The sequence below is a fragment of the Lichenostomus cassidix genome, chromosome 11 (assembly GCF_008360975.1).
Source record: "Lichenostomus cassidix isolate B80296 chromosome 11, HeHo_3.0, whole genome shotgun sequence".
Classification (NCBI taxonomy): Eukaryota; Metazoa; Chordata; class Aves; order Passeriformes; family Meliphagidae; genus Lichenostomus; species Lichenostomus cassidix.
The window spans coordinates 18,608,287-18,675,294 of record NC_139492.1 but is presented as its reverse complement, the minus strand read 5'-3'; the positions used below and the strand labels follow the sequence as shown (position 1 = coordinate 18,675,294).

General features: G+C 43.7%; 1 protein-coding gene and 1 long non-coding RNA gene across 3 annotated transcripts; one reads left to right on the top strand and one right to left on the bottom strand.

Moving 5' to 3' along the window:
• The first annotated feature begins 10,531 nt into the window (after window positions 1-10,531).
• On the top strand, window positions 10,532-14,226 carry LOC146432397 (uncharacterized). The gene is made up of 3 exons (XR_014854582.1): window positions 10,532-10,655; window positions 13,368-13,454; window positions 13,542-14,226. It is a non-coding gene; the product is annotated as an uncharacterized LOC146432397 (long non-coding RNA).
• A 1,278-nt stretch (window positions 14,227-15,504) lies between these two features.
• CDH5 (cadherin 5) lies at window positions 15,505-43,780 on the bottom strand. 2 transcript variants are annotated; one of them, XM_085072006.1, is made up of 12 exons: window positions 43,563-43,780; window positions 28,179-28,380; window positions 25,618-25,906; window positions 25,413-25,529; window positions 24,568-24,732; window positions 23,982-24,169; window positions 22,009-22,262; window positions 21,310-21,452; window positions 20,616-20,740; window positions 19,462-19,570; window positions 18,936-19,181; window positions 15,505-18,139 (listed from the first exon to the last, which is right to left on the bottom strand). In XM_085072006.1, exons 2-12 carry the CDS (start codon window positions 28,365-28,367, stop codon window positions 17,646-17,648), a joined length of 2,319 nt encoding a protein of 772 aa, XP_084928132.1. In that variant the 5' UTR covers window positions 28,368-28,380; window positions 43,563-43,780; the 3' UTR covers window positions 15,505-17,645. The 2 variants fall into 2 exon arrangements, with proteins under 2 accessions (XP_084928132.1, XP_084928131.1); XM_085072005.1 differs by lacking the exon at window positions 43,563-43,780 and adding an exon at window positions 32,530-32,659.
• Between the last annotated feature and the right edge of the window lie 23,228 nt (window positions 43,781-67,008).

Genomic DNA, 67,008 nt, shown 5'->3' with positions numbered 1-67,008 from the left:
TCACATCCATACGGAGATGGGGTAGTTTTTTACCCTTTCCCCCATGTGTTTTTCAGCTTTTAGCCATTCCTGTTTTTCTCCTCCAGCTGTGCACCTGAGTCACACCTGGTTGTGGAGTGGGATTCAGGCCAGACTTGTGTTTGCACACTCAGTGCAGCACTGCTGTGTTGTGTCATGGTGATATTATGGGTAATTTACATCCTTATTTGTTTCTTATTGTGGCATCTGTTTTCCTCTTTCAATAAAAGACATTTGTAGTAAAGTAAATTTGCAAAAAATAAATTATTTAACACGTAAGAGTTTCCAAATGGATGGTATTTGGGAGAGCTGGAACAAAATAAATCTATTCAGGATTCCTGCTGCTCCTATCTCTTGACTTTGGGTTAGTTTGTGTTTCTCAGGACATCACAGAGCAAAGGAGACCAAGGCAGTGCCTGTGTGAACCTGAATGGTTCCAGTCTGAGCTCTGCCACCTTCTCATTTTTTCCCAGTCTATAGAATTGGGGAGTGTGACTGACTGGGAGCCCAAGCACATTTAGGTAAGGTTTGAATGGTATTGCTTATGGATGGAACTGCACAGAGTTGCTGTCCACAGTGGGTGTTTCCCAATTTACTGATAAAGAAAAAAACCAGTGAGGAACTCTCGCTGAGGACAGATAATTCTATTCTTGAATAATTTTACATTTTCTCCAGTTGAGGGACTTCATTATAAAGCTGCCATCAGCACTGTGACAGACCTCAGCTCAGTTTCCCATCTCCTGGGGTTTGCTTTGGGATTCTTGGAGCTGAGTGGAAGCTGCAGTGTGGTAGCCAACTTTTGTAAGGCAAAATAAATTTTCTTGCTCTAATGAGATCACTTTTTGACGGAGAATTTTTATGTATTCATAGTGAGATGTTTGGGGGATACTGTTCACCACATCTTTCTTTTGCTCTGTGGAAAAGGTGGTAATGAAATAATTGTCAGTTGGTTTATACAATTAGTTGTAGATAAAATGCCTCAGGATGAGCAAAATCGATTATGGGAACAGGAAAGTCTTTTCTGTAAGGAAAGTTTTCTAGCAGTGAGATTTTATCAGTGCTGGCTGCTGTAGAGTCTGCAGAGCTTTGTGCCTTCGTGTCACCTTGGGCCAGCTCATCCTGCCCTGTGCTGGGCATTCCTCTGCTCTGCCACTGCTGGAAAAGCTGATCTCACCAGGCCCTGGGCTCAGGGAATTCCTTGCTGGGAGTCTCCAGGCTGAATAAAACTGTGCCTGCTGCTGAGAGCAAAAGAGGTCAGGAAAAGAGGGTCTGGAGTTTATCAGGAAGCATATTTGCTTTCATAGCTCCCTGGGTTCTGAAATGTGCTAAAAAGAATTCTTTGAAAGAAAAGTTTTCAAAATTTATGAAAAAAAAAACCCAAACAAAGAGATGTTTGCCAGGTTTTAAATATTTTCTGAGGTTGGACTTATTGTAGAATTACTAACAAAGGAAATTCCTCCATGCTGAAATCTATTTTAATGAAAAGGGTGGAATTTTACATTATAAAGTTACTGTATAACATTTTTCAGCTGGCATTTATAGGACAGGTAAATTTATTTTGAATAATATTTTCTAGAGGTTTAAATCAAGTGTTTTATTTCTTTAGGCATAAAATCTGTCAAGAGGAAAAATAATGTTAAATTATTAATACAGATGAAGCATATCAGTAACAAATCTTTTACAGCAGCCTGAAGACCCAAAGGCAGAAGTCCTGTTGTTTTACCTGCCATGTAAAGAAATGAGACCTGGAATGAAGAGGCTCTGTTTCTATAACTGCTGTGTCAGGTATGGATTCTCTAGGAATTTCATGTCATGCCCAAATTCTCAGAGGCTATTTTTCTGATTTTTAGAGTTGCCAGGTGTCTTATTCTGTGGAACAAGAGGTGCTCTTGGCTCTGGAGCCAGATTAATTTCTTATTTATTCATCTGCTTGCAGATGTTTGAGGAAGATGGTGAGTTATTCTGTCAGTGCCTGCTGAACATTTAAAAAAAATATCGGTATATATGCTAAGAAATAATTTGGTCCAAGATTGTTATTGAAAATCTAATATTTCCCTTAACTGGTTTCAATCATCCTGCTGCCAATTTTTAAGGATGTAAAATGGAAAATTTCATCTCAGTGCTCTTCTGCCTCTCATTCTCTGACTCCTTAATTAAATTTATGGCTAATTATGCAATTTATTTTGTGTTGACCTTTCAAGGACCTTAGAGCATCTGACAGTGAATGTAGAGTCTCAGTGTTTATTTCCATGGGTTCTTGTATGAACTTGTTACAAAATCTAATGGCACTTTGGAATTGAGGATGGCCAATAGATTACAAACAAATAATAACATAAGCCCTTGGAGATACATCACTATAAATATACTGAAGTATATAGAAAGAAATACTGAATTATGTCATACACAGCATTTAAAATTAGGTAACACCACTACCACTAGCAATAACAGTAAATCTGCATGTCAGAATAGTTAAAAATATTTCATATGTTATAGGTTCCCTCTTTGACATGGATGTTGCACTTGGTTCTAAAAATCCTGTGTTTGGGTGGTCAAATCCACTTGTGTCCATGAAATACAGATGTATCTATTCCTGAGGCCAGGGGTATCCATGGCCTTGTGGGGGACCAGGCTTAAAATCTGTTTATTGATGTAGAGACCATGTTCTTATTGGCAGAGCTTGGTGTGTGCATCAGATGTCACAGGGAAGGAGCAAAGAAAAGGGAAAAGAATGGAAGCTTCACACTGCAGTGGAGTTTATTGACTATTTAGAAGACTGCTGGTCAGTTTAACCCTTGTAGAGGTTACAAGTTTTATGATTTAGTTTTTATTTTTTTACACTGAAGTAAAGTATTTGTCATTTACTCTCAGTAAGGTTTTTAAAAGAGGCCTTTGGCAGTGGGGAGAGAAGGCAGCTGTGCAGTGCTGTTAGTGCAGGCAAGGAGAATCCAGCCATGCCTTTGTTCACCTAAACCAGAAACATAAATGAGGAAAAACCAACATGGCAGCAACCCAAAATATAATTGTGACCCCACATTGATTTTATCTTTTAGTACACTGTTGTGTACTAAAAGGAAATACTTGGATCACCTTGAAGTACAAACTCTGTAATTCATTGCTGTTTGTGTTTTACCAAAGAATGCACAAGTCAGTATCTCTCCATTTTATTGCTATTTTATTTATGAAGTATTTGTGAGTCTGCAGAGCCTCTGAAGATGGTGAAAAATTTATAAATATGCAGAGATGCAAAGTTCCTCACTGGAACTGTGAACTTTTTCATGGTAGTAAGGAAGAGATGCAGACTGGAGATCAAAATGCTTGGGGAGGAACCTTAGGGCTCTTGAAACCCTTGTGCAAACCCAACTTGGTTTAAATGGCATTGGGCTGGCAAAAGGGAGGGTAAAACATGACCCTGGGAAAACTCCTGCCAGAGAGAAATTGCCATTAGGTGCAGAAACCAGTGACAGAAAAGAACTTGCACAGGGGATGATTCAAATGCAGCCAGATTTTATATGAAACTGATGAAGAAAAAATACCAGCAGCCTCCAGGTTTCCTGACGGACTGGCACCACTTCTGAAGCGAAACATGTATTTTTATAAACTATTAACGCTTAAAGTAAGGGTGTAACCTATTCTCTTGATTGATAGTTTTGCCCTGTGGGAATAAATGTGCAGTAGGATAAGCAATCTGGCAATTCATTTAAAACCTGAAGAGCAGAAGAGTTCATGTGCCAGGAGAGAGGAGCACTGTGATAAATGATGTGGAGAGGTGGGAAACCAGGGCAGGCAGGTGCCTTGTGCAATTCATTTGCAGAGAAGTGTAAGGCAGGCTTGGGGACAAAAGGAGCAGAGCAAAGCAAAGAAAAAGGAGCAGATCCTGAGGGTTTGCAACACCAAAAGGTTGCACTGGGGTTTGGGGTAAAACTTTGACAGCCTGGACAGGTGTTTAAAAAGGAGAGAAGAGCAAACAGTGTGACACAAACTAATAAACAGATACCAAAAAGAGCTCAGATGAACTGGGGTGCTGCAGCCCTCGGACTGCAATGATTTCTGGTCAGCTTTTGTGTATCCTTGGGACAGAACAAGATGTTCCCAAAATTGTTGGTAAATTACAAAGGAGCAGTTGGAAATTGAGCACTCTGAGGTGTAAGTGAGCCAAAGCCAGTACAAGTGGCTGCTGTCTGCAGAGGGCAATGATGATGGAGTAGCTGGGAAAACAGAAAGGAATTGAAGGGGAAGGAAGTCACAGGCTGAGTTAGCAATTTGTAGTTAGATCAGCCACTTTTTTGTTCCTTAGTACTTGAAAGGACAATTGACTTCTACCAAAAGCCCAATAGAAACAATTGAATGGTACAAACACAGGCACCTGAGCTGTGTCTGTGCCACTCTTCCTTTCATTACTTTACAGCCCAAGCTGAACAGGGGAGCATGGCCCTCTTACTAACCCAAATTTGGTCCCAGCATAACTGAAAATGTACTGTGTCAAACAGAGGATGGGGAAAGTAAAGGACAACTAGATTTTTATTTTTTCATTTTAATTCCAGTGTATGCTTTGTACTTTATTATTTGGAATAGGTTAGTGTTTTAGAGGTTCCTTTATTGTGCTTGTTAAAAGCTCTTATCAGTAACTAGCTGTCATTAAAGATTTCGTGTTCTGGCAGCATGAAAGCCAATGCCAGCTGTCACACACATGCACCTGGCTTGGAAAACAGTGATACAAAATTCAGTGTTGGGGCTTGATGAATGAAATCAAAATGAAAAAAAAAAGCTCTGTGAATATGTAGAGAGGCTGTCCCTGCGGAAGAAGAAAGGTATGAGGAGAGTTGGCACATGCTTTAAAAAGGTCAGAAGGCCTTGTTTATGTTGAACATGTTGAGCTAACGTTGCTTGCAGTGCCACAGCAGAGTGACTGTGGATGCTGCTCGTGGATCTCCTGGAAAATAAACACAAGGACTGCAAGCCAGCACTGCTCAGAGTCCAGCAGGGAAAGCTCCAACTGTGCTGCTGCTGAAGCACCAAGGCCTCATTTCCCTGACTGTGATCATTCTTGGGGGTGTGGCAGGGAGAGGTGAGGCAGGGAGAGTGCAGCTGACACTTTTCTGTGTGGGTGGCTGTTTCTCAGGGTATGAAATTTATGAAATGATCACATACTCAGTCCAAAGCCCCGGGGAAATGCATTATTTACCACACTGCCTCCTGATGGTGTTTAGTCTGGAGCTAAGTGCAGCTTTGGCTGTAAAGATCGATGTGCAGCACCCGTGGGGCTGCCAGGAATGGATTTGGGAGCTGTGCTGAGGACAGTTATTACACTGCTTTTCTAGCGCTTTCAAAATCATTTTCTGTCTGACAATGTGAACCGACAGCAAAATGAAAACGTGTCCCACCCACTTAGGGCTTAGTGTTCCACATGCTGCTCCTTCCCTTTCCCTATAGCTGCCCCACATGAGGAGCTGGATGTAGATCTTACCTCGCTGGAGACCAAAATCCAGCTGTAGACAAAAACCTGTGGGGCAGCAGCCGAGATGGGAGTAAAGAAGGTGAATTTATTGCTGGAAAGGATTAGTGTTGCTGTAAAGAGATCTATTTACAGAGTCCACCCACCCTGAAGGGGCTCTGTGCATGAACTTGGATTTGGGAACTGCATGGTTATTCCCTGGGAGGGCTTGAAACAGAGGGAAACCCAGGGAAACCAGGCATTGTTGATTTGGGATTACACATGGCGCTAGAAGCTTACACAAGGTACAGGAAAAGTGCACCTTTATATTTGACATTTAATTTTTCGAGTTTTATTGCATAAAGACAGCTAAGCTCCATTAATTCACTGAGAAATCCTCTCTGAAGTGATCAGTTTATGAAAATTACCTTCCTGCCATTGAGTAGAATTAATTGGTAATGAAGAAAAAAAGGTGTCTCAAGACACAAGACAGCATAATATATGAATAATGTATTTTTGCTGTATTTTGCTAAGCTAAGAAAAATTAAAGTGATATAACTTTACTTATTCCTTAGAGATATATATAACCCCACAGTCATTACCTATGTTTTAGAATGCTTTATTAAAAAAAAATAAGCAATTCGTTGGGCAAATAATTTTTTTTTTTGACAGAGCGCTAGGCTGTTAAGTGAAAAACAGGATTACTTGTGAGAAAAATCAGAATCCTAGAGCAGCTATAGCTAGAGATGGGATTAAACAAAATGTCTTAATACCGAAACATGGCATTAGGGACTGAGGATAAATGCAGACAATTGATAATAAGGTTTGTATACAAATTGGCTTAGATCATGTCTTGCCTTTGAAGATGAGTCTGTTGGAATATTACAGCTGATGGACACTGAGAAGATCTGCTCTTTGCAGGTCCCATTTGTGCTGTGAGGCTCTGACCAGGTGCTGCTGTCACTGGCTTTGGGGGTCTGATGTGGGCAAAGAGGGTTGGCTTTCCCTGTGGCTCTGTTGCCATTTTTCAGCTGTAGGAGTGTCTCTTTCTGAGTTCAGGGATGTGATGTAGAACTGCAGTAAAACAAAGCAGATTTAATGAATTTAAACAGGAACCTCATGGTGTTCGTTGGGGTGGGCAGAGTGCAACAAGAAGAGGGGTTTGGGTCCTTGTTTGAAAAGGTGGGGTGTAAGGGAGGAGAAATGTGGTGGGGGCTGTGGAGGGAGCAGTTCCTGCTTTGGGAATACAAATGGGCATGAAGGGATAACAAAATTGAAGCCAAGCAAGTCCAAACTATATTCTTAGAAGAGAGGTCTCTCATTCTTTTTTGGCTCCCTCTACCTGATGTCAGGGCTGGGAAAAGTGTTTCTCTTAATGCCCCCCACTCATTCTGTCTCATTCCTTCCTTTGGCTGCTTCTGTGGAAATATCTGGTCAGGTTTCATTTTCTCAGACTGCCTGGTAGGGTAAGTGTTGCAGCTTTTTTATACCTAAGAAGAAAAGAGTTTCTTGGGTGCAGTGCAATCACGAGCACAGCATTCAACAAGAAGCCGTCAGCTTCCTCAAATAAATGAAATATGTGAAAAGAATATGCTTATTTGATACTGAATAAAGCTCCTCTAGGCTGAATCTGAAAATCATAACTAACTGCAAATGACAGAAGAAAGGCAATTCTGCTCTCTAGAGATAAGGGCAACTGATAGGTGGATCAGCAGAAAAAAAATCTTTTCAAATGAGTTTATTGGAAGGAATAAGATCGGCTGCTATAATGTTTTCTATGCTGCAAACCTGCTGTTGTAGCTCAGGATCTTTCCATTGCAGCAAAACACTCTTGAAAGGAGTGGAAGAGCTTGCCTAGCAGAGCTGCATACAGCAGGATCACTGTAATTCAGCTCCCACCAGCATTTCTGGGATAAAGCCGTCTTCAGGGGCCTATAACCTAGCTTTCAAATCTTCATTTGGTGCTTGCAATGTGCTGTGCTGTGGTTTAACTTTTGTCCAAAGATTGCAGTGTGAAACTGTGCTCTCCCAGTGGTGCAGCCTTGTTCAGACCAGAGCTGTGTAGAGTTATATATTTATATATTTATATATTTATATATATGTTTATATATATTCCAGAGGCCTGTGGGCCACGTGGGCTCTTTGCAGACTGTCCTGTGTGGGGAATGGGCAGCTGAACAAGGGTATGGTGAACTCACCTTCTGAGTTCACTAAGAGACTTATTCCTGCAGGATAAATTAGTTGTGCAGTGTTCAGAGGAGGGCAGGAAAATCCCAGAAGGCCTCTGAACCTGGTGGCTGAAAACATCAGAGCTGGGTAGAAATTAAAAAACATGTAATCTTATTTATTTATACAAGAAAACCAGCTGAGGGTTGGTTATTTGCTGTGGTCTGGTAACCTGGGCAGCTGCACTAAAGATCTGATGTTAGTACTACAAACAGCTGAGATAAACATGATTCTTAGAGGCAGAATTGAAGCAGTGAAAAGGCACTGAAACTTGAGTCCCTTGACTACCTGTAAATCTTTTTCCATCCCATATGGAACCACATGAGGTATGTTCATATGTTTAGCATCTCATAAAAATAACACTCATGCTTTATTTCTCACCAGTGTTTTCTGCATGCAAGAAATACTCTTTGTGGTTATGCCATGGATTATAAATGCCTCACACAGTAATTTTGACTTCCAGATGTGTGTGACTGCCTTGTTTTAACACCCTCTCATTTAACTGTTACCCATCTCTCTTGCTGACCTATGAAGTGCAAGTTCTACTCCTGTATTATGCTGCAGGTTCTCTGTTAACTGCAATGTTAATTGCAATCTCTGTTAATCTTTCTGCTAATTGCAATGGAATAATTCTGTACATGTCATGCAGAGCTGTAAATATGTGCAGGGGAGGGTGTCTCGATTATAAATCTTTTGCAAAAATCTCTTGTGCCTGGAAATTGTCTTAAAATTATGAGTAGCACTTCAACTTTCATCCGTGAAAGGAGTTAACATTAGAGAATGTTCCTTATTCAGAGTGCTTTTGTGCATGTTAGCTAACCCTAGCAGTGTGTCTGTGTGGTTCCTGTGGCACAGGAAGGGCAAGGACCCTTCAGGAGGGAGTTCCACTTGGAACACTTGATGTGAAAAAGCAAAAAGGGGCCAGCAGGTGTACCTGAGATGGAGAGAGATGTCTGTGTCACAACAAGGATATGAGCCCTGAATTCTCCTCTTGCAAACAGGCTCTTTTAGTGCATAGGTCACAAATTTCCTCCTGAAATATGTCTATCAAAGGCAGCCAGCCTGGCATAGCCAGTTTGGTCACCATTTAATGTTCTGTCAGATCCTCTTCTCCTGAAAGGCCATGAAAAGTGACTCATGTGACAGCAGAGGGATCACACACAGCTCTGCCCACAGACTGCCTTGTCTGCTGGCCAAGCACTTGTATCAGAGTGCAGAAAAACCCAGAAGTGGTGATGAAATCCAAGAAGCCCAGTTCTGATTAGGTTAATCCTCAATCACCTATTTATAGGAAGGAATTAATTGTGGAGATTGTTTTACCAGGATTGAAGAGAATCGCCTCATTTTTCTAGCTCCCTCAAAGCTCTTCTAGTAAAGGAAGAAGAGGGGCTGGCTGTTCTTTTCTGGCCCTTCAGGAAGGGTTTAATGCTTTGCACTTCTTCCAAGTGATTTCTCTGCCTGCCTTCAGCAGATCCAAGCAGGTACTGAGAGAGAAATCTGAGGCTGTTTGAGATGTGATTACTCAGTCTGGTGACAAGTAGTCACTGCCAGCTAAACAGAGTGACAAAATGATTTTTGCCAGCATGCTGCCTGGCATTTCTGCCTGCCCAGTGTCCATCCCTCTGCTTTCCAGGTGTACTCCTTGGTGCCAGCTCTTTCACACAGTTGAGTTCTGTGGTGGATCCCTGCTAGCCTGGCCTTCTGCTTGTGCTGGCAGCTGCTGTTGAGTACTCAGAGGCAGCAGAACTGGCCATGGCCACCTGAGCCTTGTCCTGGATGCACTGGTCCCAAAGGCTGTGGCTTTTGCTGCTCTGGATCCTCACCTGGCTGTGACTGCAGAGCTCATGTCATTCCCAGGCGTGGAATTGCACGGAGAGCAGGGCCCTGCTTGTGTCTGCCTGTGTTTGCAATGGCAAAACACTCCAGGAGTGAGAGCTGCCCTGACACCCTGAGCTGGAGCAGCCAGCAGGACATTTGGAAAGTGTCAGTGTCCTGTGGATGGCTCTTACCCAGCTGGGTGATGCAGAGGAGAGCTTGTTCTGCCCAGCTGTGTTACACACTCACACTATCCATCATTACCCATCCTCTTTCCTGTTCAGCAGGAATTCCTCAGCCAGGAAGGCTGTGCTCCAAGGCATGGCAAATCCCAGCTGCAGTGAGTGTGTGCAGAGAGCTTCCCCTTGGTGCCCTTGGAGCAAGGCCAGGCTGCCTGCAAGGGGGCAGGAGCTGCTGGGGCTGTCACTTGTGCTGTCATTGTGCCAGGACAGCAGCTCTGGGGGAAATGCTCCCTGCTGGCTGCTCTGGAGGAGCAGGAGGCCTGGCAGGGTGGGTCCTGGTCAGGGTGGTGTCACCGAGCCCTGGGCACTGTCTGTGGGGGCAGGGAGGAGCAGGGGCAGGGTGGCACACCTGGGGCAGCAGAGGTGTGAGCTGAGAGGGCTGAGGTGGCTCAGCTGCTGCTGAGGAATGGGGAGCTGTGTCCCTCCAGGAAGGCTCTGCTCACAGGGAATTTGCTACTTGTATATCGTGTAGCTTTTTGGATCAGAGGGACATTTTTTTTTTCCCTCCCTCTCCTGTTTTTGACCTACAAATTCACCTGCTGCTGTTTCTCTTTCCTCCTCCCTTCTCATCCTGCTTGCTGTCCAGGGCTGTTTGGGACAGATTGCCAGTGTGTACAATCACTTAACCTTTAACCTTTACCATAATCTTACGCAGTGAAATGTCCTAAACAGATCCTGAGCTGACCCAGGTGTTTGCTGTTTTCCTCTGTGGCTGACCAGCTGGAGCTCATGCTGATGATCTGCAGGTGGATTTGGGTCCCAAAGGCAGAGGCTGCCTCTCCCACTGTGCTCTCCTGACAGCTTGGCCAAGCTGCTGGATCAGCAGAGTTGCAGTTATCCCTCCAGAGGAGGAGCAGGAGAGAGAATGGAGGCTGATTGAATTCCTGAACTGAATCCACTTGCAAGGAGTCTTTGACTTGCAGGTAGTTATTGATCTGTAATTGTGTGACAGCTGATTTCTGTGCATATTTCAAATTGTTAGTGATCACTGAAAGATTTCTGGTACATTTTTGTTACTAGCTTGTTTCTGTGGCTGCTTGGGAAAATTTTCTTGAATGGTTAAAATATAGAACTAATTGACAAATAATAACCAGTGGATAAAGTGTGTGTTTGTACACAAATATATTTAGTCAAAGCAAAACGTAATCATTTACAAGAGTCACTGAAGATAAAAATTATTTGGTTTTGCTTCAGAAAATCCCATTTAGTAGTTTGGTTTGGAAAGAGAATATTCTAGAGAAGTAGGGTTGGACACTATCATTACCAAAACCAGACTGCAATGCCGTGTGACAAAACGGCAGGATTTGGTGTGGACTGCTCCCGGCAAATATGCCCTGAGGAGGATGATCTGGACCAGGGCTTGATTAAAGGAGACATCTGGAGCTTGCATCCTTTCCCCAGAGCCCTTCCCTTGCCCTTTATGCCCTTCAGAACTGCTGCCTGAACAAATCACTGCCTTTTCCTTCATAAATTCAAGCCTTGCAGCCTCCCTGGCTTCTGCAAAGCTCTGGGGATTTTTGTGGAGTCAGCGTTAGAGCTTGAAACGGCTGGAATGACCTTTGGGGCATTATTAATATCCCTGGCCATGGTCGGTGTGAGGGAAGCAGAGAGGGAATGTAGTGGGCGTTGATCGGGGATCCATCTGGAATACGGGGGGAATCGATCAGGGATCCATCAGGAAATCCATTGGGAGGGAATCCATCGGGAATGCAGTGGACATCGATCGGGTATCCATTGGGCATTGATCGGAGATCCATCGATAGGGGATCCATTGGGGATGCAGCGGGCATCCATCGGGGATCCATCGATCTGGGATCCGTCAGGAATGCAGCGGGCATCCATCGGGGATCCACGGAGATCCATCAATCGGGGATCCATCGGGAATGCAGCGGGCATCCATCGGGGATCCATGGAGATCCATCAATCGGGGACCCATCGGGAATGCAGCGGGCATCCATCGATCGGGGATCCATCGGGGGTGCAGCGGGCATCCATCGATCGGGGATCCATGGAGATCCATCAATCGGGGACCCATCGGGAATGCAGCGGGCATCCATCGATCGGGGATCCATCGGGGGTGCAGCGGGCTCGGCCGTGTCCAGCGCTGCCATCGGGCGCCACCTGGCGGCTACCGGCGGCCATTGCAGCCCGCGCTGCTGCGGCGGGGCAGGGCTGGGTCTGAGCGGGAAGGGTGCGGGATGGAGGGATAAAGGGCAGTGTCCCGGGATAAAGGGATGGAGGGATAAAGGGATGGAGGGATAAAGGGCAGTGTCCCGGGATAAAGGGATGGAGGGATAAAGGGCACTGTCCCGGGATAAAGGGATGGAGGGATAAAGGGCACTGTGCCGGGATAAAGGGATGGAGGGATAAAGGGCAGTGTCCCGGGATAAAGGGATGGAGGGATAAAGGGCACTGTGCCGGGATAAAGGGATGGAGGGATAAAGGGCAGTGTCCCGGGATAAAGGGATGGAGGGATAAAGGGCACTGTGCCGGGATAAAGGGATGGAGGGATAAAGGGCAGTGTCCCGGGATAAAGGGATGGAGGGATAAAGGGCAGTGTCCCGGGATAAAGGGATGGAGGGATAAAGGGCAGTGTCCCGGGATAAAGGGATGGAGGGATAAAGGGCAGTGTCCCGGGATAAAGGGATGGAGGGATAAAGGGCACTGTGCCGGGATAAAGGGATGGAGGCATAAAGGGATAAAGGGCACTGTCCCTGGAGTAGAAATGAATGGATAAAGGGAAGTGTCCTGGAAGTAAGGACACGGGATAAAGGGAAGTGTTCAGGGAGCAGGGATAAAGGGATGAAAGGCAGTGTGCTGAGTCCAGGAGCAGGGACATGGGATGGCAGGCAGTGTCCCAGGAGCAGACACATGGGATAAAGGGCAGTGTCCTGGTGCTGAGAGCAGGGACACGGGATGGCGGGCAGTGTCCCAGTGCTGGCAGCAGGAACAAGGCTGAAGCCCCCTGGGATGTGCTTGGTGTGCCCACACATCCGTGCTGTGCGAGCACCAAGTGCAGCTCAGGCCTTTGGCATTTTTGGGTTCTTCAGGTTTGCTCTTTCAGTGGGGAGAGGGAACCCCGGACAGCTGTTCAGAAAAGCCATTTTTAGATGCTGTAGCTGGGGCTCCGTTTGAGCTCTTTGCCCTGCCCCAGGTGAAAGCAGTTTGTGGTGGCCTCACTGTCCCTGAGCTCCACCTGCCCTGGCTTTGCTGGGGGCACAGCACAGGGGTTACCTGGGCTCCCTTTGACCTTCCCTTCTGGGGATGCTCTGGTTTGTAGGAGCATTGCAGGCCAGGGCTTGGGCTCCTGAGGCTGCCACAAGAGCTCCTGGGACCATTTGCTGCTTCTGACTTTCTGGCAAACCTTTCTGGGGTTACATTTTCTGGATCTGTTTGCCAGGGGAGCTCTGCCCTGCTTGGTTCTGGTTGTTCTGGTGACTTCACCCAGAGCACAGGCTTTCAAGTGGAGGTCCCTTTTTAATGAGGAATTAAAGAATTGCAGAGATTTTTGATTGATTGTGGCATTGATGAAGGGGTTAACTGGATGAATTAAGAGAGTCTTGAGGGGAAGCAGGTGGGACAGCTCCTCACTGGGGATAAGTGGAAGGAAATGCTGTTTTTCCCTTTTCCTTTAGGTCAGACAGGAACAAAGTCAGGAAGGTAAGAGAAGTCAGCAAAGATCCGCGGGTGTTTATGGCTCATAAAAGGACTTTTCTGGTATTGTGTTCTTTTCCTTTTTTTTTTCCTTATGCAGACTTAAAGAGTCTCTTTGTTATTTTGTTTTCTGTTGTGTTTTTTCTATGAACAAGATTCAACGTGAATCTTCCACTGTGATCTGATCAGACTCTTATTTATTTCCTGGTGAGACTCGATGACTTGTGGAACACTAAGATTGTGAAATGGAAAGATTTCAGTGGGAAAGGTATCACCTTGTTCATGTCTTTCATTGCAGAAAGTTTGTGAAGTAAAATCAATAGAGTTTTAGCTCTTGCTCTCTCAAACTTGAAAAATTTACTAACAAAAATAGGAATGGAGAATAGGTTAGCAAAGATGGAGATTATTTATTTTTGTCTTAACCCCACCTGAAATATAATGAAAATAAGTGAAACTATTATTTCTAGCCAAATAGGAGAGTATATCACCATATTTACTACCAGCAGAGCATTTCCCCTGTATGTGACATGCCTGGGAGTGAAAAGGTGTAAAATAAATGTGTATAGGTGGATCTGTACCCCGAACTCTGAGCTCCACAAAACAGTGAGGCTTTGCATGGCTTTCCACTCCAGTCAGTCCTGGCAGGGTGACAATTCCTGGGCAGGGCAGGGGTCCTTGCCAGGCTGGCTGCTCCCTCCTGGTGCTGCTCTAAGCCCTTCCTGCTGAAAGAAGAGAAGGGAAAAACACACTTCTTGAGGAACAAGAGCTCAGAAATGATGATTTGATTTTCCTTTGATAACTCATCCTTCTGTTTTCCCTGTTGCATTCATCTGTACAGAGTGTCAGTAGCACTGGACTGCAATAGGATAATAAATCACAGAGTGTTCTTTCTTTCTTTCTCTGACTGGTGTGAATTTGCTTTGATGAAGGGACCTTAGCTCACCTGCCCTGCCTGGGCTGTGCCACTGTGTGCCAGGTGTTCACATTCAAACTGCTTCTCACTCTTGCTTTGATATAAATCAAGGATTCTCATCACAAGCCATTGTTTCATAAAAGGTTCTAATGGGGTAGGAGTAAAAAGCCTGTATCAAATGGCATGAACTTCTGGATCTGAACGTAATAAAATAATAATTTATGATACATTTTTAGGGATAAGAGATTAAAGTGCATATTAATTAAATGAATAATGAAAACCTTTGTGAGAGTCTCTGCTACAAGTTGCAAGTAGCTGTTTAATCAAATTCTTTCTATGGAAAAATGCATTTCATTATAACATAATTAGCACATCTATTGTGTTTTTAATAAACTTGTGCTAAAGTGTGTTTGATCTGGCGTTTGCTCATGGCAATTAGAAGTGAAGGAATTGAACTTTTTTGCTTTATTCCAGGCTTTGTAAATTATAAGTGCCATATCTGGGGAAAATGGATGTGTTTTTTTTTTTTTTTTTTTAAAGTGCTGAAGTAATCTTGGGAATATATTGGGGTTGTCATTAGTTGTAGCAAAAAAAGATGGTGGGGAGCTGTGCTGTCTAAAGCTGCAAATGTAGGGGTAATTTTATTTTCTGGCCCAGATGTGTTTTGCTGTGTATGTCCTGTGTGAGGAGGCTGGAGGGTTTTTGTATTCCAGAGTGCTCCTGTTGTGTGTCTGAGGGAGCAGGCTGGGGAAGGAGGGGTGGCAGGGCTGTTGGCTCCATCCTTGTTTCCCGTTTGGATGTCACTCACAGATCCCTGGCACTGGGGCTCCCCTGCTCTGACCCAAGGCTGGGACTCTCTCTTCACCATGTGAGAGGCAGGAAAAAAGGGCAGGAGCTCCGAAGTCACCCTAATGCCAGGCTGCTGGAATCCCAAACATCTGCAGGGACATGGGATGGATCCTGCAGCACTGAGAGATCCCCAGAGGGTTCAGCCTTCCCAGCTGCACTGCTGGGGCTTTGCTCTCCCTTAGCCCAGGGGTTTTACCAACAGCTCTGCAAAGAGAGGGAGAAAATGGCTTTTACAGAAAGTTCTTTGGTGAATTGATGCCCAGTCTGGGTTTACTTAGAGTGTTTTTTTGGCTGAGGTCATTGTGGCACAAAGCCTGATATTGTCTTCTGAGTGTAACTTATTAATGCACAGAAAATCCAAATTTGAGATTGGCTTTTATGTAGTAAAAAAACAACATAATACAGTACAGGAATATAAAAAGAAACTGTCCAGTGCAAACATCATATACATTGGAAATGGATACAGCGTTCCTTAAAATATCTTAAAAAAATTAGGCTTAAAAACAGCGTTTCCAGGTAATACAATCTGGCTGATACCTACCAAAGTACTTGACTTACTGTACTAAATAATTTCATAACTAACTTTACCTGCCTATAGCCAATACCACAGGTACTGACAAAAACTTTAAACTGTAAGTATTATTAGTTAGCATTCTTTATAATACACTAACATGTGGAACCCCTATGGCTGGATTAAGCAAAAGAGAATGAACACATTCAAAATGAAATCAAGGCTGTCGTCCCAAAATGTACTTTTTTAAAATAAAGGGTGGGATCCAAAGTTGATTTGACCAATGGACAGAATTCTCCTCAGTTTTTCTTTAGCTGATATTCAAAAATTTGAGTGATTACATTGTTGATGTTGCATTAGTGTCCAGCCAAGTATTGCATTGGACAACTTTTTACAGCAGTGAGGAGTAATGTGAGACCATTAGTGTGCATTGATCTTTGCTGCCAGAAAAGCATTTTGGGGGAAGGGAGTGTAAATTAGAGATCATGTGAACAAGTGAAAAGCAAATTTGGGTGGTTCCACTATGCTGGTTTAGGAGACAAAAAAAAAAAAGAAAAAAAAAAGATTTAGTATTATTTGGTTAGCTACCAAATTCAAATAATCAGATCAACTAAACTAATCCATAGAGTTCCAGCACAAATCCTGCACAGTGGAGGATCTGTGCAGTTGGGCTCTGCTCCTGTTGGAGGCAACAGGACTCTGCAGTGCTGAAAGCCAGAGACAGGCCATGGTCCTAAGGGACCCACTGTTTCCAAAATGTATTTGGCTGGGGAACTTCCCACATGGGAAATTTCATTCTGGTCATCCTGCGGCTCTTCATCAGGTGGGAAACCAAACACACACTTGCCAGGGATGTGGTGGCTGCAGCTCCAAACCTTCCTTACGTTTGTGGTGCTTTTATGCAGCCGAGTGTGTGGTGTGTCGCATTCTGATTTGGGAGTCTACAATATTATCCCAGGTGGAAAATACTCCTTTTACAGTACCAGCTTAGAAAAAAAGCACAACAGTTTCACAGTAGTGAGGCCCTTCATTTTTTTGTCCCTGAAAAATTGCTATTGCTTTAATAACACTGAATAAACCCCCCTATTCAACCTCTTTAGAAATCTAGAGAGACCTGTGTTTCCATCTAGAGAGATTTACAGTGTTGGAGTCTTAACATTCCCCTGATCTCCACATCTCCTGCCCTGCAGGATATGTTCCATTGAGTAACACTGAGATCCTATTTACAGAGAGAAAAAACAATTTTGCTGCTAGCTAGAGCAAATTCTAGCATGCCAGAAATGTGCCTGAAATCATCATCAGGCTGTTAAAAATGACAGATGAAACCAGATTGTGTGTCTAAAACCCTGTCTAATTTTATCTTGAGTAACTTATAGATGTAGTAGAAAGCTATAAAGCAAAAATAATTAATAGAATGGAAAGAAGGAAAAAAATCATGCTTCTTTTTGAAAGTGATTGAATAATTTCTAATATTAAGTGATAGACCATATGTTCCTTCTCTCCTCTACTGGGTAAGCATAAGTGTGGAATATCAATAAAGATGTTGCAGGAGGGGCAGGCAAAGCAGCCAGCTGGAGATCCAGGGGGGTTAAAACATCCCTTCCCAATGCCACTGAACCACTCTGTCCCGGTGGAGGGTGACCTTGGATCATGTGGATGGAAACAGCACAGGAGGATGGGAATGAAGGAGAAATGGGGGATAAACCCAGGAGAAGTGGGGAAGATGGGGAGGTGAGGTATGTCCTGGAAGACATGAGCAGGTCTGTGAGCAGCAGTTTTGGGGGAAAATGGAATGTTACCTAGGACACTAGTGCTGGGGGAAGTTAATATAGGTGGTCTCTGTGTATCTTTTTAACCCTACTGCAGGTTATTTCCGTGCCTGTTTGAAATGGCTTGAGGGAAGAGCTGTGAGTTCCTCTTTGGCCACTGGCAGTCTCTTGGTGTCTATCTATGGTTGGAGGGAGAAAATTTGTGGCTAGTTTGAACTTAATAGACAAAATCTTCGCTTGGCTCTGATCCATAGAGCTCAGCTAACATCTTGAACCTGGGTCCCCAGTCGTTTAGAAAGTCATAATCAATGTCTGAGTCCGAGGAGCCTGAGCCCAAGGAGCTGAGTGACTCGGCGATGGACTCGGCGCCTTCATAGCCGTAGATGTGCAGAGTGTCGTAGGGCAGCAAATCCCTGTCGTTGTCAGCCTCGTCCTTCTTCACCTCGATCATCATCTCCATGCCCCCAGCCCCGGGGGGGATGTCTGCAGGAGGCTTCTGCACCTGAGCGTATGGAGAGGGAGCGGCGTCTGCCTTCAGGCCGTTCTTGCGCACCGAGTTGAGCACCGACACGTCGTAGCTGGTGGTGTCCATCTCGCCCCCTCCTTCCTCGTCGTAGGTCACCAGCTGCTCGTGGATCTCTGCCACATTCCTCCCGAGGCCGCTCAGGTCCTTCTTGTGCCTCTTTCTCAGCAGAATCAGCAATGCAATGACTGCAAAGGAAACTCAGATGAGCATGTGTGAATGGAGAAGTAAGGCACTAAAACAAATTGCATTTAGGATATGTAGCACAGTCTGAAGTGTATTTTTTTTCTGGAGTGTTTTTTAACATATATCTATTTAAAAAATAGTTAAATTTTCTATTTAACTGTAGGATTATTTGAAGGAGTTTGGTCTGGACAGAAATTGTGCACCTGAATTTTGAGCTGGAATCACAAATACAAATGCATGGTGTCACAAGTCCATTAAATCAACTACTGCCTTGAGCTGGTAAATCTCTTAATGCCAAGCATCAAATGCAACTTATGTAGTTCTTGCAAAGCAGGCCAGTTCCCAGGCAAGAAAAAGTGCTGTGCCTTCTGTGATAGATTTCAAATGCAGTGAGCAGGCACTGGTGTGGTGATTTGTTACAGATATATTTCTGTTCACTGTACTGTTTAAAAGGTTTGCAGACTAGTTCAGCCTTTGGAAACGGGAATCCTGTTGTTATTGCCCCAGCACAAATGTGCAGTTTTATAGCTGTGTGCGAGGCTGGTAGCAGTAAATCAAGTTTGTTATCCAAGTGTGCAATAACCTCTCCAGTGACTCAGCCTGTCCAGTGGAGTAAGCAGCTGAAGCTGTGCTAACAGGCCAGAGTGGAAAACCATGGGAGATGAATCAAATATGTACAGCATTTCTGGCTTCGTGACCGTTTCATAGCCACAAAGCTTTTGGAGATCTCAGCTAAAGAAAGAACAAAACAATCCCCACATCACAGTGCAGAGAACATTCCAAAAGTCAGATACTCACCGATGATTGTGAAGATGCAGATAAAAATTGCCACCAGTGCTTGTATGCTGACCCCGACCTGCTTTGCTCTCTCCTCGCAGAAAGTGAAGTCTCCTTTCTCGTTGCACTTGCAGACACTGATGACAAGAGTGCTGGTGCTGGTGAGGTCAGGGTCGCCGTTGTCTGAGATGAGGACGGGCAGGTAGTGGAATTTGGCAAGTTCCCGATTAAACTGCCCGTATTTGACAGTGATATTAGCGGTGTTGTCTGCAAGGAGTAATGACAACTCATTAAGTGATAATCTCTACCAGATTTTCGTCACAGATTACCAGTCAGTTGGTACCTCTTCCCCTTAGACAGTGCCAGCCTGTAGGGAACCCAGTGAGACTTCAGTGGTAACAAACACCTGTTTTTTCAGTATGTTAAGCTTTCAAAAGTAAAGAGTTAATTAACTGAGCTAGACCAATTGTAGGCCAGTGCTTTTCTTCCCTGAGTCCCAGGGTCCCACTGTGAGGAGCTGAGGAAAGGCATTGCAGGGATACACTACCATAGTTCTCAATCAGGGAGAAGTTGCTGTCTTCTGTGGCCAGTACGAATCTGAAGAACCCTCTGGGTGATATTTCATCCTTGTCAACAGCTGAAATCCTGACGATCACCTACAAGGATGGGAGAGGTCACAGTTTCAGCACACATTGCCTCCAGTGATAAAACATGTGGGGTGTTGGAGCTGGGCTGTGTGTCCTGTGTAACCCTTCAGCAAAGGGCAGCACTCAGAGATCTCGTGATGCTCCTCTTCAAGGTTTTTCAAGCCATGCAATTTCTTTGAGGATCTTCAAAAAGACCAGTTTTGCATCTTCAAATTTTGTGTAATGAAAGCATAACAAAAGCCTTATGCTCAAAGACCTATGGCTTGTTGAAATGCCTAAAATGGTGTTTTCTCAAGTGCTCTGCTGGCTTGGAGGTGTGACTGGAAATTTTGGAATGCCATTGAGAATTATATTGTTGCTATTACTGTTCACTTTCTTATCTCATTGCTGTTTCCAGTAAATCGCTCTTATCTCAGCCCATGATCTTTATCTTTTGTGACTCCAATTGTCCTCTCCATCCTGCTGCAGTGGAAAGGAGGGGGAGTGAGAGGCCTGTGGCTTGGAGTTTCAGTGGGAACACTAAACTGGGTAGTACCATCCCTAAACTGTGACACAAAGTGTCTCAATTAAGCAAATATTACATGTATGGGCTGACTGCTTGTGTCTGAGGCCAAACGTGAATCCAAGATGCCAACACTGTTTGTGCCAAGTACTAACACCATTTGTGTGTGCAGATCTGTGCACTCTATGACTACTACAATAATGCCATATGTAGCAATGTTTCTCTCACTATTTTGAAACAGTTTCCTTCTCAGTACCATGGAGGAGTATTTGTGTGACAGAACCCAGCTGCTGATTTCTGCTGTGCAAAGCTTGACTGTCCTTCATGGCTGAGCTGTTCATACACAGATGTGAGAGCCTGGGGCGAGAGGAGCAGTGCAGCCCATGTGTGCAAGCAGATAAAAGTCAATATTCCAGCAGTGTAACATCCTTAAGAGAGATTCCTGAATATCTCTTGGCATGAAAACTGAGACTCACTTTTATTAAAAGACACCTTGCACTTGAGTTTACAAGCAGTAATTCATGTTTCAGGGAAAAACTCTCCCTGTCTCACCTTTCCTGGTGCAGCATTTTCACACACTCGGGGTTCCTCAGGAGCAACAAGCTCTGGAGCATTATCATTTACATCATCAACGATTACATGAACATGGGCATGTGATTCTCTGTCGGAAAGACGGCCTGGAATGACAGCAAGGGTACAAGTCTCAGAAGTCTGGAGTTCCAGTGCTGGCTTACACTCCCCTTTCCACACTTTGTTTGTGTTTCTGTGCCTCCCACATGATGAAGAATTTCTAGCTCCATCAGATTTTAAACTTTTCCTCTGAGATTTAGATATTTTCCTAAAATTTCTCCTAATGGTTATGTCGTCAAGGATCTTTGAGGAATAAAATGGAAGTAGCTTTTGGGTTCCTGATTCTTCCCACTGCATGTGTATGGACTGAGCATTGTTCTCTGGCACTAAAGCAACATGGACAGAACAGGCCATGTCTGTATTGTGAAATATCAAACCAAGTTGGGACTGGCCTGCCTTGCTCCCTGAAGCTGAGCAAAGCCAGGCCAAATCTTAAAATGCTCTTTGACCTATTTGTAGGGATGTGTTTCATTTGGAAGATGATTGTGCAAACCCCTTTCATTCCTAGCTCAGCAGGAATGGCTGTCAGGTTGTGCCTTTCCTTTTTGCTAAGCCACAGCCCTGCTGGAAAGGTGTACCCAGATTTCCTTCCAATGGGGAAATGGGTGGCACTCACCATCTTCAAGGATCTCCAGAGCTGCCACAGTGATGTTGTATGAGGAGCTGAATTCTCTGTCCAGAGGCTTGGGAAGCTGGATAACTCCACTATTGGATACCCTGACGTAGTCTCCATTAGGACTAGCTCTTCGTAGCATGTATCTGTTTTTTGTTTAAAATGAGAATTGTCAATGCAAGGCTGAAAATGCTGTGTTTCACTTCATTTCTTCCTAGAGAAAGGTCAGAGAATTCTTGTGTGACAAATTACATTAATATCTTGACCAGAAGGGCCGAGAATATTTCCCTAATGTGCAAGCTGTGAGACTGAAATACATCTGTCAGAAGTGTTTCAAGATTATTGTAAGTCTATTTTCTTCTCTAAGCACATGCTTGAGAGAGTTCTTGCAATAAAAAAAAATAACAATAAATTATAACTATGTAAAAATATCCAGGATTATATTTTTCTCCTAGTTGTGCAAATGTTTTACAGTAAGTCCACACAGTAATTACATGGGTGAAAGCAATTTATGTTCAGCTTTTGGTGACCATATATATCCATGGCTGCCGTGATGGAAAAATCAAATTGGATCTTTTTTGTTTAGCTTGGCATGCAGATCCTGAAAAACAGGGCCAAAGTCTCAGTTCTTTGTCAAATTCTTGGCATCATTAATGAATTCTGCACTTTTAAATAGAATTGCTAAAACTGCTCTTGTCTTACCTGATTTTCCGTTTAGCTGCGTCGGGGTCCTCTGCATAAACTGAACCAAGTGTTTTTACTTCTGCGTGGTTTTCCCTTACTTTAAATTCATAAGGGAGTTTGGTGAAGACAGGAGGCTCATCCACATCCGTGACCTCGATGGTGACTGTGGAGATGCTCCGCGGGTTGCCGGGTTTGAAATGGCGAAGGTTAACCGTGGGGTCTGTGGCTTCAATGCTAAACCTGTATTCTGCTACTGTTTCGAAGTCCAGGGGCTAAAAAAACAAAAAGAAAATTATATATATCCTTCCATTGGTGATGTCTAAGCAAACTTTCCATTGGCTATCTGTGCAGATTTAAGCTCTGTGCTCTGATTCATGGTTGGAAATGTTACCAAATTGCATCTTGGCTGGACTCATGTGAGAGCATTTCCCAGCTGAACTGCTCTATCATAGTGTGGCTCAAACAACCCCTGGTATGGAACAGATTTATCCAGTGTTCTAGGTTCTGCAAGTATCTCTTCGGTTAAATAATTTTCTTTTAATAATCCTGTAATTACCAAAACTTAGTTAGCTTCTGTGCCCCAAAATCTGGGGAAGAGAGTCTCCTCTTGGCTGAGCTTTGTGTTCTGAAGACATTCAAGGCAGATTGCAGATCTGCACTGACTGATAGCTGGGGCATTTAGTGATAAATGATATCCTCTTCCCTGTTTTTCCCATTGCCTGAGATTATAAAAGGAATCACACAATGGGAGGAAGGCCAGGAGCTCGGGCAGTAAGAAATTCTCATTTCAAAGTTTCCTTTGTTCTGCCACCTGAGATTCTAAAAGCACAGTGATACACAGCAGTTGTGGTGACTCTTGTTTTTCTCCTTGGGTAGACATTGCAAAGGGAAGTGATGGAATTTATTCAGCAGCTGGAATTTTATCTCACATGACTGCATTTCTAAAATTATGACATGTTCAGGGCCAAAATCCCATTGCAGAACAGGGTGGTGAACTTTGCCCACTCTGTGTTAAGAGAAGAGCTGGTTCCAAATCCCTCAGGGAGTGCGTGTGAAGTGTCTGACTGTTCCTCCTCTGGGCACTGCATTCCTCAGGTCCTGGGAAGAGCAGGGGAAGAGCTGCACCAGGTGAAGGCAAGCTGCTCATACCCAGTGTGACCACAGATCAGGATTTTACTGCCAACCTTGAAGTACTTGGTACTGTTTTTCCTGAAAGTTTTCTCTTCTTAATGACATTTCTGGTCTTAACAGTTACAGAGAGACATTTGGAAGTGAAAAACACATTCCTGTCAATCTGAGGATTACAGGAGCTGATTTATAGTCCTCTCTCCTCTTTTTTTTTCCCCAGCAAGTCAATGAAATCAATGAACTCTTGGTTTGGCAATGCTCTGCAGCAGTCCCTTGGTACAAATCAAGTAGGTTTGAGAATTTTAAAGAAACCCGAAGAACAAACCATAATAAAGGCTTTGGAGAGTCTTAAAGACTTATAACAAATTAGTGGGGAAGCTCTGAAAACACCTGAGGAAAGTAAGGGAGCTGTGGCTCTGATTGGAGTGAATGTCAAACTGCAAAGAGAGTTTTAGAAAAGAGGTCAGGTGGACTTGTTCACATTTTCTGCTTTGGTTTCACGTGGGCTGCAGAAGAAAGATTCTTTGACTTGGCCTGTTGGTTCAACTCTTAAATCACTGACTCTTTGAAACATCCAACTACCTGAAGTTTGAGAGGAGCCCGAAGTGCATAACCTGAATATCTGACACAGCCCCCACTGCCCTCTGCAGTAATTCTGGAGTTTTCAGGTCTGCAGGTTGAAAAGGACTAGAAATCACCATCTCTTCTTCTCCCAGAGCTTGGAGAGCAGGTGTTCAGGATCAATGCATTTCATGCTGACTTTCATGCATTCCCATTTTTTCCTGCTGCTAGTTCTGAACCAAAAACCCCGCTCATGACACATGGAAAACCACAAAAATCATCTTTGTTACAGGGAAAAGTACCTTCTTTGGCCTAATAATTCCTTCATTTGTGTATGGATTTGCTTCAATGTCAAAGGTGTCCCTGAACTCTCCTTGGATAAAGCTGTATCTTGTATTTCTATGTTGTGGTTCATCAATGTCTTCTACTTTGACTCTGCCAACTTCTCCTCCTACTGAAATGTTTTCAGGAACTTTAAAGTGAAACGATGCTGTTAAAAAAAAAAAAAAAGGCATAAATAGTGTGTACATGGAAGTTAGAACTTAGTTAAAAATGTTCTTACTTTATAGATGCACAGAATAATATTTCATTGAGAATTCAGCATGGTATATCTCTAAGACAGTGCTTTGCTGTATTTTTTATAAAAGTATAATTATACCCCAAATTGTCAAGGTCTTTAGCAAAGTGATGAAATGAATACTGATTTCTGTTTTCTGCTCTAGGTGTGCATCACCCAGGAAAAGTGGCTGTGGCTGAAACACAGAAGAGCTTTGGAATATGTAAGATTCTTTTGGCTGTTTGTAAGGCAAGTTGAGTTGTGCTGAGCTGTGCCCTGAACTCGTTGTGGTTGTGCCAGCCCTGGTGGTTTGGAGCTCGTGTGACACTCACGGTGTTTGAACACGGGGAAGTTGTCGTTGATGTCGGACAAAGTGATGATCACCGTGGCTGTGCTGGATTCCCCAAACAATCCCAGGCCATCTTTGGCTTCAACAACAACCTCATACATTGATTTAGTCTCTCTGTCTAAATTGGGCTCTTTTATATAAATCACACCTGTGAAAAAATCACATTGAATACAGTTAGATTTTGCAGCACATCCAACATCTCTAATTTTTACAGCAAAATTTTATCATTTTTATCTCCACACATTCCACTCTAACTAGCAATTTTACAGTGGCGTTTTTCAAGAAATGGTAGAAACTTTTCTGCATGATGGAATATTTAGGAGGGTTTGTGCTAAATACTCCTTTTAACTGATCTTAAACCTCTTTACCTGCATTCTTTGCTCTAGGGGACTGGTGTGGTTAAAGAGATACTGACATTGTTTTTAAAGGAGGGCAAAATTTAAGCTAGAAAGTTTAGGAAAGCAAATGATTATTGATTATTGAATGCTGCTTCAGAATTTATATATTCCCTTTTTCTGTTTGGTCACAGGAACAGTATTTATGCTGAACTGAAAATGTGAAGTGGTCAGTCTTTCCATATGTAGGAAAAAAATTACCTTTTATCTTCTCATTTTGTTCATGGCAGCTGCTATCCTGATTTTATTAGTTCATTTCCAGATGCAGACAGTGGCATTGTGGGAGTGTGAATGAAAAACCTTTCTAAATCATGCTTGAAATCATATTTTTGAATTGTTATTCCTCTTTTTCCAGAATGAAAGAGGCTTAAAACTGTTTTCTTCAAAGGTAGGGTAAGGACAAAGTGTAAGGACATTTGTGTGTCTGACTTACCAGAGTCATCAATGGTGAAATTTTCGCCTCCTTTAGTGACTTGGTATTTCACTGTGGCATGACCTGACACTGTTGGGTCATCAGCATCCACAGCTGTCACTTTGGTGACTGAGGTTCCTAGAAAAGGATTTTCAGGGTGCATATTTAGCATAAGTCCTGCTTTTTAACCCCAGCCATGAGGGAAATGAGTGGTGGGAGGACATACCTACTGGTGACATTTCTGGGACAGATCCATTGAACACCTTTTGCACAAACACAGGGCTATTGTCATTGGTGTCATAGACCTTGATGATGAATTTCGAGGGGCGTTCCAGTGACCTGTTGTTTGTCCTGTCAATGATGAGGGCTGTCAGCTCATACTCTGCCTTCTTCTCCCTGTCCAGCCTCTCAAAGGCATAGACATCCCCACTGGTTTCCTCCACCTTGAAAATGGTGTTGGCAAATTCGCCCTCGATGATGTACTTGGCGTTTCTGTTGCTGACACTGGATGTGATCTGGAAGGAAAATGGAATTCAGAGAGGTAAGGGGGATTTGGCAGCTGAATGCAGCAGAGTTTCTCCCAGAGGATTCACACAATCAGGAATTCTTCATCCCCCTGGGACCCAGAGCAGCCATCAGGACTTCTGCTGCCCTCTGGGGCATCCCTGAAGAGCACCACAGCAGCTCCAGCATAGAGGATGACACTTGCATCCACACTGACACTTGCTTATAGAGAAAAAAGCATTTTTAAAATAATATCTCATATTTCCCAAAGGTATAAATTGATCATGCAGTCAACACTTACAAATAATTAACTTCATTATGTCTGGAAGAACATGAGCCACCATGTTCAGTTTGAGCTGCTCTTGCTTGCAGCTTCCTGGTCCTACCAGGGCTTTTTGCTCAGTTTCACAGGATTACAGGAGCCAATCTGTACTCACAGCTCCTGGCATTATTCAGCATTAGTCTCAATCCCTTAGCATTTAGCAGAATTCCTGCCATGGCTGACAGCTTTCTTGTGCTCAGTCACTTGCAATCTTTTAATAGGCAGTCTTCAGGCTCATGCTATGACAGGAAGGTTAAATTTCCACCCAACAGATTTTAAAATTTAAGATTATATGCAATGAAAAAGGGATGGGGTAAAATGAATGAACATTAAGCAGTTTTAAAATATAATTTAATCCAATTCAAAATGCTTTTGAACACTACTTAATCTGCAAGTAATGTGATGATGGTTCCCTTTCTATAGGCTCACCCATACAGGGACACTGATAGAAGGTTTAAACCACAATTTGCCATGCACTATATCAGCATTCTTATTTCAGCCAGCTAATCACCAAGGCTTGCTGGGTTTGACCAAGTATTTCAACCCTTTTGTTACTGATGTTATCATAAATGCCACCTGTTGGGTATTCAGAATTTGATTTGTCTTGCAGTTGTCATTTACTGTTGAGCACTTTTGAATCTCAGTTTTCTCTCTTGAAATGTGTCACTAATATTTCCACCCCTCATTCCATGTGCTGGCTGCTGGGGCTGCTGGAGAGCAGTTCACAACTCTGGAGATGTCACACGAGAAATAACCTCACCCTTGTCTCAAGGATGGGATAGTCTGTGCCTTCTTTCTCAATTTTTATGTACCTGTTCAGTGTAAAAAGCATGAACTTCTCAGAATGGCTTTTGTGGTGCTGAGGAGGAGCACACAAAGGAAAGCACCCAAGGTGGTGTGAGATAAAATCCAATAGTGTCAGCACATTCCTGCAGCTGTCACTCAGCTCTGCCATGCTGCTGGGCCTTTCTCTAAAGGCTTTATCAGGTGCTCAGAGCTGCAAATGCCCCAGCAGCCACTGCAGGAGCAATCAGGAGATGGTGCTGCTGAAAGACCCCCGAGCTGCACAAAGAGATTTACTCTTATTTAGGACAGCTCCAGGAACAGAAGCTGCTCCTCAGTCTGGGGCTAAATTGGTCTGAAATGAAACAGAGATGCCCTGTGGTAGCTGAGAGGACCCTGTGGCCTCTTTGCTTTCTCTCTGGTGCTTTCTGGCAGCCAACAGCAGGCAGCAGGGTCTGTTCCCCTTTGCTGAGACAGCCCTGACAGATGTGAGTGTTGGACAGGGCAGGGAAACCTTCAGCTGCATTTATCTGCAAAGTGTCACAGCGTATCACTTTGAAAGACTAGACTGGGAGAACTTTGCCTGGGTGCTATGCAGTTAATGATAGGCTTTTGTGAGCAGTGCCCTGAAGAAAATGAGTTTGCAAGCAGGTCAATGCTTGTTATTATTTTTTAAAATTATTTGTTTTTCCTTTAGCAACAATATTTTTGATTGTGTAACAGTATTTCTAAACATAGCACTTGTATTTTGTGTCCAGGCTGAGAGATGTAAACTGTGTGGTTTTTAATAAATATGTTTTTCTTTGCTGATCTCAGAGGTTTCTGAGAGAATCTCGTGCTGTCAGAAAAATACTGACATACATCAGGCACCAGACTTCCTTCTTTACTGTGCAGGTAAGGTGGCTGTTCCTGTATTGTGGAATCTCCAGACCTGCCATTCCCTAAAATTTATTTGTATTCTTCTAAAGAATTACAATCCCTTTGACACTGTTCTTCATTTACTCTTTGCCCACATTCTGAAGATTTTAACATGTTAATATGCTAATATGGTAAATATGGTATTAAGCCCTGTTTCTATTTCCTTTTCCTCTTTCCTGCCTAGACTGCAAGCAAATAATGCTTTTAAAGACCCTCATTTGCTATTTTTGGTCATTCATTGCTGCCAGGTTGCTGCTTACCTTGCCAACGTGGTGTGGCAAAGGTGAATCAATCTCTTCTTTGATGTGCATTTGGTTCCAGATCCAATCTCTCTTCTGGCGTCTGTGACCAACATCGTTTGAGCAAAGGTTTGGGGTTGTTTTCTGACCTCCTGTGTCAGCAAACACTGCAGCCAGGAACAATGAGAAAAGTACAATAAGGGGGCTCATCTTCTTCTGTAGCCTAGAAAGTAATGTAGAAATGGAAAAATATAAATAACAACAGCATCAGACTAAGCAGAGAGAGCACGTGTGGAAATGCAAATGGACATTCCTTCTGCAGGGAAGGGTGCTCACTTTATTTCTTTTCATTTGCCTCAGCATCAAAATTTGAAGGCTTCTTCCTTCTAGAAAACAGTTTTAGCTGGATGACAGCTGTAAAAACCAACAAAAAGTATTTCAATTAAATAAGAAGTGAGCTTTGAATGCGGGTATAAAAGCCAGCATCCCCTGAGTGACTGTCACTGCTCTGAGCAGCAGATTCAGAGCTGAGATCCCCATTGTGCACAGGGGGCACCATGGCTGAGCTTGAGTTAACTGCACTTGAAATGAAATGTTCCAGCTTGACAAACCCAAATGCAGTGCTTTGACATGCCCTGACACAAAATATGCTGTAGTCAATATCTTCATGTGGAAAATATTGATTTAGAATAAAATCTGGGGGGTTTTTTGGTGGAAAAAGTGATTCGTGTGAAATTTTCAATCAATTCCAAGTACAATACACCAAATTATCTTTTTTTAAGAGCTCAGTTATTGATTCAACTCCTTGTCTTTTGAAACTTTTGAAGACACCCATAAAGTTCCTCTGTCTCCTGCTCTCAGGCTTTAAGATCTGCAAAATGAGAATTTGTGAAATGATTTTCAGGTGAAACCATGTTTTTGCATCTTGTGTTAATATTAGCAAACTTTAGGCCTGACTTTCATATCAGAGGAGTAATTTTAATCTATCAAAGCAGATTAATTTTCTTCCTAAATTTCCCTTTCCCGATATAAAGGACTGTCAGGGAACTTTTACACTCAAGTAATCAGACTTTAAATTGCACATAAATGACTTTCCATTAGCTTTTAGGGGCTGTCAGCATGCACATCAAAAATAAACCCCTTAATTGTGATGAGAAGTTGACATCACACAGGTTGCTGGATGCCAGATTAAATTAATATTTTCGTCAGGAAGGTGCTGAGACGTTTCCAAAATTACTCTTTGGTAACCAGGCAATCAGTGTTATCCTGTGGTGCAGCATCATTGTCGGTTAAAAAGATTTTCTTTAACATGAAATGTTGCTTTCCTGTCCTTTTCTCTCTCCCACATTGTTGTACATAAACTGAGGAACATTCCTCCTTTGTGGCTGTGTAGGAAGTGACCGAATAAGGTGGCTTTGAAGTTGTTTTTTAAAAGATAAAGCTGTGTTTTGTACAGTTTTCTGGATTCAAACAAAGCCTTTTGATTTAGCCAGTTTTTTCTATTCTATGCACTTTGCTCGACACTGAATATTTTTAGAAAAATGAGTAAGATTTAGTTGTTTTTCTATGCTTTATTTTTGTGGATGACCATTACTACTGGAAACTGGAGGGCAGTGATATGATTCTGTTGTGATTGCATAAGTGTGATTTCTATCCATAAAACTACAAAACATGATAACCAAAGGAAGCCATTGGACAATGCCAACCAGCACAGGCTGAGGCTTTGCAAAAAACCAGATTGTGGTGTTTAAAAAGTCCTTTTCTCTTGCTGCTATGGTGAGTGAAGCTTTCCTGTAGTGCTGAGCTGCTGCATGGAAGATTTAAACCAGAAAGTGTTGACTGAATCTATTTCGATATATCTGCATTTCAGCTGAAACTTTAGCTACCCCTCTCACTCAGCAGGTCCATCTCTGTGTAAATTTCAAGGTGGTTTCAGTTCCTTTAACTCCTCACTGATGGATTCCTTATTAACACTTGCTCAGCCTTGGGGAAGTGAAGGTTCCTTTGGCAGTGGTTTGGTGCACCTTGGCTGCCATCAGGCACTGCAGGGCAAACACAGACTGAGACTGGAGAGCCTCTTGCAAAAACTGATTTCTGATTTCCCTTTGGCACCTTTCAAGCTACTCCTTTTGGGAAGATGCCAGTGCACTCTGGAGCTCTGTGCTGGCTCCTCTCTGGAGGGGCATGGGAGGTGCTTTGCCCTGTAGGACAGGCTGACCCTGGGGACACTTCCTCCATGGCACCTTTTCCTTTTGGCAGCCTTTGCTGTCGAATCTGTCACTGAATTCCTCGGGATAATCCGGAATACCCTTCCCTGGGAGCACAGCCAGAGCTGCTGGAGCAGGGCACTGTCCTGGTGGCAAGGCCACATGCCATGGGTACCAACTCTTGACTAGCTCTACTCAATACTCAATGCTCTCTCTTCTCTGCCCAGGGCAGTTCTCCTTCCCAGCACTTCTCACCCAAAGCTCCAGAGGCAGCAGCAGCAGGAGGACATTGCCATGCCTGAATGCATTCTCATGGAGCCACAAGGGAGAACATTTCTGAGGGATAATGGGATCATTAACAGGTGGGGATCAGCTTTTCCTTCCTCCCTGTGTCTGCTGGGGCAGGCAGGACTGAGGGGAGGGTATCTGGTGCTCCCTTGAAGCAGTGACCCCCCAGGTCCCAGCACAGCTTGGGAAAGCACATGGATCTCCTGGATGCTGCCACTCTACCCTGCTCTGCCCTACACATCCTCCAGTTATCCCTCTGTCCCTGCCTGATTGGCACAACAATTCCAGCTTCTTTCAGCCTAATCAGGGACCAGAAATGCTCCTGAAAGTTAGCAGGGGAATGGTTTATTCAAGCAGCTGAGTTTCTTGCTTTACTCCTAAATTTTCTTCTAGCAATTGATGAGTTTTCCCACCCATATTATTCATTTTATGTATTGAATTATTTTAGCAAATAACTCGTGGTCTGCAGGGTACTATAGACAGTTAACTGAGAAATTCTGGTATTCAAAGTGATTTATGTGACACCTGACTCATATAGTGCAGTTTCTTCTTCCAGACTGGGAGTAATTATTAAAAAAGTGTCGGGTGGAGATACAGACAATACTGTACTAATTAAAAGTTTGCTTTTACAAGTTGTTTTGGTAAATAATCAGCTGTAAAGGTGATGAACAGCTGATATAAATACAGTCTCCATGTAATGAAACCACAGTGGATGAAATATTCTTATGATCATTTTTTTTTTCTTTTTGTTTTTTTTTTCTTTTCCTGGCATTTGCCTCTCACCTAGTTTACTTCTCTCTCTAAAAGTGTATATTAATGCTTATGCAAGGTTAGTTTAGTTGGCAAAGAAATTTCTTCTATGCTTGTATATTAAATACAGGTTAAATCATGCTTCTCTACAGAGATTTTAGGAAATAAGGGACAGTTGCCTCTGACAGGACGTATTTTTCTGGTTGATCATACTAAAACCTTATACTTGGAGAATTTTTCAGCATCCAAAAAACCCAAATAGTGGTAGAGTGGTGATAATGAACATCCTGAGAGAGAAATTTGCTTAAAATGGCTGCCATACACAAGAAAAGAAACACATTTGAAAAGGGTTGTGTTCGTGTCGCTGAGAAAATTTGCATAACTGATTGTGAGAAAGGCTGGAAATGAAAGATTAGTTTTTCTTACTGGAATCTGAATGATGTAAATAAAAATGAAAAAACCCATACAAAAAATTAGGCTTTCACGGAGTAGACAGCACTGCAAAATTATTTTTCAGATGCAAAAACTCTACTTTGATAGGCTATCTAAACACCTCCAAATCTGTTGTGCGCAGTGAAACTGTGGCAGATACAGAGAGCAGAACCCTACCTGTCTCAGGTACCAGAGTGACTCTGAACAGCCTGAACACACAGAACCCATTGGAACATTAATTTCTCATCCATGTGATGTGTAGGACCAAAAGCAAACATGTGAATGCAGTGAGCCCTGAGAAACAGAAAGTTAACACACCAAACACAGGAGGGGGATAAATGACCTTTTTTCTTTGTGGAGCTGAAGTTTTGGCGAGCAGGTAGAACATTATTAAAAGAAAATAACCTCAACAATCCTTAATGCTGCCTTTCAGGGGCCATAAAAAGCTGTGCAAACCTGAGCTGATAAAGCTCCTGGTGTCTCTGTGAGAAGCCCTGCAGGCAGATCAAAAGCTTTATCCCTTCCAAAAGGGCACTGGGAGCACAGAGCCCTGCAATGTGTTTGTGATGCCCTGGCAGGGATCAGGGGCACGAGCACAGCAGTGGCAGGGTTGGCTGTCCCAGTTCCCCCAGCTCCCAGCACCCAGAGCAGCAGGCAGAAGTGTTCCCAGCTGTGCTTCCAGCTGTGGGTGTTACCTCCACTCCTGTTCCCCTCCATCCATGGCATGAGCTGGATCCTGCTGAGCTGCCGGCGCTCCCTGGGACAGGAGCTGAGGGCTCTGGTGACACCAGGGACACCAGTGACACCAATGACACCAGTGACACCAATGACACCAGTGATACCAGGAATTGGGGAGGATCTCAAACCCAGTGACACCGAAAAAAGCTGGCTAAGGAAATCGTGCAGCGTTTGACTCAGAGTGATCTTTTCATTTTCAGATGTAATCAGTGTCAGGGCAGAACTCAGTGTTTCTCCATGTCTTGTCACATGTCCCCAGCAAGGCACAGCGACCAAAATAGGCTTTTCCTGAGAACACTGTGCTGCTTCTTCTTGTCCAGATTATGAGCTGATTTCAATGGGCCTCGTGCCTCTCTACCTGGACTTGTATTTTTGGTTGTCCTCGTGTTGATTTGATGTGAGAAGTGATTTCCACTGATGACTGAACAGTCTGGAGTGCAAATGCCTGCCTGGAACTGATTCTAAAATGCCATTTTGTATGCAATGCTGGTCCCTTGAAGTAAATAGCCACTTTGATGACTAAACAAACTGGAGTGCAAATGCCTGCCTGGAAACCGATTGGAAAATGACATTTTCTGCATGTGATAGTACCTTCGAATGAATAGACACTTCAGCAATATCTTAAGTAAATATTTAAAAATATCAGTGTTGTGAGAGCACTTTTGCTTCATTCGGTGCTGCTCAGTTCTTGGTGTTGCTGCTGCAGCACTGTATAAACAGCACTGTATGAAATTACAAATAATTGGTGAGGACATAATTCATCACTTCTGATTTTGGCTCCTCAGATATTTTTCCAGGGGAAAAGAGAATGAATTCTAATCTGAAATCACTTTGTGATTTGAGCTTCAGTTTCTGCTAGGTCTGAGGGAAATGTATTAATGATTTTTTTCTCCCTGTCTGTTCAGCTCACCAGAGAATTGTCTCCTGGAGGATGCAAACTACAACTTCATCTCATGGGTGGATGGAATCCTGAGCTAGGACAGATTTTTCTTTTGGAAATGAAGAAATTTGGCCATAAAAGACCTGTAAATACTCGCTTTGTATACATTAAAGGTATATTGCCTTTGTGGAAAGCAGGCAGCCAAATTGGGCTCCCAATCTTCCTGTTATCTTAGATACAGAAATGGGAAAAAAATGGGGGAGGCAAGACCTGGTTTGGTGGTTTTTCCCCTTTTTCTTCTTTTTTTTTCTTTTGAAAGAAACAAAGCCACTTTCCAAGCTAATGAGGGACAACTTGTGCCCTGAAGATGGGTGAGCAGCAGGAATGGATCTGCCCAAAGGTCCTCCCTGAGATCCTGGCACTCCTGCTTGCCTGTCAGTGAGTGCCCTGCTGGCTCCAGGGTTATCAGTCCTGAGAGAAGGCAGAGTGGGAGCTGAAAATCAGCAATGTGTGGTCCAAGAAGACATTGATTGTGAACAGGATGAGTGAGGAAGGAAGATCTTGTTTGTTCCTTGCTGATAAATGTGATTGAGGTGAGAGAGTCCTGTTGGACAGTGACGCAACAAAGCCCAAAATCTCAAAGGTGGAAGCATTTTTAACGTCTGCTGGTTTCTCTCAATTTCCAGTTAACCTTCTCTTAATGTGCATTTTCCAAAAGCTTTCAAAAGCAAATTTGCAGTTTGGAGGGTGCTGTCTATGCTCCTATGTGAGTCTTACCTGATAAAAAATGGATAAAATGATTTATAAAATTATTGAATGTGTGTTGCTGGTGTAGCTTCAGACTCAATTTCCTGTTCACAAATACACATTTGTTTGGCTTAGATCTTGATTTACCTGTAGAGCTCAGAATCAGCTTTGAATTTGGCTCCTGTTAGAATTGAAGAAAAAGTAAAAAAAAAATTTTTCCTGTCAAAATTTGAAAGAGATGGGCTGATAGATTGTGCCTGGTTGTTCTGTGTTATTTTGCTGCCTACAGCCTTTTGTGGATAGTGTTAATTTAAATATGCCTGGGGATCTAAAACCCTTCTGTTTGTGGAAATTGATCCCATGCATGATCTAATGAAAGAAGACCTGGAAGGGCTGTACAGAAGTGTGCAACTTCCACACAGATCAAGAAAAACCTAGAACTTATTTTTCAGTGTTGTGTCAAAAATCTCACCCAGGAAAAGGAGCCATCTGAGAAGGGCTGCTCCTCTGGGTCACACGCTCAAGCTTTGATTCCTATTCTCATTTTTAATCAAATAATTTTCCTGTCAATCTGTAGTAACTTCATTCTTATCTGAGTTTCTTTCTTGCAAATCTGATAATTGAGAAGCAAATTAAATGTATGTTAATATTTCAGTTACTGGACTGCTCATGGACCTTAAAGAAGTACTATTTTGGACTAGCTAAATTAATAATTCTTGAATGACTTGTGTTGTTGAAATGACAGTGCACTCTTGAGCTGAGGGCTGTTTGCTGTGGATGACAGATGTGATGGAGGTAAAACCAATACTTTGAAGTCATTAAAATGAGCAGTGACAGCACAGACTTTCTTCTCATCAGATTGGTAATGCAGCTAATTGTTGTTTTAAGGGATGACTGTTTTTCTATGAGCATCCTGGTGTGACCAGCAAGAAATCCCCAGTCCTGGTAAAGCTGCTGACCTTCTGCCCAGGAGAGAAATCCACGTGAAGGTCCATCAGAGCCACACTCAGTCCTGAGGTGAGCTTTAACAACATTCCTCATTCCCCACTCTCAGCATGCAGATCATGGCTCATGCCAGCTGCAGAATCCCTAGTTTTGCTCGTTTCTCATGATAATGTTAATTGTCACCACAGAAGCTGTAGAGGTACTTGAGAGCTGATGAGAACCAGTTTGAAATGGAAGAGAAAATGCATGAAATGAAATGAAACTGAAATGTTCTGGTGCTGCTCAAGGGTTCTTACCCAGCCTTTCTCCTAAAGCCACTCAATGCTTTACTTTCCCTGATGCATTCCCCAAATGGATTAGAGTTCTTTAAAAAAGTGGAGTTGTCCAGTCTTTCCATGCATAAAGCCTTTTACTTCGTGTACAAATATGTCAGCACGAAATATAACAAGGGATTAAATTCCTTAAGCACAGTGCCCAGTGTAAACACAGCTGCTGAAACAGTTTGAAGCTCATTTGTGATTAAATTATTAAACCCATTTTTGATGCCGTTTCATAGCAAATAAAAATATCATAACCAGAAAATTTTGGCTTTCTCTTAGTTGTTGACAGCACGGATCCCATGGAGTTTAAGGTCACAAACTCCTCTGCTATAGCTCTTTACAGTTTCTGGTCCCTGGGAGCAGCTATATGAAGGCTGAGTGAGGAGCAGGAGGATTCTGGTGCTCAGGGAACATGTTCAAACCCACAGGCAGAGCTGGGGCTTGGTCCAGAATATTCTCACCTCATCATCACTGTGTCACACAGATCCTGTGCTCTGTTGTTTGGAGCATTCTGTTTTTTAAGATCAGAAAGCCCACACTCCCTATGACTGGTATGATTTATTTACTTTGCAGATGTTGCAGGGGTGAAACAAACAGTTAAATGACAGAAAATCTGCTCTTGGCCACATGTCTTTTGAAGATAGTTGCCAAATGCTGTTGAAGCCAGAGCCATTCTGAGGGGTTAACTTTGGGTTAAATGCAGCCCTTCAGCTCTGAAGTGAGCTGATAAGATGGGTGGGATAACCCTGCATGCAGAGTTTGGAACTGCAGACATTTCCCCCTCTGAATTCCTTGCCCAAGATAAAAAGTTAAGAGGAATTAATCCCATCTGGATTAATTATTGATAAAGACAGCTGCTGGAAATAGTGATGAGGTGCCACTGTTGCAGACAGGCAAAGAAATTATTCCTTTCCTTGTATCCAAGAGCTGATTTCAGGGAAGATCAGGTGTACTGGGGCTCTCTGTCTGTTCAGTGACACATTTACATGGCTGTAGATCCAGCTTTGTTCTCCCTTGCTCTGGGCCAATTTCCTTTTGCTTATCCCAAACTGAGGTGGCTCTGGTGGGAGAGAGGGAGGTGCAGATGTCTCAGTGAGCCTCCCTCACACCCACCTCCAGATGGGGTTTGATTTTTGGGGAGCAGGGAGAAAAGGAGAATCCTCCAAAAATTATTTGCTCACTCCAGCGCAGAAGTGGAATAGTTTGGGCACACTGGAGGTGCTTGTGATCATGAAGAAGATTTCTCCAGCCTCTCTGAGCAGAAGCTTTGCTCCCTACAGTAAACTGTGTGCACCTTTCAGGCTGGGTCTGTTTTGGTGTTTCCCCCTGGTTAGCTCAGCTCTGCTCAGAACTTGGCTGGAGCTGCCAGTGGCTGCTTCAGAGTGTGCCCAGCCGAAACAAAAGAAGGTACATACAAGAATAATGCATTGAAGAGCTTTCTCCATTTGCCCTTTGCTTCCACATAAATCCTTAATATCAGAGAGGCTTCCTGGCACAGAGCTCCAGCTGAGTCCCCCTCATTAAGGAAAAGTCCCTCTCCTTTGAGGAACCACTTGCAATAAATAGGATTTTTAAAAAAGTACAATGTAGCTGTGTTTACAGCAGATAAGATTTTTTTTCTCCACATTTTCCTTTAACAAAAGCTCAAGAGCCAAAGTATCTGTCTGGAGCACGAGCATCATGCCCAGGTCACAGTAATTGATATTTACTGCACTAACAGTAATCTGCAGCAGAGAAACCATGCTTAGCTGGCTGTGTGTGCTCATTCCTTTGTCCAGGGTATTCTCTTGGGTAACTGAATGCATTAGTATTTCCTCTGAAAATTAATTTTGTGGCAGATAAAGAAAGCATGTACATATACATAAATCTCTTGTTTTCTCTCTGGGCAAGAGGCTAAAAAAACTGGGTGTGTCTGGATAGATTTTGTTCAGTGTTCAGTATTTTTCTCCCTTTTAAAAATGCCTCATTCAAATGTCAGTTCATTCTTCTCTATTTCCTGCCCTTATCCAACAAGACTTCTAGACCAGTCTTAATTAACTTTAAGACCTTTTATGTCCATCCCTATAGTTACAGTCCTTTCCTGGAACATTTCCATTATTATAATCTCCATGTGTTGTGAGATGATGCAAATGATATTATTACTGTTCTTGTGAATTTACAATGAGCCTTTCAATGGTTTTAGTTACAGCTTAGCTCTTGTCAGGAAAATGTCATCTTTAAATCAAAATAAAACTAGGGACGCAAATTTCCAGTTTAATGTGCTGATAAAGGGAGGCTGGAGAGCCTGAAAATTCAGGCCTCAGACATGGAGAAGCTTAAATAGATGAGGAAAGCTGCTGGAAGTTATGTGACCCTTCTGTGTGGATTTGTTTCTAGGTGGGAGTGGTTGTGATTTAACAAAGATATTTCTTAAACTGAGGTGGAACTTTTTTTCCTCTTTAGAGGCTGTATAAGTGGAACATTTATTTCTGCCACAGCTCACGTTTTAATCACAACCACTGGAAACCCCTCTCTGGTGAGCATGAACCTTTTCATTTTAAGCTGAAGGTCAGTCTGTATTTGGCAGGTGATGCAGCTCATCCTTTCACAGCAGGGAAATGAGGCAATATATTCCACAGAGAAATGTGCCCCTTTCTCCCTGTTTGGGACTGATGGCCAAGTGCAATTCAGCAATTCAGTATCTGTCCTAATTCTAAACTTTCACCAAAGCTGCTGCTGGCAAATGCAGGGTGCAAAGCAAAGGTGTTTGTGAAATGGTGCTGCAGAGGATGGAGCTCTGTGACAGTTCTGTCCCTGGCAAATTCATGACTGTCTTTGGAAAATGAACCCACTACAAAAAGTGTTCCAGTTTTTGTGTCTCTGCTTTCTGCCTTCACTTCTTAATTTCTGTGCTGGGCAAGAGTCTGAGGTGGAGTGCACTGACCATCTGAGGGACACTAAAATGTGCAATAATTCTTTATGCTTTAATGAGAGCCTAAACCCCTAAATTAACAGTACTGAGCAAACAGCCAATATACACTAATTCATTGTAGGTTTGGCTTCCTAGAGGGGGTATTGGAAACTCTGATACATTATTGTTAATATTGATTGCTTGGCCTAATCCTAACATAGAATCATGGACTTGTTAAAGTTGGAAAAGGCCTTTAAGATCATCAAATCATGATTAAACTGGTTGTCCTGCAGATAGACCATATATACCTGCAAGGTAATGACAGCAAAAGCCAGAAAGAGAATGCAAATCTCTTCTGAATTCAGGTCTAGGGCTGGAGGCAGAGGGAAGGAGTAACCCCCAAACAGAATGGAGCCTGAAGCTCTGTGCTGTGGGGATTCTGCTGATGGAGCTGAGCCCATCACAGGAACCATTCCCATCAATGGCAGGATTTCCTAGCATTTCATGACAGCAACACCAGGCCTTGCTCTGCTCAGGCCAAATGTGGTAAGGTAGGCTTTGTGCTCCTCAAGGATTTCCAGAGCACAGATTCACAGCAGATAGCATCAAAAGGAAGGGGAAAAGGAAGACTGAGCATTGCTGAGAAACATGGGCAAAGGCAGGAGGAGGAATTTGAGTGTATCCTCCAGACATGCTGTGGAAGTGGAATTTCCCTTCCCCCTGTCCTGCACAATGCACAAAGGACCCCTGTGTGCTGCAGATAACCCACCTTGTGCTGGGGAGCTCTGCCAGGTGTCAGCAGCACACTGCAGGGGCTGCTGGGCTTGGGGAGAGATGGGCTTGCAGAGAAATGGGTGACTTTGGTGGGGACAAAGCAGAGGGGCCACGGCTGGGTTGTGGCTTTTGAACAGAATGTGAAACAGAAACAGGGGACAGAAGGTGCTGGGGAAATTGGACGGGAACAGAAGGGTCTTGGTGATAACTGGGCTGGGACAATGAAACTGACCTCTTTGGGGTTTGAAAATGAGAAATTTAAAACATTTCTGCCTTTTTGGCTACCTCTAACTACGATGGTGCTCTGTAACTCATTCTAGATTGCAATGTTTGGGCAGAAGAACACTCTTTGCTCTCTGTTGCTCTTTGGGAAGGTACCCATGCCATTTCTGTAATTGGTCCAGGTAACCATGCTTGCCTTTTTCTAAAAGATTTGTCATTTTTCACTATAAGTTCTGGGCTTTCATGGATAACACTTCATAAAGCTTTCACATGCAGCTACTAATCTTTTGTAAGAGTTTTGCTGCCTGTCTCACACAAAAACCCTTGTCTGGAGAAAAGTTTTCCAGAGTGTCTGTTCACCTCTTGACTGTTTCTGGTTTACTGATAGTAAACCTTTACTGGAATATTCTCTGAGCACCAAAACTGAAGTGTAGGCAGTGCAATGGATGGATAAGTTGTCCTTGTGCTCTCCTCCTGTCTTTGCCAGCCCTGGAAATCTCAGGTCTTGAACTACTCCAGGCCCTGTAAATGTCCTCATTAGCACCTGGGAGGGCTGAGCCCCAAATCTGCCTGCCTGCCCAAGAAATGTGTTCAGCAGCAAATTACAGATCAGACCCATGGCACAAACATACATTTCAGGGCTAGGAGAGAACTTACTGAACATATTCAGCAGAAGCTTGCATTCTAAATACAGCTAGTTCCATTCCTATTGACAGATCTGAAATTCAGATGCAGATGAGTGAAAATCAAATGAAAGGGGCTAATTTGTATTCCTGCGCTGAAGAACTGCAAATGGGTTCTTCCCAATTTTTTATTAACTTTTGATATTCCAAGGCCAGTCTTGCTGCAGAGTTCAGGAGGGGCAGTGGTGAGTGGTGGGATGAGGAATCCATTCTGTGCAGGGCTCTGGGGCAGCTCAGGCTGAGCCCTGGGGTGGGAATGGTTGGAGCCCCAGGAAAGGGGCTGAGAGCTGGCACTGGCTCTGGGCACAGCAAAGGGCACAGGTGGCACAGCCAGAGATGGGGCAGGAGCTGAGAGCTCGGGAGGAAGAGCAAAACTGTGGCACACTTGGGCTGTGAGGGGATAAAAGCCCAGGGATTCTTTGCTGGGATCCCTCCTCGAGGCACCAGCTTGGGCTGTTCTGTGTCACTGCACTATAAATAAATGGCTTTATGGAATGAGGCATCTGGGACTCTGCCCTGGGAAAACTGGGCTGGAGCTGGGAAGGAATCCTGGTCTGGTTGAGGGTGTGTGTGTGTGGAACCAAGCAGGAGCTGTTGGGCTCTGGAGCTGTTGGGGTTGCAGCCCTGGCAGTGACAGTCTGGGGGCCAGAGTGGGACTGTCTGAGTCCCTCCTGGATGGTTGCACAGGGGAGTTTCCTGAGCAGCTCTGCCTTCATTTTGCACCCCTTTATCCCCAGCATTCTCGGTGGCACCCCTGGTTTGCAGGGCTCTGGGCTGAGGACAGCTCTGTTGAGCATCCCTGAGAGCTCCTCAGCAGTGGAAGTGGTGGCTCCTGGTGATGGCAGTGACTCTGGAATCTCTTTGCTGTGTTTGCAGGGGAAATACTCCTGCAGGGTCCTGCAGGGAAACCCAAAGGGGGTCAGGCAAACTCACACCATGGATCAATTGAGTCTGCAGCTCTGGGCTTGCCCAGGTCTGCTCTCCTTCAGCTCTTCAAGGGGAGCTGTTCTGGTGGCTGAGCTGGACACCTCTCTGTCCTGCACCTCCCCAGTCTGCACAAACCATCCCTGGCTGCTGTGCTCAGGGGAGGAAGGGAAACCATTCACACCAGTGCTAAACTTTGAGGGGTTTTTGGTTTGTGAACCCACAAGGATAACAAGGCAAACACATTTGTTTGAAAAAAAAAGACACCAAAATAATTTCATGCCTAACAAATTTCTCACAAAACCAGGGAACCTCTTATTTTCTTCTTGGCACTAACACTGGAACCTCTGAATTAAACTTCTAGAACCTGAGCAAAACCTGGAATTATGATGAAAATACAATGGAGAATCTGTGCAGAAAGCTTGGATGTGTGAAATAATCAGTTACCTCGATTCTGTGAACCTCTGCTCTTTTAGAAAATATAAAGAATTGTCTGGTCTGATTTAAACCTGCAGTTCTGTAGACACATACCCTGACAAGAAAAGAATTTTATGAAAGTTTTTCTATTTCCAATTTGAAATATTAATTGAAGTAATTGATTTATGGCTGGACAGTGAAGTCCTTTGTTCCATAAGTGATGTAAATCAGAGCAATTTCTAAGCCATGCCCCGTGATTTTTACCTGTATCCTGTTTTCAGAGCAGTTTCCCCCAGCAGAGGCAGGATGTGAGGCAAAGCTGGCAGCAGAGCTGTTAACTCTGCCCTGCCTCAGCTGCCTCTGTGCCCCACATGCAGCACTCAGAGAGCTCATGGCCATGCTCTTCTTCCAGGACACAATTTCAGTGTTAACATTTGTTTGAAAAATGTTTGAAAACCAGTTTTATGGTCTTCTGTTAAAGAGCAAAGCTTTGGGAAATGCTTCCTGTTGCATTGCAGTGCAGCTGTAGCAGCCTGAAAAATAACCCCAGGTTTGTGGGTTTGTGGGCAAAGGAAGAATGTTTTTTTAATTGAATTTGTCCTTTGCTTTCAAATTAATTTGTTTTATTGCTTGTAGTTTCACATTCTTCTCTACAGTATACTGTACTATTCTGAGGCTTTCATATGCTAAATTAATCCTGTGTCCTTTTCTCCCATGGGTCACCCTTTACTGAAGGATAAAAAGTACCTCCTGAAGATACCAGAGATAAATTTCAAGTCAGCATTCCTATGATTTGTTTCTGGTATATGGGTTGTTGTTACAAGGCACAAATTAACCCAAGATGAGAAGCTTTTGTAAATCATTGGAGCATCCTTGCCTTTGTCTAATATATTTTCCTACATGAACATCTATAATAGTGTGTGCTTTTACAAATGCTGATCCAATGATTTATATTCAGAGGAGGCAGGGACACATTGATTAACTATACCTTTGTTAACTGCAGTAGCAGCCAACTTGGAATGTTTTTGGGAGCTAAGAATGGAAGAGATTTTTCTCACAGAAATTCATCTTCTTCCATATCTTTTTTCCCTTGCATTTCTTTCCTTCCTTTATCTTTATTACAGCGTGACAGCCAGCACAGTAAGGTGCTGTGCACACTGACAGTCCCACTATTGCAGAACAGATTTCTTTCAGAAAAACCAGGATCAGTTCATCTCTTATGCACAAATGCTTTGTCTCTGCAAGCTGTACAATGAGCTCGTTAGTTCAGGGACCTGCTACACTGGCTCGAGGAAAAGATAAAAGCCTTTTCAACCAACTTTTTGTGCCAAGCCACTGCTCATAAAACAACTCATCAGAAAAGATAAAGGGTCTTTTTGAACCACTGAGATCAAGAAACCTCTGAAATAAGAATTGCTGGTCTTTTAGAACAGGGTCTGTAAAACCTGGCACTCCAGGGTTGGGGTGTTAAAGTACCTGGGATGCTTTAAACTTGGGATTTAGGAGACCAAATCAGTGACCTGTTTGTGTAAACTCCCCTCTCAGTTTTAAACAGATATGCCAGAGCTGGCCAGGGAGCAAGGTGGCTGTCACCTCTTGGTCCTGGGCACAGAGCAGGCTGTTACCTCTTGGCCCTGGGCACAGCAATGCCACCCACCTTAGAGACAGACACCAAATCCACCCCCACCTCAATAAAACATTGGCATCCAAGCATAGCCCAGCGCAGCCCTGCTCACTGCAGACAGCCCTGGACCTGCAGCTGCCCACAGCACCAGTAAAAACTCTTCCTAAAGCTTTGCAGGTGCAATTTGCAGCACAATCTCCATCTCCTTTCTGTTGTGAGTGAACACTGGCAACACAATCTAAATATTACAAAGCAATACTCCAAAAAACCATGAAATGTCTCTTTTGTTTAAAACAGACTGAACATGTTGTGGTGTAGCCCGACAAAGCCAGAGGTTTTCCTCTTCCAGAGTCAGTTCTAAACATCTCTGCTGTTTGTACTTCACTTGGTGTGGGTGCCATCAATGTAAGGCCCAAAGGATTTGGTGGATATGTATAAAACTCATAGCCCCTTTGCTGGTATTTCTTAAATTATTTCAGACATGAAAAAATCATTTTGGTGGAGGTAAAAACCCTTGAAATGAACTTCACAGCTGAAGGACAGAAAATGACATTTATCTCTTACCTGCAGCCAAGGTGGCGGAGCTTCGGTTTGGTACCAAATCAGGCAAATGAAACCCACCAGTATCCCAAAATGTGTCAGCAGAATACAAAAAACGAAGATCAAATAGAAAAATCCACTTCTCTTTTCGTTAAGCAATACTGGGAGTGTTCAGCTCTCCAGTCTCCAAGGTTTTCCAGCTGGGAGTCAGCCTTTTCCCATCCTGCATCCCGGCATCCTGTTATTGTTCCAAGTCTTAGTAATACAGTGAGAAAAGGGAGTGGAGGAAACAAGATAAACTTAGCCTTATTATTGCTCTATCTACTTATTTGTTGCTGACTCTAATGAGGGAACTGAATAAAAGGAAATTGGCTCTGAGAGAAACAGCAAAGTTGGTCTGTTATTTAGTATTGTTTGAGAAGGAGTTTTAGAGGCTAGCAAGTATCTGAGTGGTACTTTTGGTGTCTGACACTTGAGCAGCACAGACTATGCCTGTTTTGCACAAACAGGATTTTCAAAGAACTTTGGAAGTGTCCTCTCTACAAGAATTTTTATACCTGGAAACCAAAAAGGTACAGCCCTCCTGTTAATGACATTGGGCTCCTGTTAAGCTCTGTCAGTGTTGGATCCAAAAATGAAGTTTCACAGTATTTCTCACAGGTAAAGTGGAGACCCAAGCAGTTCAGGTGGGCCTTTCAGAAGGAGAAGATATTTGTAATAGTTCGATTATAGTGAGTTCTAAGTTGGGAGAGCACTGAGGGCAGAGAGAAGGGGAAGCTTCAGTGTTAAGCTGAACACAAGGGTGTAGCTCTGGCAGTGTGCAGTACAAATTAAAGAGGATTTTTAAAAACTAAATCATACAGAAGCCAGCTGAGAAGTGCGGGTCTTACTCAAAACTCACTCTTTTGAACCACTTATAATAAATGCAGGCAAATGTTCAATGTATTTTAAATATGGTTTTAATAATTTTAATTATTGAATTAAATTAAATTTTTAGCACTATGCCACAGTTAGATGCTCTCTTGCCCCTGTTTGTCATCACAGCCCAGCACAGATGGTGGCATTGATTTCCTGCCTTGCCAGAAGGCTGAGGTTGGTCAGATTGTTTCACATTTTCATGGTGTACAGCAGCAAATGGCTTCTAAAGGAATTTGTTACATTAATTATTAAAAAAAAAAGGAGACATTTTTCAAAGTCTTGTGTAAGGAACCCACAGAGTCCAGTTTCCTTGCAGGAAAATAAGCTGTTAAATAAGCTGTGTCACTGCTGAGAGAGAAGCAGGGAGATGTTGATAGGAGTTTTCCAGGGAAATGCATTATCTGGTCAGGATGCAGCTCCCTGATAAAGTGGTACCCAGAGCAGGCAAGGGGCTCAGATCTGATCTGCCCTTGCCAGAGGCTCCAGCTGCATTTATCTCTTTGTACCTCTGATATCCCTGTGGGGCCTGGGAGTGAGGGTGGTGTTCAGCTGCTCCAAGGAAAGGAGGAGGGAAGGAATCATCCCAGTGCTCCAAGGGGGAAAGAGAACACCCCAGGGCTCTCTCTGTGTGCCCTGAGGCTAAAGACAACCCCGAGGTTGTCCAGGTCTGTTTTGATGCCTGCTAAATTACCTTCCTACTATCTGATTTGCTTCATCTTCCCCAAAAAGGTCAAGGCAAAAAGTGAGAAAGTTTCTAAAAGCATTTTCCCATGCTCTGCTTCAGAGCTCAATAGAAAGCTGAAAACTATTCATAAATTTAAGAGAAGATCCTTCCACTGAAATTTTAGAGACCTGGTTTACCATCTAAACCCTTTCCATGATGCTTTATAGATTTCAGCTCTGCTGAACTGATTCTGGCTGTGAGGAAAGGTCCATTGAGATGTTTTGGGATGAAGAACCAATTCTTGCAGCCCCCTCCCACCAGCAGTAAAGCCCCTGATGGTTCAGAATGCCCTGTGCCCTCTGGCTGATCACAAACATTTGTTCTGCTGTCCCTCCTAGGCACTGAATGTCACCATGTTTTAAAGCTGCTGACACTAAATTTGGGCAAGTAGGATTTCTTGTAGGTCTTAGACTTTCGGACTTTATCATTGGGGCCAAATCATAAGACTTTGGAAAAATTCCTGGCTCATGCCTTTTGCTAGCCAGAGGGTAATGTTTAAATAATATTATTAATTCACACTAAGTTCTGCTAATGGGAAAAATCCTTTGCATGATCAGACATAATTACCTTTTAGGTGCCTGATTTTGTGTATGAAATATTGTTAAACATTCCAACTTGTGGCAGTGAAAGGAACAGGTAAGAAATGAATAGAAACCTCAGCGTCATTTCCACTGTCTGTGTAACTCATGGATGCAGATGGTGGCATGAACAGAAGTAGCAATAATTATTTACTTGGCATTTCAGTGTTTTTCTGCTGTTCCTTTCTTCAAATGACATCAGGCCTTTTTCATTGGTCAGTTCAGCTCTGCTGTATGAATTTTCTGCCATGTTATATCCAGCTGGATCATTTGCTGGATCGTTTGCTTCTTTCCGCGTGCTTTTCCCGCAGGTGTTCATTAGCTGCTGCTCTGGGACTCTGTGGCACCTGGGTTAGGTATGTCTGGTTCAGATCAGCAGCTCTTTCTATGAAACCTTGGGTTTAGCCTGTGTTATTGAAATGCTGCAGTCTGAGCAATTTGCCAGACTAGTAAAGTTTAAAATAGCCTTCCCTCTTTTGAATGATGGGGTAGAACTCAGCTTTGCTTTAAAGCTGCTTGTGCATAGGTTGAATTTGACATTCCTGGGAATCTGAAGTAATGAGTGTCGTCTTGCTGCTGCTGAGAGGTGCAAGGTGTTCTAATGGGCAGAAACAGAACCTCATTCAGCACATCGAGGCTGTTAGATCTGGCTGCTCTCACTATGCACAGACACCCAAAAATGGGGTAGGGTAAGTTACTGGGTTGATAGTTGCACAGAATAAATGGGAGATTAAAGCACCTTTCTTCAGAATTGTATTTTGTCTGTTGCTGAGGAGATTGGTCAGATGATCTGGAGCTCCAGTTTCTCTCCTTGCTTTATCCCCAGCAAAGGAAACTCAACTGTGGTTACAGCTCTTGGTTACAGCTGCTTTCAGGTGTTCACTGCAGTGCTTGTTCACTGTCCCATCTGATCAGTGCTCCAGGAAGTTTTCCTCAAAGAATTCATGGAAAACATATCTGTAGGAACAAGTTCATTGCTTTCCTAACCAGCACAAATCCCAGCAGAGTGGATAAAACAGCCCATGCCTTTCACTGAGTGAGAGTTTTCCTTTTCTTCTCAAGTAATTTGAGTTATGGTGAAATTCCTTAGGATAAATAAGCCCTTCTTGATAAGCACAGTCATCAAAACCAAAGACAGCTATTGACACAGCTGCAACTAATAATCTTTTAATTCTTGTCCTACTATCTGACTCTCGCTAGGGAAGGGTTTTACCCTTGGCAGTTCAGCCCAAGAATGCTTTTGTAAGAGTTTATAAAAGTTAGACTTAGTAGTCTGTCTTGCTAAAGCCAGCACATTACAGGCTCTGTGCTAGGGAAAGGCTGCCAAGATTGGGAATTCAGGCACAGCAGTAATACTGTGTCAGGATTTTTCTGACCAGTTACAAAATATGGTAGGGGAGAGCACAGTCTTTCCTTCAGTTATAAAAATAAACCCCAAATGCTAATTTTGAGCAGCTCAGCTAGTCATTGTAAAATCCCTCCAATTGGAAATGTGTGATTGTATCTGACTGTTGTCTGCAGCCTCTCTGGAAGCAACATTACTTAAAGTTTAAAAAATAACAAGTCCTGCTCCATGTGGAAGGCATAATCTCTGCAGCACGTTGTGTTGTTCTTTCTGGGCCTTTAATCAGGGCAGTGCAGTGCTCTTAGTCATTTCCACTTGGTCATTGCCTTCCTTTCTGTCACAGCTTGAGGTGTGCATCCTGGAGCGGGTCTGACTCGGCTTCCTTTTGTCAGGTTCCTTAAACAAAAGAATGTTGCTCTGATTTGTTTTTAATTTAAGGTGTATTTGGAAAAAAAAAAAAACCTGCTGAGGAATTTTAGTTAAAGCTGGTGGAATTGGGTGTTTGCTGGGGAAATGTGATAGCACTGCTGAGATGTTTTCCAGAGCACAGTTCTGGCTGTACCATACTCATTTCACTACACCACATCTCTCGTGGAAGGGTCAGTCCTACACCTCTCATCATGGATGAGACCTCTGGCTTCATAAAGACTAATGGCTACAGGGTTTTTTCCCTAAAATGTTCATCAGGAAATGATCCCACATGATCTTGTTGCCTTGTTTGGAAATGACAGGAAAGAAGAGATAGTACAAAACGCTCCCATATTGTACTCAAACTCTGTAATACTCTGAGCAGAAGCTGTAAAATGGAACTGCGTCACCACTGAACTGAAGGGAGGAGTCATGGATCCCTTTGATGTGTTCACTGAAGACACAATACACAGGGATTTGGAACAACAAGCCTGCAGGCTGACTTTGTCACAGTAACCTTTACATGTGATTTCAGTTGGAAGAACAGGTCAAGTGTAGAGGTATGAAGCTGATAAAAAGTTTTCCATGAATGTTTTTGATAAACCATCTTGATTTCAGTGAATTTTTTTCTTTTAACCCGAAGAACATATCAATTTTAATTGGATGCCCCTTAAAATAGAAACCCAAACCAACACATTCTCTTCTTAAACAAAAGGGGTGAAAATTCTCACCTTTCATTCATACACTCTGTTGGTTGTTTGTTGAAGCAGCCCAGCTTTCACCTCTGACTGGCAGCAGAAATGGGAAGCTCATGTTTTGGTGCAGAAGAGGTTCTCTCTGCTGTGCCAGGTCTGAAGTCAGAGGGATAACACCTATCTGAATTTTTGGTGAAGTCTGCAGTGCAAACATTCTTTATTTCTGTGGTATTAATTTAAAATAACCCCAGAAGCAGAGTGTGCAGAGCTGATGGAGCTGCTGGGGCAGCAGGGGCTGCTGAGGTTTCCCTCTGTGAGCTCCACCCAGGGCTGCTCCAAACCCTGTGCTCCTGTCCTGGCTGGGAGGGATCAGGCAGGACCAGGGCTATGATGGCCTCTTCCCTTTTCTTCCTGCACTGTTTACACAACTGTTTGCCCCTCCTGGTCCTGGCTTTCCCATGGCATTCTCCCCATTAATGGGTCAGCCTGCAAGCTCCTGACTTCAGCAGTGGGGTGACAGGGCAGAGGATCTCAGTCCCTACACTCAGCAGAACTGGTCCTTTGATTGTTATGCAGCTAAATGTCTGCCAGGAAGCTCTAAAACAGAAGAAGATTTTTAACTGGTTGAAATAATGTTGATTTTTTTTTTTTTTAAAAAGACTGAAACCTTTTTAAAAAACCTTTTTTTAAAAAGACTGAAATTTTTATGCCTCTCACTGTTCTATGAGAGCTCCAGGAGAGAGAAACAGTCAGACTGTTGCTTGAACTGCAACCTATATACCAAATAATCATTCCAGACATAGGAGAGCTGTCATCCCAAAAGCTGCAGCACACAAATAGCTCTGCTGTGCTGAGATTCATGTGGCTACTCAAGTGCAGAAGGAGTTTAATCCTGAGGGAAGATTTTACAGCACTGAGGTGAAAAGAGCAGGGTGCAGCACAGGGCAGGTCACCCACTTGGCTGGGGTTGCCTTCAGGGCTGTTGTTCACCCTGGTGTCCTTCCCACTGCTCTGTGTCCCTTTGTAAACTGCCAGAGAGGGAACGTGCCTCGCTGGGGCTTTGTTCCAACGAGGCCAATAAACCAGTTCCTGAAGGGAAATGGCGTTTACAGGATGTGAGATGGCTCAGATCTCAGATGCTTTCCTTGATGCCCCTTGAAGTCTCTAGATTTTCCTTTCATGTCCTCCCACTGAGCTGCTGAGCCCAGTGATTCAATCTCCACGTGTGCATTCCAAGGGAGGTCAGGCACTGACGTTGGTGTCTCCTGAGCACAGCTCACCCTCCTGCCCCTGCTTTGGCCGTGTGGGGCTGGAGCTCTCTGGATGTTGTGGAACACACAGAATCACAGAATGAACTAGGTTGGACAAGACCTTTGAGATCGTCAAGTCCAACCTCTGACCTACCACCTCCTCATCAACTAAACCATGGCACTGAGTGCCACATCCAGTCATTTTTTAAACACGTCCATGGATGGTGCCTCCACCACCTCCCTGGGCAGACAATTCCAGTGCCCAATCACTCTTTCAGTGAAGAATTTTTTCTTGATATCTAATCTAAACTTCCCCTCCACAGTCCTCCTAAGACTGAGTCCTCTTGTTCTGGCAGTTGCCTGGGAGAAGAGGCTGACCCTCATTGGCTACAAGCACCTTTGAGGTAGTTGTAGAGAGTGATGAGGTCACACAAACACACAGAAACACAAACTCAGGCACACACACAGATACAGAATCACACAATCACACAATCACACAATCACACAATCACACAATCACACAATCACACAATCACACAATCACACCATCAACCAGGTTGGAAAAGACCTTTGAGATCATCGAATCCAACCTGTGTCCCAACACCACCTTGTCACCAGACCATGGCACTGAGTGCCACATCCATCCTTTTCTTCAGCCCCTCCAGGGATGGTGACACCACCACCTCCCTGGGCAGCCCATTCCAATGTCCAATCACTACTTCTGTGAAGAACTTCTTCCTAATGCCCAACCTAACCCTCCCTGGTGCAGATCAGGCTGTGTCCTCTTGTTCTGTCCCTTATTTCCTGGGAGCAGAGCCTGATCCCCCCTAGCTGTTCCCTCCTGTCAGGGAGGTGTGCAGAGTGAAGATGTCTCCCCTGAGCCTCCTCCAGGCTGAGCCCCCCCAGCTCCCTCAGCTGCTTCTCACAGGACTTGTGTTCCAGACCCCTCACCTTGCTGCCCTTCTCGGGACACGTTTGAACATCTCAATGTCCTTCCTAAATTGGGGGGATCAGAGCTGGACACAGCACTCGAGGTGTGGTCTCAGCAGTGTCCAGCACAGAGAGAAAATCATTGCCCTGGTCCTGCTGCCCACAGTTGGCTGATACAGACCTGGGGCCATTTGCCTTCTTGGCCATGTGGGCACAGCTGGCTCAGGTTCAGCCTGCTCACACTCACACACACACAAACACACAAAAACACACAAAAACACACACTCACTCACACAGACAAACTCTGTCTCCTGTGCCACAGCTGTGCTCCTGCCTGGCACACTGTGCCAGCCCAGCTAGTGTCACCTCTCCATTGGGACTGCCCAGCTCTCCCTGCCATCTGCTCCCTACGTTTCCCTGGCTGTGAGTGGCTGGGACACCCGATGATCCATGTGGGAACCATGATGGGCAGGGCAGTGCCAGACCTGGGCTCCAGATGTGCACAGATCCCATGTGACACTCCATGGTTCTCCACACAGATCACATGGAGCCCACTGGCAGCTTGCTGCCACCCTTCTCCCAAGGGCACAGGGTTTCAGATGGGTTTGTGTTGTTTGAGTGCTCATGGGGGGAGGAAAGAGGTGATATACCTTCTCCAAAAGCTGGTGGAGGAGCTGAACACTTGCCAAAAGCGGAGTGGAGAGAGCTGCTCTGGATGAATCCTTGCTGAGGGGCTGCAGTGTGAGAGCCAAGGCACTAATGCCTTGTAAATTGGTTCAGTGACTTTTACTCATTTATTACACTCCCTTTATGACACCCCAGACCCAGGCTGTGCTTGCTGCCAAGCACTGTGCAAATGCAGATGGTTTAAGTGTATCCCTGGCATCCCCCATGCATTGTCCCCATGCTGCAGTGGGCATTGTGCCTCTTTAGCCACTCAGTGGATGTGTAAGAACTCCTAATGGCTTGGAAACCAGTCAGGATGGATTTTTCCCCCAGCCCATTGAAAGCCAGCCATCTGTGTGGAGCTGCAGCAGCCAGCATTTGCCTTTATTTAAACACTGCAGGCTCTGCTGGCTCCTCTGCAGTGAAGCTGCTCTGATTTGCACTGCTTTGAATTTAGCCATTGCTGTGGAATGTGGAATATAAAGGTTCAGACTTTCCCTAGAACTGATAAAATAGCATTTGATTCGTAATGCTATGTTTGTAATTGCATAAATAAATTCCTAGCTCTCAAGCACAGGGAGGGTGCAAATCAGTTGGAAATCTGAAGATCTGGGTTTGGCTATTCTTGTTAGGAATTTTGGCATGAGGATGTACCTTGGACACAGGGAAGCCAGTCACAGACCTTGGAGGGCTCAGTCTATAAAATGTCAGATTTCAGTGATTGATCTTTGCAAAGCAGTGGAAAAAAAATTTTAATCTTCTGTTTACCTGTGAATTGCTCAATTTGAAGCATGGGGCTTCTCTCTCACCAGCACTTCTGCGCTGTGAGGATCTCACTGCAGCTCTGCGAACTGGGGGAGTAATACAGGATGAAAAATGGGTAATGAATAATGAAAAAACCCAAGCTTTAGGAATTAATGATTCATACTGAAATATATCTGCCCTGGACAGTTTTCTTTTGCTGATATTTCATCCTGACCATACAAATGGTTACGCTGTGCCCATCCCTGTGCACTTTAACAGAGATTAAAAAGAATAAGAGCTGGTTCCTAACATCCAAACAGAATCTCAAAGGAGAGAATATGTATATTTAAAAGCACAATGGAAAATTTAATACAGTTAAATCCTTGCTTTGACTTCTTGGAATTTACATTAATTTTGGAAATTCAGAGAAAAGGAAAATGATTGATCTTGCAAGTTTGCAAAGGTTGTGCATGAACAGCTCTATTAGGATCTGTCTTCCTGACTGCTTCTAAAAAAGTATTTGGCAAAATTCACTTATTCTGTAAAGATATATTTACAATAAACAAGAGGAAAGATAAATGTTCATGAATTACTTCAAGCAGGCTTGCAGCCATTTTGACTTGTCCCCAGTTTAATGCAGCAGAAAATTATGCTGATTTAACTTTAATAATCTGTTTTGAAGAGAAAGCATAACTTTAAAACACTTGCTTTTCAACCCCCCCCCCACCTTTTAGGTATTATTTACACACCAAGTGCAATATTTTTTAATGGGCTTTGAGTATCTGTGAAATAAAAGGGCTGGTAATTAATATTAGTTTGTTGCAGAGTAACTCAGAGCCTCCTTTGAATGGCTGCCTGAGGATACAGCAGAGCAATAGAACCTGAATTCAGGTGGATTCAGTTCAGCCAGACAGCTCTGACCCAGAGCTTGGCCATGCCCTCCTCTCAAACCTGAGTTTTGTGGTTGTTCCTGTGTTGTTCTGAAGCACAGAAATTGCTGTGAACATGAGGATCTGGCCTGTGTGGATATTGGTCAGAAATAGCCAGGTATTGGTGCTCTCGTCCCTCAAAGCTGTGTGGGGGAGAATAAACTATTTCAGCTGGAAGGGACCTGCAATGATCATCTCTCTTTGGCTTCTGCAAGGCTGGGCTAAGCTCTCATTAGAAAAACTTTCTTAAGACACTTCCAGTGTTTCCTGCCCGTGCTCAGATGACAAAGGAACTCGCTCTCCTGAAGGATTCTGTTGTTTCCTCTCTGACCTTGGCCGGCAGCTGCAGGTGCACAGCAGCACAATGAGCAATGCCTTCTACGTGCTTCCCTCACAGCTTCACCCAGGCTGGCTCAGGGCAGGCTGGGATGAAACAGGAGCATTTCTGACCATCCCTGGGGGGTGGTATGGCAGCCAGGGCTGCACAGAGCAAACAGGAGCAGAACTGCTCTGAGATGTGAGTGTTGAACACGAGCACACTTTAAAATGGCAGAGGATGCTGTGAGTCAATGCCCTGGAATGTGCTGTTGGCTGGGGGATGCTCTTTGGTGGCTCTTCCAGCTGGGTGTGGGGGGAAAATCCAGAGGTGTTGGCTGGAGAGAGAGTTTCAGCGGAGTGGGAGTGAGCCCTGGCTGCCTGGGATTTCACTGCCCAGCAAGGCACAGCTTGTCTGGTGCTAAAGCAGAGGAGCACATCTGTGTCGATGTGTTTCACAAGCACTCTCTGCCTGCCACTGCAAAGATTTTCTGTCCCGTATTACCTGGAGGAAAAAAAAAAAAGTTATTGCTATCATTACAAAAAGGAGGTTTGTTTTCACAGTCACAATTGAGACTAAAAGGACGGGTACCCCAATGTCTGCATCTATGGGCAGGCTGAGGTATCTAATAAACTATATGGAAACTTGTAACAAAAGTAAGGTTTTTTATGATCTATCACTTTATTGGAGCAGACTTGATCTCGGATTATTACACACATGCAAATGTAAACAGCTTCGACCCAAGCTCTAAACAACAGTTGTTCAAAAACTTTCATTCTACAATTAATAATTAATAATAATAATAATAATAATAGTTGGACATGTGAATATACTTCTTTAGCAGTGATTGACCAGTTTAGGTGTCTTGATTCATATGTGAAAAAATGCTGTGCTTTATTTTAACTTGACAGCCTGGAAGTAGAAGAAAATGTAGAGCAACTGGAGCCATGGAGTTGGACTGTTCAGTAAGGGCTTAATGCATCACAAATCAAGCAAATGAGAAATTCCAGGTTTTGTTTTGGCTTTCCAGAGCAAGAGAGCAACCAGCACATGACAAATGGAGCCTGCTGGGTTGTGTGCCTCTGTTAATAAGGGTGAACAGAGTTTGCAGCATAAATCCAGCGGTAGTGGAACCAAAAGAATTCTGTGGTGGAATAATTTTTGCTTCATTCTACTATTGCTGGAGGGTCAGAGACTGCCTTGCTTCTGCAGGAGAAGTTGTATCTGTCAGGAGGAGCAGTGGAGCTACATGCAGCTCTGTTGATGAGGTGGAGCCAAGAGCCTGGGGTGCTGCAGAGGTTCCTTGGCTGGTGGTGGTGTGACGTGCTGGTTTGAAGGGAATTGCTGGGATTAAACAGGTGGTGAAGGTTGGATGATTGCAGATATTCCTGTCACAAAGCTGAGGATTTGTGTTTTCTATTGCTGTTTGGGGATTCTCTTCTCATCCCCTCCTTTTTTAACCAGTACACTGCATTTCCTCCATTCTCCTGCTCCTCCTGCAGCTCCCCTGGTTTCTCTCTAGCCCTGTTTCACTCTGAGGCACCTCCAGATTGTTCTCTTCTGCAGAACTGTGCCCTCAAAGCTCTGCACAGCAGAATGGAGCAGGGCCTGCCATGGGACCAGGGACTCTCGAGTGATTGAATCCAGCTTTCCTGCTTTCCTGATTTTCCCCAGACACAATAGATATGGCCTGATCAGTGCCAAAAATATTTCCTGATGGGATGTGCAGGCCAAAAGCCTGAAGGGTAATGCAGGAGCTGGTCCCAGTGCTCTGGGTTTCAGGGTTAAGCCACCTCTTCTCAGCTTCACCTCATCTACAAATGGTCAGTGCCACAGACAAAGGTGGGACCTGCTGGGACCATTGCTGAGGGAATTTATTGTGATGTCCAGGATGGGACAGGGCTCTGTTGTGCTGAGCATTGTGCAAATGACATTGCCTTGAAATCTTCAGTCCAGCCTTGCCCTACTGAGAGCTCTTTTCTCCACTCCTGCAAGGGTTTGGAGAAAATAGGGAAACATTTTTATCAATTCATCCAGCTGTAGCTTAATTAAGTTTTAAAATGGATTTTATGTTAAATTCTGTGACTGAGTATTGATTAAAGGGGGTCAAGCACTGGAAGTGAAGAACTGGAGCAAAGGAGGCTCAGGGGAACCTTGTGGCTCTGCACAGCTGCTGCCAGGAGGGGACAGCCGGGGGGTCAGGCTGTGCTCCAGGGAACAGGGACAGCAGGAGAGGGAACAGCCTCAGGCTGGCCAGGGGAGGCTCAGCTTGGCCAGCAGCAGGAATTTCTCCATGGAAAGGGTGCTCAGCCTTGGCAGGAGCTGCCCAGGGAGGTTTGCAGTCCCCATCCCTGCAGGTGTCCCAGGAAGGCCTGGCTGTGGCACTCAGGGCTCTGGGCTGGGGACAAGGTGGCCATTGGGCACAGCTGGCACTCCATGGGCTGGCAGGGATTTTCCAGCCCAATGATCCTGGGATTCTGAACAGGCTCCTCAGGACTGAGAGGAGTCCCCATCCCTGGAGGAGTTCAAAGCCATGTGGATGTGGCTCCTGGGGACATGGTGGCCTTGGCAGTGCTGGGGGAATGGTTGGACCTGATGGTCTCACAGGCCTTCTCCAACCTAAACAATTCTATGATTCTATGGAACAAATCTGTCTGTGAATGGCTCAAATATTATTTCCTATTGATTTTCTTATCCATCTCTTAGTTTTTGTGGGTCATATTTCTGTAAGGATGGCTTAGATTTTTCATTCTGCAGCCTGATCTGTGACCCACAATTTTATGAAAATATAACTAACTCTGTGCCCCATATTGGGAAGAATAGTCCCATTTCCTTTAATAGTATTGCTGGAATGAGTAAAATAATCAGAATTTTGGCTTTAGTATGGGAGGGTATCTTTTGAAATTAGTAAGAACTACAATGGTGATTTTAAAGACTTTTATTACCACTTAAAATCATCTGCTATCTTCATTTTCTGGAAAGCAGGAGCTGAGTTCTGTTTTTAATTGGGTTGGTACATTTTGCTGTATGGATTATGCAGTGTGAGCTGCTTTCTGCTTTCTGCATATGTGATGCAAACACACAAAGAACTACATCAGCAAAGAGAGAAAACACACTGAGGATGCTGCTGAGGTGTATTCAGTGCTGGACTCCTGAGCCCTCAGGGGAGGCTGCTTGTGCCATTGCTGCTTCCTCCACCCTCCTGTGGCTGTGGGGATGTGCAGTGCCAAAGGATCTCTGAAGCTCAGGAGAGCAAAATGAGGAAACCCGGAGTGACTCTGGGCAGCACTGCAGGAGGTGCTGTGCAGGTCCTGTGTCCCAGCTGGCACTTCCCTTGGCATTTGTTGCATGTGCTCACTTGCTGGATGGCTTGTGTCCTCTCTGCCACAAGAGGAGATGTTTACTGAAGAGAAAATAACCAACTCATTTCTTCGCTCTTGGAAGACATTCAGTTAGGCCCAGGAATTGTGGTGAAGGGGCAGATTCAATCTGAGTGCCACTAAATGCTCTCAAACACACTGAATAGAATAATAGGTGGGAAAGGGAACTTTTTTCTATCTGAATGCAGTAGTTGTGGTATGTTTTGACCCATCTACGCTTCTGTTGAAAGGATTTCCGTTGTATAACAAAGCTTAGGACAGGAAGCACATTGTGTTTGGACTTTTTCTGAAAGAAGGTATAGACTGCTGTAGAATGGCAAACTTGTACCTTTAAAGTTGGCTTTTCTCTTTTGGGATTGTTGGTTTTTTTTCCACACTTCAGAAACTGGCTACTGGGGAAACAAAGCAGAATGTAAGGAAAAGGAGAAAATTGTTTTTCTCTGTTAGTGTGGTATTTTAAAACAAATGCATTTTAGAAATAGGAGATCTTGGAGGAGATCCAAGATACCCTTTGCTGTGTAAATCAGCTTCCTCCAACAGGTAAGAGCTGTGTCTCACTTTGTCTATATCTGAACCCCCTCCTGAGGAGCTGTTGTGCCCCAGATATGGTATCACCCTGTGGGCTGATATGGCTTCAGTGGGCACACCCCTTCTGCCTGGTTAGTGTCTCCTCTGTGGCTGTGACACCTGTCTGTCTTTTTTTTTCGCCCCCATATTTAATGCCAGCTTAAAAAAATCATTAGCATTGGCTCATTAAAATCAGTGATAACATTGGTAGATTAAATAACAGATCATGTAGGTTAGTGATCCATGAAAATCAACAGCAGGGAAAAGATTTCATCTCTAGGGCCTAATTTTTTTCGATGCCAGAAGTGCAACGATGCTTTTAGGTCTGAATTCAAAATGTGTTGTGTGATTTTGTGGGGTTTGAGAAATCTGAACTCTGAGCAGTGGGTTTGTCTATGCACACCCAGTGCAGTAGTGACTAGAGATGAAAACTTTTGTGGAGTTTTGTGACCTGGGCTGTGTGACCTGGGCTGTGTGACCTGTCCCAAACTCACTGCTGGACTCATACTAGCCAAATCTTTGATGACCGAGGACTTTCTAGTAAGACTGTATTTTTGTACTGTGAAAAGGCAAACCCTGTCATCAATTCCATCTGATTTTAATAGGATATCCTCTGTAATCTTAGAAGTAGTTTTGTTTTTTGATGTGTGTTAATCACATCCTAATTCCTTTTGGTTGTAGTGTGTACAGTATATGGTGAGACGTATCTAATGAAGACGTGCAGAGCTCTGGCTGCAGAGAAAGCTGGTCTTGTTTTCTAAAGATCTTTGGCAGTGATTTGGGAGAGACTAGTGGGTGAGTGTAGGTACAGAGAATATATATGAAGAAAAGTCATTGTGTATTAAAAATTACAGGAAAAATACAATAATTTCTGTCTGTGACATTGTGTTCATTGTGTGGACAACACTAATCCAGCCTGGCTATGGAGCAGTTTTCTTTCCCAATACCTTCCCTCAACAAAGGTGAGAGAAAATGTTGAAATTTTTGGCTGACATACCAGGTTAATGTGAGTAAACCTTAATGCAGGTTAACAACCAGATCATCAGGTGAGATTACAGAGACTTTGAGAGGGAGAGGCAGTGAGCTGCTTGATATAAAGTCTGTTAAGAGAGGTTTTTGTGCTTTTCTCTGGACTCTTCCCCAGTACTACCCCAGATCTGCTTTCAGCACAGCTTTCCCTTTCACACATGCTGTTTTGTGCTGACCAGCTCTCATTCCAGTGCTTAAAAAATGTACCCCACCTAGTGTGATGAATGAATCAGCTTTAAAGAACAGGAGGAAACACACATTGAATCCATCACCGGGCAGAGTCTCCTGGGAAGAAGGAGTTCAGGAAGGATGCAAGAATGTGACCTGAAAGCCAAAGTAATCTTAAACACACATTTTAACCTTGAGAGGATAACATTTAAGTTATGCTTGGTGGATGGTTATCTGTGGCCAGAGGCTACTGAATTTTTGAGCAGAGCACTGTGGCTGTGGAAGTTGTTATTGGGGGAGGTCAATAATTAAAGATTGAAACCAGGGCTGCAGCTTCAGTCCAGAAAGCTCCCACAGAGCACACTGAGCACACAGCCCAAGGCAGATCATAAACCAGGCTGTTCTCATGTGTAATCCTTAGAGGGTTTCTAATCTGAGTGACCACAGAGCCCAGGGTGTTTGGAATGGACTGTGCAGCTTTGCCCTGCTGGCTGGAGAACAGTGTCCAGTGGCCAAGGAAAAAGGGGTTTTAAGCACATGGGCCATGGAACATTTGCTAAACCTGGACTGGCAGTCTCTTCAGTGAATTAAGGGACAACAGGGCATGGTGCAACTCAAGCTGTTGCCTTTCCATGAAAAGGAGGCTGTTTGGCCAATTGCAGTTTTCCTTGGTGAACAAAGAGAGCTTGAGGCTGATATTCCTGAAATATTCAGAAGCTCAGCTGCAATTCAGGCATCAGACTGTAGAAAATAATTTTGCACCTTTGCCCAACATTATGCTTGTTTAATATGAAAAGAAGAAAGCACTGTTTCTCAGTGTGAAATGCTGTGCAGTCAGAATGATATTTAAAAAAAATTAAAATAGTCCATCAGGAGGCATCCCACTAAAATGTGGGAAATGGCATCATGTTTTACCCTTGCTGGAGCCATGTTCTGGTACCCTGACTAACTGTGGGTAGCCTCATAACTAGTTCCATTTAGTTGTGACTGGCTGGGAACCTCAAGAATGTAACTTTCCATCTGAGAAATTCCAGGGCTTGGTCCCACAATGCTGCTTGGTGGTGTTAACATAAAGCTCTGATGGTCTGGATTGGTGACTGCTAAATCACTGTATCTCTGCCACCTTTACTGATGGATTTACTATTAATGTGGCAGTTAAATGACACATTAAATATTACAGCCATTATTTCATCTTCCTTTAAAATATAATCTGGCTTATTAAGTGTAATTTTACTTCAGCCAGGATTGTGTAACACATGATGCCAACATAAATGGCTCTACTGCAGGTGAAGCAGAACTCTTAGTGAGGCAAAGATGTAGAAAGTTTAGCTAGCTGTCAGTTTTTATGGATCTGCTCTGAAATACTCATGGTCCCAGAAAGGCAGCTCTTCAAGAGAGAACAGAATTTACAGCTTTAAAAAAATTTACTAGAATATGGCAATGCTATCCTTAATACCTGGGACTTGAGAATCTGAAAATGAAAATGTGATGGGTTTGCAAAGGTATGAACAAAATTATATTGCTGTTATGAAACCAAATGGATGTAATGGAACACTTATCCCTAGAAATCATAACAAACCCCACACTAACAGCAGTGGTAAAGGAACACTTTTGGAGAGGACATAGGACAGTTGTTATCACAAATGTTATTTCATTTCTAAGTAGGAGTAAGTACAACTCAAACCCATCAAGTTTTGTGTAGTTAGGTGTGACAACTCTGACATTAATTCTTGGCCTGTTTCAGTGATACCACCACAGTAACTCCTAAATACATGTAAATTCACTAAGAGCTTATCTCTCACAACACAAAAAGGAAGAAGATAAATAGTAACAGTCTTGAAATTTCTCTTTGGGCTGAGAACTGCTCAGTATTGACCACAGAGGGGCTTGGGAAGGACCAGACTGAGAGACTATAGAATGGGCTACTTTAAGGTTTCTGAATTAGCCTGAATTGGTATGTTTGGCTGCAATTAAGAAAAATAAAATAAAATCCACCCCTCTGTGAGTAAAAGGAAAATGACCCCCCAAAAAGTGATTTCTTTCACAAAAATGTTTTTCTAAAGTGAATTCCATACCCAAAAATTAAAAAAGCTGTAGTTGCTCATTTCTCTAAGAAACCAAGTATACATTTTGTGCAATGGTTCTTTGCCTCAATCAGTTATTCCATTTTGAGGTCAGGCTGCTTTTCCATTATCATCACCTCTAAAACATAATGTGAAATACAGACAGTCATAAATTGCCTCTTGTAGCACGAGAAATAAAAATGTAATGGATTCCCATTGGATTATGAACGGCTGTGCTAGGAAGACCTTCATAATTTTGTGGCTTTACCACATATGAATTATAGGCATGATCTCTCACCAGCAGGATGCATACAAATATCTGCAATGATTGTGCATTCATTTATGTGTTCTCCATTATGCTTGTAATGTGTCCAAGGGTAGGAATTACGGCCTGGAGCTGACAGCAGAGTTCAGCAGGAAATATTCCTGACGTTTGAGCCATGGTGGCTTGTGCTGTTGATGCCTGATGATCTTTTGTCTTTTCTTTATATATACCCATTTATACATTTTTATACTCTTTTCCTATTTTTTGTACCCTTTATATACTCTTTGTACCCTTAGCCTGCGTGCTTGTAATTTTTGTAATCTGGTATTTATTTTAGTTTGAGGTCCTGCAAGACACAAAGACCAAACATTTGCAACATGAGGCCAGAGAGCTCTATTCTCAAAACTGGAGGCTTCAACCTTGGTTGAAACCTTCTCTCTAGAAAACATTCTGTAAACTGGGCTCTAGCCTCATTTAGTGGGGGCAGTAATTAGAATAGGGGGACAATTTCTTCATTTATTTAGTTTCTTATTGGAGGATTTTAGGTAGATGTGCTAATTTGCGAGGTCCATAAAATTGTATACGTGTTATACAGAGAGTGTGCATCTCCACGTGTTCTACCTTTGAAGAGCTGTGCACCTAGGGCCCTATTAAAATACTGAAATAAAACCCTTTTACCCCTTTTTTAACTGTGTCTGTGTTATATTTCTACCAACAGAACAGCAACACTGGAAAGGAAGCCTTTCAATAGCATCCTGCTGCTCTCTTTGGAGGGTTACCCTGTCCTCAAAGGCACTGTGCTGCTCTGCACAGGGAGAGGTGCAGGGGTGAGCATGAATGAGCAGCACTCATAAATCTGCTGACCCCACCAGTGCCACAGCCTAAGGATGTTGGAAGAACATAGTGACAGCTCCCATCACTTTGGCTTTTCCATTTGGGTTTCGTGGCTTTTCTGTGAAAGCAAGTGGGTACTGAGTCTGAAGAGTGATAAATTAACAAAATGAAAAGATTTCCCAAGCTGAACCTTGTCCCCAGCTGCTCTCAGTAGTTCACCTCTGCTGGGTGCTGATGCCCAGTGAGCACTGACAGGGCTTGGCTGGGCTCATGCTGTCCCTGTGGGCAGCTCGAGGCTGCTGAAGCATTTCAGTGGAGCTGGGGAGCAGATTTGTGCTGTTTATGAGCTTGTCACTGCTTGGAGAGTGTCACCTGGTGTAATTCAAGCACGGCAGTGTCCCTGTAGCTGCCAGCGTTAACAAAGACCACCAAAATGTTACAGACCTGCAGCTTCTCCACCTCATAATTTTGACACAACCCATTGCTCCTCTTATAACCTAATTTAGGGAAGATGTGCTTGCCACTCCTGTGCTTCCTGCATGTGGAACCTCAGTGATTCCTGCAGTGTGTGTTACAGCTGCTGATTCAAACACAGGAGCCTCCTCGTTGCTTTCCCCCCTTTTCCCGTGCATCTCTCTCATTATCAGCAGCTTTTAGTCTGATTTTAGCTGTCTTACCTCATGAGGAGACAATGCTGAACTAAGGGTGTTAAAACCAATTTCTTAAAAGTGCCCCATTTAACAAAAATATCCCCTGCCAAAGGGAGGCAGGAAATGGTGTTTCAGCCATGCCAGTGCTGCTGGGCTTGCCTGGGCTCTTCTTCCCCAGTTGCAGACCCAACTTCTCCCGTGCTGGCTGCTGGGTTCTCACAGCTCTTTCTGCCCCAAAGGAGCCAAACCTCTTCTGCAAGATGAGAAAAGGAGCTTCTGGGTCCAACACCACTGGGTCATGTGGTTGTCAGCTTGATTCCTGCTCATGTTTAGTGAGCTTCCCTTTAATGGCCTCAGTATTTTTGGAACCACTGAGAGATCTGGTTAAATGCCAGTGCAGAATGTGTTGTATTTCCAGTCCACTACAGGTTTGCTCCAATATGGAAATCTTGAATTAATGTAGTTATAAGCACATAGAAATGCTCCTGTTGGGCCTACAAGAGCCATGGAACAAAAGGGTGTGCAGTGGGCACTGCTGGTTTGGGAACTCAAGGCACCTCAGGAGTCTCTCAAACAGGGGCTGCTGTTTTACTCCAAGTTCTTTGTCCAGCCTCCACTGTCTGAGGATTTATTTTATTGCAGTTACCTGTGGAGTTATTTAAAAGCATTTCCTATTGCAAATCTCCTCAAAAGGATTCTGCAAGTGCTACACTTAATTATTTCAAAGAATGGAAATGACCTTTAATATGTTCTCCTGCATTAACCTTCTTGCCTGTAGTAAATAAGATGGTGCAAAGTATCATTTTCATGTACTAGACACTGCATTAAGCAAAGAGATAAATGAGTATTTCTACAGGCTCTGCTATATAAACCTGTTACAGCAGGTTGCTGGTTTAGCAATCTGGATAATGCCTTCTCCTTGCTTTTGTGCATGTTACTGGCAATGGTTTGGATCACGTAAGCTGCATGTCCTCTGCAGCTAAGATGGGCAATCATTCATTCCTGCTACTGACAATAAAAATATTGTCAGGATTTGATGGGGGGGATAATGTGCCATGATTCGATTGCAGCTCTGAATTAATATTTTTTAAAAAAGAAATATGCTGCTGCTAGTTTGACTCTTGGACAAAATACTTTTTACATAACGGATCAAGTATAATTTTAGTTTTGGAGAAAGACGTATAAAGGGATTTTAAGCTGTTTTCTCCAAAGCCAACTCTGTCCCATCAACTCCCTTTGAATTTCCATCTATTACAAGTCCTGCTGTTTCCACAGACTGACATTTCTCTGCTTCACTGCAGAGAACCATAACCCATTTAGCAATTTTAATTCATGTCATTACTTAACCCCTCTTAAAAAGTATAGAAATGCTTTAATGCTTCATCTTTTTTTTCCTGGAATGATTGTTGTTTATATTACAGCTCAGACCAGAAGACAGGCTTTGGAAAGCTGACCCTGTCCCTGGGGATAGGTGGGCACAAAAGATGTGGTGTACAGGCTTCTGCTGAGCATGCCAGGATGGCTGGGTGTGCTCCCTGGGACCTGCCCAGTTCCCTGGGACCTGCCCACTTCCCTGGAATTGCACCAGAGAGCAGGCAGGGACCTGGGCTGTGCCCCGTTCAGGGCTGAGCTGTTGAGTGCAGCGATGTAACAATTGCAGTTTTTAGCATAAACCCCAGAAGCTGTGGGGGAAACAGGCTGGCCATGGGCTCGTTAGTCACTGCCACAGTTAATAAAGTCTGTGGCTGGATGGATCCCTCCATCCATCCATCCTTTTATCCTTTTATCCATCCACCCATCCTTTCATTCATCCATCCATCCATCCATCCATCCATCCATCCATCCATTCATTTATCCATCCCTCCATCCATTTATCCATCCTTTTATCCATCCATCCATCCATCCATCCATCCATCCATCCATCCATCCATCCATCCTTTTATCCATCCATCCATCCATCCATCCATCCATCCATCCATCCATCCAGTGACTGCACAGTGTCCTCCCAAAGTTTAGGCTACAGAGCTCCCAAGCTCTGTGTCCTTCCGGATCCTGCAGTGCTGCTGGAGCCATCTCATTTCATCCCCAATGCGTCCCTAAATAACCCCAGTTATCTCTATGGCCAGTTCACGGGGAAATCCCTCTGTGGTGCTCAGGTTTCCCAGGGCTGCTGTGGTGGATCTGAGCAGCCCCTGTTCCCACAGAGGCTGCAGGGTGTGTTCCACTGCTCAGGGCTGAGAGCTCCCAGATGAGGAACTGCTCCCCCAGAAGCTTGGGGAGGTGTTACAGCAGGGCAAGGAAGGCAGAACTTGGAGCTGCAGTTCCTTGTCCTTAGGATCACTCAAGTAAATCACTTCCTCAGCCTGGGAAAACACCGCTAGCCCTTAACTGGGGTCAGTTACATGGTAATGAGGGAATGGAGTGAGTGAGTTAATTTTGTATGAGGACAGTTGTTACCATTTTAAGTCATGAATTCAAATGCATGCAAATCCATCTAGTGCATTAAATTGATAGCTTTTGGAGTCTGGATTTCAGAAAGAGCTCTGTCATGGAAATTAAATGGTATTCAGAAACAGTTTTCCTCTACTGTAGCTATAACTAAAAATTTTTCTTTTTAAACTATCACTGTCATTCTCCTATTGGCTAAAAAATCCCAGCCCTAAACCTAACAAAATAAAGTACCTTAGAAGTAAGATAAACCTCCATATAAAAAATACTTTATGAAACCTCTGCTAAATGTTATCAGGTTAAAACTTGAGAAATAAAAATGTCAATGCAGTAACCTTGATTGCATCATTATGTAGTCTTTCTGGTTTAAATGCTGGGGATTTGCATTTTTGAGTTGAAAGATTCACTTCCTTTCTTTTCTCTCCAGCTTGCAAGGAAGTTCACAATTTCTTTAAAACTTTGCTGCTTCCTTGTGCCCGCCTCCCCCCCCAAATAAGGCATAGCTTTCAGCTGGTAAAAATACTGAGAGAAAATTAGACATCAATTTTTTTAGAAGAAACTAAATTCATTTTGAGTCTTGAAGAATTTTTGGATTATTTGCTTGCCAGCATTTCTTAGCCAAAGTATCTGAAAGGAGTGGCAACATTTCCATGTGAGCAATCACGTTATGAATTTGAATGACCATTTCAGCACCTTTCAAAGTAGCCTTGCACTGTCTCAGGTTGCACATATTGCAAATAAGTTGTCAGAAAGTAAGTGAAAGTATTGTTCTCATTGGACATAGGATGTGGAGGCCTGTTGCAGTTCAGTAATTTGCATTTTATTTCTTAGAAGGTCTACTCTGTTTTAACTGGATATAGCCTCTCGAGTTTGTCTTGATCACTTTAAGCATTCTTGGAATGTCAGGGTGATATTCTGCCTGCAGGTGAAATATCTGGAGTTGATCTGTAAGGAATATTTTCAGTTTGTTCTGCCCAGTAACCTTGAACAAAAGCAGAGTAGCTCAGTGGGACATCTGTACTTTTATCAGGACCTCATGGTCTTTCTTCTCCAGGCAGCATCAAAACCACCCCACCTCCAGCATCCTCTGTGTGCTTCTTAAAAATGTCACAGATTTATTTTGAGAGAAGGAATCAGGGACAATTTTCCTTGAATTTGCCTCAGGCCTTTCTCCAATTAGAAAAGTGAGATGGGGTAAGGACTTCATCTGGGTGCTAAATCAAAAGTAGTTTGTACCTACAAATTGTGCAAGGGGAGAAACAAAGCATCTGTCAGTAACCCAGAATAATGGAGGCAGTGGAAATCTTCAGAGCAGGATGAGCAGGAGGAATGGCCTTGTTTTGCTGAGTTACTCACTGGGAAAAGCTGAAGTTGTGATTGATGAGGTGCCCAGGAACACTCACAGGATTGGTCAGTTGGCATTTTGTGACTGCTGGGAGCAGTTGCTAGGACAGCCAGGACTGAACCCCAGGGATGTGGCTCTGGGTGGAGCTGTGCTTTCATCCTGCATAATTCAGCCAGGGCCTTGGTGCTTTCAGTGCAGAGCCTTGAGGAAAACACTTTGTGCTTCACCCAGTCAATGGTTACGTTGGTACAAATGGCACAAAACAGTGGGAGTGAAAAAAGAGACCAGACATTCACTACCCCTTGGAAAAAGGAAGCCTTAACCTGCCCTCTGAGTTTCATTTAGCACAGAATTCCTTAAAGAACAGTCCAGAATGTGCCAGAAAGAAGAAAAGTTACAACCAAGACCTGATCTGCTCATCTGCAGAATGAATTTAATTACACTTTTGTTTTGCTTATGTAATTTCTTTCTTCCTCCCCTCCTGTCAGACCCTGCTCTCGTCAAGGGATGTCTGACAAGGAAAAGATGTGAATAGGATACAGCTGAAAGCTTTTGGGCTCTTGGGACTTAGGTAGGGAATGCAGACTCTACTGCAAAGCCTTGCTATCTCCTTGCTGCTGGATTTGCCTGCAGCTCTTTGGGAGGAGAGGAAGGTGGTCAGGAGGCACAGGAGCAGGGCAGAGGCAGCTGGCCTGGCTGGCTTCACTGCAGAGAGGCTCTGCACTCCTGTGTGCTCCAGGAGAAGGGTAGCCAGCCCAGGGCAGGTGAATTCACCCACATTTGGATTGCAGTCTACCAGAGGGTTGCTCCAGGTAAATTAACTTCATAATTTGATAACTGCTTTCATTAGTTTTCTAATTGTGCTTATTCATCTTTTCCCCTATTCCTAAAATAATGATGTTTCTGTGCCCAGGATGTGCTGCTGAGGCTGGGAGAGGATGTGATATTTGGACACATGTTCTGCTGCTCACCTACCCAAATCTTACTTGCTTTTCCTTCACTTTCAGACCAACCCTTTCTCTAGGTGGTTGTATCCAAGCATAGCTTTGCTCTCCACATCTGAAGCCAAAGTGCTGCTCAGGTAGTCCTGGTTTTCCTGTGCAGTTACTGAGATCACCTGTAAAGCCTGACAGAGTCCCCAGCTCTGATCATTAACAGACTTTCCTTTTCCTCCTCACATCATCCACACTCTTTTCCTGGCTCTTCATCCAATCCATA

Excerpts from the sequence above, each read along its gene's own strand:
- CDH5 (XM_085072005.1), bottom strand. The coding sequence starts at position 32,555 with ATGGATGGAGGGGAACAGGAGTGGAG. Across the intron at positions 24,733-25,412 it reads TTTCACCATTGATGACTCTG|GTGTGATTTATATAAAAGAG; the intron begins GTAAGTCAGACA and ends ATTTTTTCACAG. Across the intron at positions 24,170-24,567 it reads CTTCCCCGTGTTCAAACACC|CATCGTTTCACTTTAAAGTT; the intron begins GTGAGTGTCACA and ends TTTTTTTAACAG.